Genomic DNA, 72,089 nt, shown 5'->3' on the forward strand with positions numbered 1-72,089 from the left:
TGGGCTACGTCCCGCCCCGTTTGTTTTACAGAGTCAGATTATAAGGAGCTTTACGATGGTATTTCTAGTAGTTATTATACAGCCAAACTGTTAATTCATGATGAAAGATAAAAAAAGAAGAAAAAAGACAACAATTAACAGACAAAAGTTTGTTTTGTTTAACGACACCACTAGAGCACATTGATTTATTAATCATCGGCTACTGGATGTCAAACATTTGGTAATTTCGACATATACTCTTAGAGAGGAAACCCGCTACATTTTTCAATTAGTAGCAAGGGATCTTTTATAGGCACCGTCCCAAAGACAAGATAACACATACCACGACCTTTGATATACCAGTCGCGCTGCACTGGTTGGCACGGGATATAGCTCAATGGGCCCACTGACGGGGATCGATCCCAAAGCGACCGCGCATCAAGGGATCGCTTTACCACTGGGCTACGTCCCTCCCAAAATAAGTAAATAAGACCAGTCTCGATGGTGTAATGGTTAAGCCATCCGACATAAGTCATCAGGACAACGCACTTTGTACATAGCCATCGAAGTAGCCTAGGCATTTCTCAAGAGTGAAGGCGGAACATTCTGATGCATGTGCTGTCCGTGATGAAGGTCCCATCAGAACAACGCACTTTGTACATAGCCATCGAAGTAGCCTGGGCATTTCTCAAGAGTGAAGGCGGAACATTCTGATGCATGTGCTGTCCGTGATGAAGGCCCCATCAGGACAACGCACTTTGTACATAGCCATCGAAGTAGCCTAGACATTTCTCAAGAGTGAAGGCGGAACATTATGATGCATGTGCTGTCCGTGATGAAGGTCCCATCAGGACAACGCACTTTGTACATAGCCATCGAAGTAGCCTAGGCATTTCTCAAGAGTGAAGGCGGAACATTCTGATGCATGTGCTGTCCGTGATGAAGGTCCCATCAGAACAACGCACTTTGTACATAGCCATCGAAGTAGCCTGGGCATTTCTCAAGAGTGAAGGCGGAACATTCTGATGCATGTGCTGTCCGTGATGAAGGTCCCATCAGAACAACGCACTTTGTACATAGCCATCGAAGTAGCCTAGACATTTCTCAAGAGTGAAGACGGTACATTCTGATGCATGTGCTGTCCGTGATGAAGGTCCCATCAGGACAACGCACTTTGTACACAGCCATCGAAGTAGCCTAGGCATTTCTCAAGAGTGAAGGCGGAACATTCTGATGCATGTGCTGTCCGTGATGAAGGCCCCATCAGGACAACGCACTTTGTACACAGCCATCGAAGTAGCCTAGGCATTTCTCAAGAGTGAAGGCGGAACATTCTGATGCATGTGCTGTCCGTGATGAAGGCCCCATCAGGACAACGCACTTTGTACATAGCCATCGAAGTAGCCTAGGCATTTCTCAAGAGTGAAGGCGGAACATTCTGATGCATGTGCTGTCTGTGATGAAGGCCCCATCAGGACAACGCACTTTGTACATAGCCATCGAAGTAGCCTAGACATTTCTCAAGAGTGAAGGCGGAACATTCTGATGCATGTGCTGTCCGTGATGAAGGTCCCATCAGAACAACGCACTTTGTACACAGCCATCGAAGTAGCCTAGGCATTTCTCAAGAGTGAAGGCGGAACATTCTGATGCATGTGCTGTCCGTGATGAAGGCCCCATCAGGACAACGCACTTTGTACACAGCCATCGAAGTAGCCTAGGCATTTCTCAAGAGTGAAGGCGGAACATTCTGATGCATGTGCTGTCCGTGATGAAGGCCCCATCAGGACAACGCACTTTGTACACAGCCATCGAAGTAGCCTAGGCATTTCTCAAGAGTGAAGGCGGAACATTCTGATGCATGTGCTGTCCGTGATGAAGGTCCCATCAGAACAACGCACTTTGTACACAGCCATCGAAGTAGCCTAGGCATTTCTCAAGAGTGAAGGCGGAACATTCTGATGCATGTGCTGTCCGTGATGAAGGCCCCATCAGGACAACGCACTTTGTACATAGCCATCGAAGTAGCCTAGGCATTTCTCAAGAGTGAAGGCGGAACATTCTGATGCATGTGCTGTCCGTGATGAAGGTCCCATCAGAACAACGCACTTTGTACATAGCCATCGAAGTAGCCTAGACATTTCTCAAGAGTGAAGACGGTACATTATGATGCATGTGCTGTCCGTGATGAAGGTCCCATCAGGACAACGCACTTTGTACACAGCCATCGAAGTAGCCTAGACATTTCTCAAGAGTGAAGGCGGAACATTCTGATGCATGTGCTGTCCGTGATGAAGGTCCCATCAGGACAACGCACTTTGTACATAGCCATCGAAGTAGCCTAGACATTTCTCAAGAGTGAAGGCGGAACATTCTGATGCATGTGCTGTCCGTGATGAAGGTCCCATCAGGACAACGCACTTTTTCATAGCCATCGAAGTAGCCTGGGCATTTCTCAAGAGTGAAGACGGTACATTCTGATGCATGTGCTGTCCGTGATGAAGATCCCATCAGGACAACGCACCGGCTTACACGTCGGTGCTCCCCGTGGCTGGACTGAATTATTTGGACTTCCAACTTATCAGTCACCCAGAATATTCCCCAGATCTAGCTCCGTTTGACTTAAATATATGTCCTATAACCTGATAAAGGAGTTAGCTAGCAGGAATTACACAACTGGTAATGATGTCATTTCCGCTGTAATGAGTTTACGACTTGCGGGAAGAATCTTTCTTTATCTGAGGTATTCAGGCACTGCAGCACTGTTGAAAAAAATTAAGCCGAGAACCTTTCCAGCACCCCTCTATGATGAAATCCTACTTCACATTTTTTAATGATTACTATAATTACCATTCTTTCATGAGTAAGCCAAGTAGGATAATTTTTGTTGTTGTTGTTTATTGTTTAAACATATTGGTCTCTCTCTCTCTCTCTCTCTCTCTCTCTCTCTCTCTCTCTCTCTCTCTCTCTCTCTCTCTCTCTCTCTCTCTCTCTCTCTCTCTCTCTCTCTCTCTGTCTGTCTGTCTGCCTATCTGCCTGTCTGTCTCTGTCTGTCTGTCTGTCTCTCTGTCTCTGTGTGTGTGTGTGTCTCTCTCTCTGTGTCTGTCTGTCTGTCTGTCTGTCTCTCTCTCTCTCTCTCTCTCTCTCTCTCTCTCTCTCTCTCTCTCTCTTGCATATTTTTTTCTGTTTCCTATTATTAAAAATGTTCTTTCTTGGTATATACTCCATATACATTTTGAATTCAGCACGGTCTTCCAAACTAAGCTGGATGGCAAAAAGGGATAAGTTCAGTTTTCATGGGCGTAGTCACATATTTACTCGGTCTTGTACATATACGTATTAGTCCATGAGCCAGGTCCCAAAATTTGGCCAATTGGTACCACCTGGGGGACGAATGCTCATTGATTTTTCAGTAGAAATTTAACATAAAGTTTAGGCACAGCACCTCAAATATTCTTTTTGAAGGATCTTATTGCAGCAGGAGCTTGTTTTGACATCTAGTTAAAATGTACATCATATATATAAAGTTTTCTTGGAAGCGGGTTTGTGTAACGACCCTTTTAATAACCCTACCCCTTTCCTCAAAAGCAGTATTTCAAAGGAATTGTTAACAGGATAACTAAATAAAAACATATACAATATTTATTAAGATATACATGGCAAACCTAAATGTAGACGAATTAATGGGATATAAATCTGAAAAATAGAAGCAACAGTGACATCATAAGAAGGTTAGGGTCTCACATAACACTTTTTGTTTAATGTTAGATAATGCTATTTTTGCTATTTTACAACAGTAATTCCAGTTGAAGTTTAGGTTTACACTTTTTCAGGGCTTTAATGTACCTGAATGTTTGTTGGACTCCCAAGCATTATTTAGGTCTTACATAAAGGGTGTATACTACCAAATCAAATCCCATAGATGACAATAGTAACATATGTGGCTAAAACTCCTACCTGCAATGTATCAATCGACATAAACGCCACGGATATAAATACTACCACCCCTCACCCTTAAAGTGAATCACAAAAAAGTGGGTGTCAAACTGCTCATTTCTGAGATAACAAGTAGGGTCTATGACTACCCTTGTTCCGCACAAAATGTTAGTACTTTTTTTTACAGGTACCCGATACATGTTCCAAGCACAAGGCTACTTGACACAGTGGTACTAGATGAAATAAAATTGCATACATTTTTAGCCCAGATGAAACTAATGTTTTTTACACCCAACACACTCACATTTATAACCAATCACAGGACTTGTGGTGTTCACTTCTCTATCAAAAGTTGGGTGCACCTCGAACTTTGACCCAGCCGGAAGTTATTTGGTTTAGTACTACCTAACGCATTTGTTAAGCTATTTGCTGATGAAGTTATTAACATGAGCATTCATATGGGGTTTTTTTTTGGTTTTTTTAAAATATATATATTCATTCAAATTTTATTATTGTCTAATATAAACCCACTAAAGGTTCCTGTTAACTTAAAATGTACTTTGATCACATATTTTTGGTTACATGCAGGTGATAATAAAATTATTGGTTAAAACCAGTTGTTGTACAAGACTGAGTCGAAACAATAAATCAGTTGGAAATGCATACATTGCTTTTTGCAGATATCAAAATTTCTGTGCTACATTTCCATCACTGTCTTCAACCTGGTTGTCACAGTCTTCAATTATCAACATTATACCAGTCTATATAGATGCTATATAGTGTTTTCTACTGTTTCTTACTTACTGTTTGCACTTACCACAGTTTGACACCCAATAGCCGATGTATTTTTCGTGCTGGGGTATCGTTAAACATTCATTCATTCATTCTTCTGTTTCTATTTTCCAGCCTATGTCAACGGCACTTGGTGTTACTGGGTCATATTCTACATTACAGTCTGGTTGATTGTATTGTGTATGTTTTATCAAACTACCCTACATAGTTACACTTTCGATTCTGCCCTTCTTTGCACAGAACAAAAACATATCCTGGCAGGATATCGAAAATTGAGAAGTGAATTTCTCCCTTTTAAGAAGAAAGGGAAGAATTGTTATAAAATAGGCGAAGTGAACATTTATTGATACATTTTGTAATGTTTCGTTATGTCTCGCGTTCATTCGGAAAGGCTTCAAATTAACCACACTGTTCTGACTCCTGGGTACTACCCCCAGCGTATACAACTCTACAAACATTTTGATTGTCAATACAGATTCAGATACAGATTCAACGATACTTGCACCAATTTTAGGACCACATTTGTGAGTGCAATGGAACTCCAGGAATCTCTAGGAATGCCAAGCACAAAATATAGTCTCTGTCTTCTGAGTTATGGGCAGCTTACTTATATCCCTCAATTGCAACATGAGCTGCATGCAATAGCAAGCATCAGTCAATTTAAAAACACCGGACGGCATACAACCTTGGATATTGTTTTAATATTTGTTACAACAACACTTTCACTTGGAGTATATTTGTGTATACTGCCTTCCTTCATTCTTGGACTAGGAAAGTATTTAAATTGATGATATTGGTAACCTGACTCCGAAAGGTTCTCAGTTGTTTTACAAAATTAGTTGCTCTTAGTAAAAGTCCCACGATATATATCAACCACAATATTAACACGTTTTGTGTGGCTTTATGTAACATTGATTTACCACCTCTGAAAAAAATAACACAATCACTATTTACTACCTGGACCAAGTCAATCCCATCAACAATATTTTCTGTTAGACTATCTGCTCATGTCAAATTCATCCACAACGAGGTCCATGATAGAGGTACCAATGAAAGTTAAAGGATATTTAAAAATTGTACCTCGTGTTAGCTCAGTGATGCACTCAAACAGTGATTGATCTTCAATTTATTTTCCTGGCACAAATGGCTAATGTTTCAGCTTTTCGTATTCTGATTTTGTCATGAGATTTACTGTTATATATAGTCGCTCACCCTTGAAGGTTGCATAATATTGTTCTTCATCAAGTCAAAAGCAGTATCCACTGAAACTGCCTATGCAGTACAGATATTCTCAGCAAATGCATTCAATCAACATTGAATGAGGCTTACTACCAGTACTATGGAATATATTCATAATCCCTTTAAACGTTTGGCTTTGGAAACGTTTTGTGATGACACATTGATGTTCTGCTGTATCTTTTTAGCATCAGAATTTAGCCTTAACTCTGTTGTGACCTCTAGAGTCCGAGCATCCTTGTTCACGTTAACTTAGTGGTTTTTAGGAATGCATCCACAAATATTGTTGTCAGAAAATGTGATAATGTTTTTTTTTTGCCAATCTGAAAGACTTCAAACATATAAGGGTGTTCAATTGGAAGATGGGTTTATGCTTAATAAGTTGGTGTGTATGTGCCATAATACAGCTTGTCACAGCAGAACACAGCGGAATCACTAAGTTAATAGCCCTAAAGCGCAATTTTCACATGAGATACCCGTAGAAGGCTAAGCAATGCATCTGTTTAATAAATCTTTCCAGAGATTGTTTAGCTAAGCTAAAACTTGGCAAACTGTTAGGCTGTCAAATTTTATTTGGCACAAGTCTTTAACCATGATAGGTCTTTTCTTTGGTTGGCTTTTTGCCCAAATAGTAAACTGACCAGGCTGGTCTCATAAGACTTTTAGAGATTCATAATATACTTGTACATGGCTATACATCTTAACCTTTTTCAAGGACTCAACTAATTACGTCTTCAGCAATCCTATACCCCTATACCTATATACAAGCCTTGAAATCACCATCATATGATGCCTATAGCATTAAAAATGATTCCATTCTTAAAATAATAATAATAACATAGCCGTCGTTATGCCTTTGCAAAGTGATTGATTCATCAGTACGGTAATGGTTTGTAAAGGTAGTTTTATTGAGATAGGCTCTGGTTCACAATTGCAGATATAATCGTCGGCTCGAAACATGATGTATTGATAGTAGGCAGGTATCTTTGACATGGTTCATGTTCAATTCTCTGGTACTCGTACTGAATTCGGTTCAACTGTGGATTTTCCATTTATCTGTGTTTGTTATTTGTTTTCAAGCAACGTTAGCTAAATGTTAGGGGTTTTGTTTTATCATTGGTACAACCCATTATCATTGGTACAACCCATTATCAGTGACGTTGGTCCAGCACATGCACCAGAAATATAACATTTCAAATATTTGCTCCACCAGTAAATGCCACCTCCAGTCTAACAATGTTGTTCAAAGCTAGATTCGTCTGTATTAAGCTAAATGGTGGTTGACACATACTGAAGTGCTAACTCGTGGTAGCCTCAGAAGACATAAAGCTCTATCATTTGTCTTCAGCAGGGAGTATGACACACCCTTTCGTGTTATTTTCAATGTCTGGAATAGTTCAACACAAGTATAAAGGTAGTAATGCATTAATATTAGATTTTAGGAAACATATACAGCTGAATCACTTACCAGTGTATTAATGCAATTAACAAATAGGTAAACTTGAAGACAATAAATATGTGTTGTTTTGATCTTTTAAGTTGTGGAGTCAGCAGTATGCCTATTTGGGTGTGGTCAAGTTATGATATGTTAATATCTTCCATGGACTCTGTGTAACGATACAATTTTAAACAATAATACCCATGTAGTCATGGTTATATTGCAAAGATAACAATAAATACATTATCAATATGGGTTGTAAATCAATAACTTGGGACTTTTAATCGGTTTTAGTCTAATGCGAGATAATTTTAATGGCATCTCACCAACATATAACGTCCAATTCACTTTAAATGCAGGACCTAAGTAGTATTTAGTATCCTAATATAGATTCAAGTGAAATTACTGTTGAGAAATGGTGGAAATTGCATTGCGTAATGTAAAACAAAAGTGTTACTTGAGACCCTAACCCTCTAGGGATGACACGATTGCTGCTCTTTCAGAAAATCATATTCCACTAAGGTGCTTTTCTTTTCTTTTTGTCTCGCCCATCCTAATAAATAGTATATGTTTTATTTAGTCACTGTTAACAATTCCATTGAAATATTGCTGTTGAGGAAATAGGGGTAAGGCTATAAAATGTGTAATTACACAGCAAATCTTGCAACAAAACTTTATTTATAGGATGTAAATAATAACTGGATGTCCAAATGAGCTTCTATTGTAATTGAAACATTTAAAGATAATATTTGAGGTGCTGGGCCTAAACTTATAGTGAAAAATAAAAACTGTGTGAATTGTATCTTGTAACATTACAGAAAAAGTGTTATATGAGACCCTAATCCTGAAAGGATTTCAATAGTGGTAATATATCGGAATTCTCCAATCCACTGTCTCCCAATCCTCCAAGTTGTGTATTCCTAAGTGCCCTGAGAAATATTTTACAATGCTTTTAATATAGTCACCCTTTAGCAATTCTGTAAATATATACCTGTTGAGGAAATAGGTGTGGGTTATAACATGTGTAAATACACAACAAATCCTGCAACAAAACTTTATTTATAGGATGTAAATAATAACTGGATGTCCAAATGAGCTTATGGTGTAATTAGAACATTTAAAGAGAATATTTGAGATTCTGAGCCTAAACTTTATGTTGTGTAGGCCTTGACAAAAATCACCATGAGAATTCGCCCCCACACCCCACGTGGTTAGACCATCGGTCTACAGGCTGGTAGGTACTGGGTTCGGATCCCAGTCGAGGCATGGGATTTTTAATCCAGATACCGACTCCAAACCCTGAGTGAGTGCTCCGCAAGGCTCAATGGGTAGGTGTAAACCACTTGCACCGACCAGTGATCCATAACTGGTTCAACAAAAGCCATGGTTTGTGCTATCCTTCCTGTGGGAAGCGCATATAAAAGATCCCTTGCTGCCCACGAAGTGACGGATTTCCTCTCTCAATATGTGTGGTCCTTAGCCATATGTCTCACGCCATATAACCGTAAATAAAATGTGTTGAGTGCGTCTTTAAATTTCTTTCTTTCTTTCTTTCATTCCACTGATCATTTTATATATTTCACCGACTTTCACATAATAAATGGGATCATTCCACGGTAAGGACCGACCCCGCGAAAATTTGCGTGACGTCACTGCTTGGATTTGGCGTTCAATATTTCACCTCAATCGTGTTTTCTCTCTGCGCAAGACCAATTACCTTGCACACTGCTGGCTATTACGACGAGTAATGAGTTCACATGACAGGAAAATGGAAAAATCTTCCACATGCAAACGATGACTTATTTTTCAGGCCGGAGAGGAGCGTTATTAACGATGGTTATGGGCTTTTAACCGTGGAATTATCCGCCTAGGGAAGCCCGTGTGAGTGAACCGTTTTTAGCGCTGTGAGGAATCGCCCGACAGAAACTGTTATCCAAAAATGGTTGGGGAAATTAGAGAAATGAGGCGGTCGATAAATGGTGGGAAATACATAAAGAAACAATTTAAAGCCTAATTCTGCGGTGCGCGGTTCAAGCAGGAGCGATGCTGTCAACGGCAAACACAATCATATTGATGGCGGCGTAAAACGTTACTCGGTAATTTTCGGGTAAAGGCGCTGTGACGGAATTCGTGATTTGTTTAAAAGGTCGGAAAGTCGCGGATTCGTAATTTGTCGGCGTGTTGCGTGCTGGCCGTGTTTTACTGTCACGCGAAAATCCTTTATTACAGAACCAGGCCCCATTACATATGTCAGTAAATGGAGCTTGGGGATAAATCAAATAAAGTGAAATTGGAAAAACAAAAAACAAAAACCCAACAAAAAAAGAAAGAAAAAATATTGCACAGGTTAGACAAGTAATGAGGGCCGTAACTAGCGGGGTGGGGTGAGGTGGGAGTTGGGGTTGGGGTTGGAGTTGGGGTTGTGGGCGGGGACCCAAGGGTACCCAAAACCTAACCCCCCAAAACAAATAAAATTTTAAAAAATAAAATAAAATCCATGCTCGTTTCTTCCAAGAATTTACTGGAGCTCTAGCCCCACCCCCAGTCATTTTGAATAATTGGTAGTAAATCTTAAGGCAGAACTGAATTTTACTTTTGGAATGCAGGAAATTGCATTTCAGGACATCTAGTTTTCAAAATATTACAGGGGCACATATCCCCGAAACCCCTTAGAAACTTTGTTTTGCACCCTCGATCTCATTAAGCACCCCCGCCAATGTCTACTTGCTTCCTTGGTGTGTGTGTGTGTGTGTGTGTGTGTGTGTGTGTGTGTGTGTGTGTGTGTGTGTGTGTGTGTGTGTGTGTGATGGGTCAAACCCTCCTGCTCAATGCGAATTTTAAAAAAATGAAATAAAAATTATTTTCCGGGTGTGTATAACCCGAATCTCTAGAACCTTCGGTCTGCATGTCATGTCATGTCATAGGTTTTTACGTGCACATTCAGAACAAGCTGTTGTAGCGCACGCCTGTCGTGGGCACAAGAGCCGGCCTTGGCCGGCTTCTCCGTCCATGGCAGGAAAGGTGGGGGGGGGGGGGAGAGGAGGGACCGCCTGCACTGGCAGGTGCAAGTGAGCACCAGCAGCCCGATCAAATCGGTAGCAGGCGGGTGGGGGTGGTGGTGGTGGTGCTATGGAATTTGAATGGAGCAGTTAAATGCCAAAGAGAAAAGGGTGCGCAATTTTGATTGAGGGAATTTGGCGCAATTTTGAACGGTCGGTCGAAAGGTAAATGGCCGAGCTAATATAGGTTTTGATATTAGTGAATCGAGAGTAGCTCGTTCATTTTAGACCTTTACGATGCTGTGGTGTCTCCTAGGTTGCCCATAGGGACCCTTATAAAGGGCCTGACCGCTTCTGGTCGAGGCATCACCAAGTACCATGTTATTACCAGCAGCAAGTATTGGGGGTTTGGATGGGGGAGGCCGATATTCTTTTTTTCAGCTTCCCCCGGGTACATTGCAATTGTGTCTGCACACACGCCATCTACCTATGGACGTTCAGCTGTGACAGATGAATCAGTAAAATGATTTTCTTTCTCCTGTTTTTTTCTTTTGGGCTGGGGGTAAAATCTTTAAAATCTGAAATACGTAACGTATCACCAAGATGAACAAAAGAAATGCTTTTTGGTTTATGTTCAGAATAAAATTCCACATGATTCTACCCATGCAACAATAGTGCTAACAGATCAACAGGAAGTGAATTCTGCGTATGGCAGTTGAGAGTTTGTCCCTTTTCAGACACCGAATCCCGGTGATAAATGCTGAATAACATAAACAAATTTAAATATTTAACATTAACCTTCAATCATTATATTTTAATTTACTTTATTTAAAAAGCAAATAGTTGGATATATGACCGGTGTAACGTAGTATTTTGACCCTCTTAGAATACTGACCCCCGGTTACTTTTCTATGGGAGTCAGTATTTCACGGGGTTAAAATATCACGTTACATCGGCACCGTTATTGCTTTTGCAAATTAGATTGGTCGGTGAACTTTGTACGTTATTGGCGGAGGCGTGTTTGTATACTAAGAAAAATAAGTTTTATAAATGCGCCTAAAGAAAACAAAACTCTTGACTGTCAAAGTGAAATTAGACATTGGATTTAATTAATGCATCATTTGTCACTATACGTAACAGGGGATTTTCAGTACAAAATAAAATGGCTAATTGTCACGTCCTCGGATGTAGCTTACGTTTAAAGGAAACATGACACGAGACCATATTATAGCTCATTTTAAAAGAAAAATGATATAAAAATAATATACAAATAACTTTATAACAATAAAATACGTGTAGTTAACTTAAAATTAAGAAATTACGCTAATCAGTATCAAAGTACGATTTATGCATATTTCTTCGTGAGCGTTCGGAAAAAAAGGGAAGTGACGTCAGAGCCGCTGTACTCTTCCATTGTTGTTAACTGTTTATATATATGGAGTAAGGGGCTTACGATCTTTTCAGTCCAACAGTGCCGTACTGCGCGGCCTTTGGGTGTAAAAATAAACAGTTTAAACGATCGGGATTGTCTTTTTATGGTTTTCCAAAGGATTGTATCCGAAGAAAGACGCGTGTATTTTATCGCAAAAGAAAAGATTGGACACCAACACCGCATAGTACTTTGGTGTCAGCCTAATTACAGCCCGGAGCCCGAACGTTACCCGGAGACAAAAACAGTACTCGGTTGCGAATGCCGAGGTGTACATTGTACATATTTGGCACAAAGATACACCTCAGCATGATGTATTTATATATGTTAAAACAAAAATGTAGAATTTTGTATTTATTTATTTTTTTGGAAAAATTTTTTTTTTTTCATGTTAGGGCTGTAGGCCTACATAACAAAATCTGTATTCACCGTCCGAAGAAGGAAACGTCAATAAGTAATTAAATATGGCATATACAAACATGGGATTTGGCATGAGGATACATCTCAGTACGATGTATTTAAATATGTTTTTAAAAAAACGTGTAGAAAACAATAATAATTTTAAATAATGTTTTTAATCTTCGGGCGGAATACGTCACAAAAACGTTCCTCATCGCCCGAAGCCCCAAAGCAACACGAAGTTCAATACAAAAAAACCCACTACTGTCGGTGTCGAAATAACTATTATGTTTCATCCACGGGCTGACTTGAGAATCGGAGTGTTGTTTTAGTTAATTGGTCCTTTCTTTCCGTGGCCTGCACATGTGATTCCTGATTGGCAGGTGTATATTGCAGGGTATCGACCAGGTAAGTGATTACCACGGTCTAGACATACGTACAAAATACGTGCCAGTTTTTTTAAGATCACAGGGTATTGTGGCGTAACCTGTCGCGACTATAGTACAATGTTAATAGACATTATCAGCCGCCCTGCTTCATTACTGTAAATAATGCTGTAAAACCCTTGATTAAGTAGACTTTCCCATCTAAAATTACAAAACTGACCAATTACGTAGTACCAAAGAAAAGAAAATTATCACTTGGGTATCGTGAGTGGTCGTTTTTACTCTAACGCACCCTACCAATAGGCCTAATAATATGCTACTTTTTTTATGAGAGAAAAATACTATAACCCCATTTCGTTCTATTGATGCAAATAGAAATATATTTAGTTTAAAAGTTGATTATACTCTCAAGTCATTTATGTTGTTTTACAAGCCAGGTTAATGAAAGTGAAGCGCCTTGTCGTAAATTAGTGCATACAGATTTCATTATGTACAGCCCGAACATAAAAAATGCGACATTTTCTTTTTAAAAACACCCAAAAATGTTTGTCCTACATTTATATTTTTTACATATTTAAATACATCATATCGAGGTGTATCTTTATGCTAAATATGAACAGTATACACCTCGGCATTAGCATCCGAGTTTTGGTTTTGTCTCCGGGTTGCTTTCGGGCTCCGGGCTGTAAATTGGTCGACCGGTCTGGTCTGGCACCATCAGTTTCTCCACCCTCCGACTCGCTATCCGTTTTTTCTTCAGTATCACTGTTGTAAGTAAATGTGTGTCTTTCTTCATTTACTAACAGCTCATATTGATACGGCAAAACGTTTTGCGAACGAACACTCATTGTTTTGGTAAGCTGTGCAAGTCTTAGATTCTTTATGAGTGGTACGGACTAATGCTTTTAAGTGTAAGGCTTCAGATCAAGCGACGCGTCTCTGACGTCACGGACCTCGTGATTGCCCTGCTCATTAAAGATCGGCAATTTCCGCTAAGAGCTCGTATCTGGGGTTCTTTTATGGAGATATTTTAAGTAATTAATTTTTTATAAAAAATTTTTTTAGGTGATTCAATTTATAATTAATTGTACATGGTTGGTGCCAAATATGGTTTACGTGACATGTACAATGCAGAAGTACAAAAAAAAAAAAAAAAAAAAAAAAAAAAAAAAATAATAATAATTCGTCTTAGTATATAAAAAATACAAATGAATATTATAAAGTAGATGTTTCCGAACACAGCCTGGCTAAGGTCACTTTCGACTGATAAGAAACAGCTGAAGTGTCACACGACCTCAACACACACTCACATATCTGCTTACATGATAAATAAGAAAAATAATCCATTCTAATAAGAAAATATATATCATAGTATGACACAATAGTCAAACACAAACATCGTTACTTGTTTGTGTTGCATCTTGTTCGTCAAATGTATCTGTTTAAAATTAATTAACGAGAACATTTTTGTTTTAGTAACTTTATTTCATAATTTTTTTTAATGAGTTGTTAAAAATTAGTAAGTGTCGGACCGCAGTTAATAAACATATTTGCCTAACAACCTTTTGACTCTGCCTTGTACAAAGATACGATTTTGATATGGGTATACGGTTTTGTGTTTTAATAGTTTAACACCCAATAGCCGATGTATTTTTTTGTGTTGGGGTGTTGTTAAACATCTATTCTAATCTATTCTGTTCTATTGTGTTTCAAAGTTAATGATAAATTACAATTCTCGAAATTATGGTATAATCTACACTGAACAACAAAAGAAACGCAAACATTATTATTTGTTTTTTATTCACAATTATTCAGTGTGAGTCTCACTAGTGTTTGTGTCTGTTAAAATGATCAATGTCTTGTAAACCTTCAGGTCCTCTTCAACAGTCTGTTTACCGCTTTAATGTTATTATGATTTGTTTTTTTAACATATACATTTTTCTTTTCTTTTGTGTGTTCGATCGATTTGTCATTTATTTAGATGGCTACATAGTCATCCTATCATATCAGAAATTTATTGGCCAGATTAACAGCTGTCACATTTATCACCAAGGGGCGAGATGTAGCCCAGTGGTAAAGCGCCCGCTTGATGCGCGGTCGGTCTGGGATCGATCCCCGTAGGTGGGTCCATTGGGCTATTTGTCGTTGCAGCCAGTGCACCACGACTGATATATTAAAAGTCGTGGTATGTGGTAGGCTCTCTGTGGGATGGTGCATATATAAGATCCCTTACTGTTAATCGAAAAGAGTAGCCAATGAAGTGGCGACAGCGGGTTTCCTCTCTCAATATCTGTGTGGTCCTTAACCATATGTCTAACGCCATATAACCGTAAATAAAATGTGCTGAGTGCGTCGTTAAATAAAACATTTCCTTCATTTATCACCAATGGCAGGAATGGTAGCATTAATTGTAGAATGAAAAGTTGGATGCACTTCGAACTTTGACCCGGTAAGATACTATTTGGTGTACCGCTACCTTTAGTATGTCAACTGCCAGACAGCTCTGTCTTTAACAATGATAAGCCATGGACACAGCGAATGACGAGGGTTGGTGATGCTGGCTCCTCGTCTGTATGCTAGCTGTGGTTGTAGACGTGGACACTCAAGAAGACGTCTATGTATCTATTCGAATAAAGACTTGACAAATGCATAGGTCATGGTTGGGGAGGTAGAAATATGACCCATGTTTTGTTTCTATTTTAATGTGTAAAGACTTCTCTATTAGCATTAATAAATAAAATGTTTCAGACGATTTAAATTTACTAGTAAGTATTTAGTAAGTCATGAATAAAAACTAAAAATTAAAACACTCAGAGTTGATCCCTTTATATCCATGGGCCGGATGTAGCCTAGTGATAAAGTACTCTCCTGATACGCGGTCGGCCTGGGATCGATCCCCGTCAGTGGACCCATTGGGCTATTTCTCGTTACTGCCAGTGCACCACGACAGGAATATTTTAAGGCCGTGATATGTGCTATCCTGTCTGTGGGATGGTGCATACAAAAGATCCCTTGCTACTAATGGAAAAAAAATGTATTGGGTTTCCTCTCTAAGACTGTATGTCAAAATTACCAAATGTTTCACATCCAATAGCCGATGATTAATAAATCAGTGTGCCTTTGTGGCCTCATTAAACAAATCAAACGTTTTTATATCCATTTGCGAGTTGCGTAGAAAAACACACTATGACCCTATTTAGTATTGAGGGTTCAATCATGATTCTTGTTTGAAATTCAGTTGGAGAGAGGGGATCAAATGGATTTTACATTTAAACGGATATTTCAATTTTGATATCCGCTCAAAATCTATTTATATTGAAACATTTTAATTGAGTTTTTGACATAATCTATGGTTCTTTATAAACCAAGTTTGTCTGGGCGTAGTTCGATATTTTTAAACCACTCATATTATACAAATGAGACAAGGCGGTATCTCAATATACCAACTGTGTGTTATCTGTCGATAAGATAACGACTCGACACACTGTGGACCCACTCGTTTTGAATGCCGGTTCCTTCAGTACAGCACTGACCAGAGAGGTACAGCTTTAACCATGTGGCTTGGAACATTACTAATCCCGCTCTTCTTTCTGGACACCAAGGCGGCTGGACCCTTTGACTACAACATCCACGAATTCACGGGCCACTGTGACCCTGACGGAACTTGCAGATATGTTCTACAGATCCCGTCCCACGAGGCCCTGCAGAATCCCGGAGTGATGGACAACCGGACGGCGTCGGCCATCTTGAAACATCTCGAGCGACACGATCACCAACTTCTGCAGCTCCTGGGCTATTTCGGGAAGAGTAACTCCTCGTCGTCTGCGACGAACCTCCTGAAGGAGCTCAAGGATCTGACGGAGGAAAACAAGAAGTTGAACAACATGGTGCAGGTGTTGATAGGAGACGCGGCCTCTCTCGCACAGAAGAACAAGTACCTGCAGTCCCAGTTCGACCACCTCAACAAGACGTTACACGGGAAAATCATACTCGCTGGAGGAGGTAGGTTTAGTTGAAAGCAGGCAGTTGATTATTCTTCTGCCCGAGACCCAGTCAATGGGAAACCAGAGGCAGGGACTGAAAATAGATGTGTCTGAAACCCCTCCCCCCCTCCCCCACACCACCACCACTGGTATATCAAATGCCATTATACGTGCCGCCCTGTCTGTGTGAAAGTGCGTATAAAACATGCCTTACTGCTAATGGAACAATGAAGAGGGTTTCCTATGAAGACTACGAGTCATAATTACATATGTTTGACATACTATAGCCAATCTTTAACCAGTGTACTCTAGTGATGTCTATTATGGCGTTTGATAATATTACTGGCATTCTGCATTTTCTCATATTTGCACAGGGAAATTGTATCAGGTCATTGAATTAATTTATTAAACCATTAACTGTTAGTGACGTGTTTCTTTTTTCCTGGAACTTACAGGCAGACGACAATTCAACGTCATGGAATTAACATTTAAATACAACAACGTCTGGTAAAACTAAACTCCTTGCTTCAAACAGTAATGTCTTCATATATACATATATAGTAGTTATGTTTTAAAAAATCTCAGCATAATATCACCTATACATTCGTCAACCAAACTTCAAATCCCATTTTGTTTAACTCTATCTCGAGATGACTAAATACGTGTGATCCTGATCAGATGAAGTGTTATGATTTGCCGCGCATCTGCCAGTTCATTAAGGTATACATACAGCCTTCAAATTCTCTTTTGTTACAAATGCAGGGATTAGTCCACATGATGTTTTATCAAAATTGTGGCGCGCGTGAGACGGTCACACCAAGACACTGTCTTGAATTGTTGTAGGTGCGAATCCAATGGGGGATCCTGGGACGTGACCCCCTCCCATAAAAGTATTATGTGTATCTTAATAGTTCACCACTATCGTGTTAATACAATACAATTTTGTAAACATGATGAAATTAGTTTTAGTGTAATTTAACTGGAACTAGGATATAAACGCCTTGTGGTTTGGTTAACTAAAATACACTCTCATTCATTCAAATGCCAGCCTAAAGGAAATACCCAATGTTGTACCACGTGTGATCAAACAGAATATGACATTTGAAAAATTGTTCTAAAACTGAGAACGGCACGCGTCTACCATAACCGGAAGTACTTTTGTCTCCGGTTCAAATGAGTTTCTTCCCGAGGCAACAACAGCTGACGCCAACCACTATTGGTCAGCAGTACATTTCCCAGTCGTTTAAATAGTTCCTATAACCGCTAGTATAGTGATTAAAATAACAGAAGAAATACCAAACCATATTGAACGTGCTCAAGAATATTTTAAACATTAATTGATGAATATTCATAATTAAGTGTTACGCATTTATCACATGGTGTATGTCTGTCTGTCTGCCTGTCTGTCTGTCTGTCTGCCTGCCTGCCTGTCTGTCTGTCTGTCTGTCTGTCTCTCTCTCTCTCTCTCTCTCTCTCTCTCTCTCTCTCTCTCTCTCTCTCTCTCTCTCTCTTTCTGTGTGTGTGTGTGTGTGTGTGTGTGTGTGTGTGTGTTCGGAAGTGGATAGGTTAAAGTTAAAGTTTGGTGTGTTTAACGGCATCATTAGAGCACATTGATTTATTAATCATCGACTAGCGGACGTCAAACACTTTGTAATTCTGACATTTTTCTATTAGTGGCAAGGGATCTTTTATATGCAACATCCGACAGACATGATAGCACATGACACGGCCTTTGGGCCCACTGACGGGGATCGATCCTAGACCGACCGCTTACATGTTCGTGTTACCACCGCCCATCTCACCGCCGAATCCCCCTCCCCCATACGGAAACGGAGAATAATACTTTTTATATGACTTCGCAACTGTGACACCAAAAGCTATGACACTGAATGTGAAATCTGTATGACCTAGTATTCTAAACTAAGTTATCTAATAAAAAGGTACCCAATAAGGCGATAACGAAGCTCTAACGTGTAATCCGACACTGGAATTAAATTGGGCCAATATATTTATGGATGGAATCGAAGCTACCCCATATGTTACCCATTCCCACCCCAATGTATTGTAATAACTGATGTAAAATTTTCATAATTATCTTTGCACATTGACTTATTTTCCCATATTTTCTTTTATCTGATAGCATTTTTCCAGCCAGTACACCACGACTAGTATATCAAAAGCCGTGGTATGTACTACCCTGTCTGTGGGATTGTGCTTATAAAAGATCCCTTGCTGCTAATCGAAAAGAGTAGCCCATGAAGTGGCGACAGCGGGTTTCCTCTCTCAATATATGTGTGGTCCTTAACCATATGTCTGACGCCATATAACCGTAAATAAAATGTGTTGAGTGCGTTGTTAAATAAAACATTTCCTTCCTTCCTTCTGATAGATTTCTGCGCCTCCAAACCGTGTCACAACAAAGCCCTCTGTCAGAATCTCAACGAACGATACGTCTGCATTTGTCTCAACGGCTACATCGGAAATAACTGCGAGACAGGTACTGTCATTGAAATATTTTCTTCCACTGGATTTCGTAGTTTTAGTGTATATTGAATAATAGTCACACTGATAATGATGGTGATTATCAGAGGCGGATCTAGGGGTGGGGCAGGGCCTCTTGCCCCTCTAAATTTTGCGACAGTTATACTTTTATTGTATATTAAGTTCCCTTGGCATTCCGCCTCATGTCATTGGGCTCCCCCCTAAATGGATTTTCTGGATCCGCCACTGATTATGTTGATGTTGCTACTCTTATGACGTGTTATGTTTGTGTTAAAATTTATCATTTTGCTTATGTTTTAAATTTTCTGTTGATATTTCCTATGTTTTGTTTATGTTTTCATTTGCTTTTTAAAACATTTTAATGATGCTTTATTTTTCTGTTAATATCTATCATATTTTCTACTACTATTTCTTGTTTTCAGTTCAGGCTCGTGTGAAGGAAAATTATGCAGTGCAGGGGGGTGGGCGTCTAGACTGTGGCGAGTGAAATATCGAGGGGGGGGGGTTCGAGTCATGCGCCCCCTTGGAAAATATATTAAACAAATAAAGAAAATTTGCTTTAAGCAGGAGGGTTTTGACCCTGACCTCCCCCCCCCCACCCCCACCGCAATAGCCTGCTATAACACCGTTTTAAACGATCGTAGCGCTTAAGAGCATCTTGTGTGCATAACATCCTTATGCACGTAAGGTGATCTTAGCGCTAAGATCGCTTTGTAAAACGGGGCCCTGGCAGGTTTCTATGAATATTTTCATTTTGTTATTTGTTGAGCAGACATCAACGAGTGTGACCCGAACCCGTGCCAGTACGGAAAGTGCCAGGATGGACAGGGCGACTACACGTGCGTCTGTGAGAACGGATTCACCGGCAAGAACTGCAGCGTCAGTGAGTACTCACACTTCATTAGTGACACACACGAAACAATATAGTGCCATGCGGCGAATATGAAAGTTCGGCCTTTCGCCCATTACCTTGGGGTTTTCCGTTTTTTTATTTACAAATAAAATTGAAGAAACGCCAATATAACAGAAGTGCTTCATGGAAGTTCCTAGAAAACAATTAATCAAAATTTCAATACATACATGTACTATGTGCTAATAAATAAAATACATGTTTCAATTGATGTTTACTCTATTTTTAATTTGCTAGCTGGTTTGGTTTTTTGTGCTGGTCTGTCGTTAAAAATTCATTCATTCATTCATCCATTCATTCATCTACTCATTCATTCTTTGACACCCAATGTATTTTTCGCGCTGGAGTGTCGTTAAAGGGACATTCCTGAGTTTGCTGCATTGTAAGATGTTTCCGACTAATAAAATATTTCTACGATTAAACTTACATATTAAATATATTTTCTTGTTTAGAATATCAGTCTCTGTATATTCAATGTGTTTTTGGTCATCTTAATATTTGTAAGAAGCCCAAACAGGATTATTTTAGGAAATAAAATGAAATTTATCCTAGTACAAATATTAGAACGATCAGAAACACGTTTAATATTATATGCAGAAAAATGTATTTAATATGTAATTATAATCGTTAAAAAGTCTGTTAGTCGATAACATCTTAAAAATTGCAGCAAACTCAGGAATATCCCTTTAAACATTTATTCTATTCTATTCCATTCATCCATCCATCCATTCATTCATTCATTCATTCATTCATTCATTCATTCATTCATTTTTATTCATCCATTTTTATAGCCCATTGAGATTTTGGCACCATATGTTATTACGTTTTTCCTTTGCTCAGATATCGACGAGTGCGCGAACCACCCCTGTGGTATAGGTGGTGTGTGTATCGACGGCGTCGCCAGATACCACTGTCTCTGTGACCCCGGGTTCAGTGGGGCAACCTGCGAAATCAGTAAGTTTATACATAATAATCTTCTTTCTTTTATTCATTCATTCACTCCCTCATTCATTTCAACTTATGTTTGTGCCCATATCCAATTAAGGTTCAAACACACTATCATGGACACACACACCTCAGCCATTTGTTTTGTCTGCCCAGGACAGTGGGTTAGTTGTCAGTACGTGCCTGAACCTCTTGTCGATATAGGCACACTAATAAAGTAAAGTAGTTGTTAGTGAGAGAGAAATCGGTGTAGTTGTCGTTAGTGAGAGAGAAGCCGCTGTAGTGGTCTTACACTTACTATTGAGTTGTCAAAACTCGCTCTGGGTGGGAGACGGTACTGGGCTGCGAGCCCAGAACATACCAGTAGTAATCTTCTCTTAATGCATTCCTTTTATTCATCCAAATGTATGACATTCGCAGACTCACTTTGATGCCTCCAAACTTTACATTATATAATTCACTATTGTCAGAGTCTGATTATGCAAAACGGCCTGAGTATAAATAAAGTTCTTTCATTTCAACTAATTTTCGTGCTTTTGTCAAATTAAGGCTCCAGCACACCTCAGCTATCTGGGCTGTCTATCCGGGACAGAGTGTTAGTTGTTAGTGGTTAGTGACAGCGAAGAGGGTGTAGTGGTCTTACACCTACCCATCGAGTCGTTAAAACTCGCTCTGGGTGGGAGCCGGTACCGGGCTGCGAACCCTGTGCCTACCAGCCTTATGTCCAATGGCTTATCCACGACACCACCGAGGTCGATATAAAGTTCTGTTCTATTCCAAACTTTAAATAATAGTAAGCTGGAGCATTCCTTAATTGGGACGGTTTACGAAAGTAAAACAATAAAAAAACCCTTCAACAAAACAAACATTGTATTTTGTTGGGTGCCAAACCATATTAACATCAGGGATGATGACAAAGCAGATGCAGCTTAGGATTTTGACTTGGAAGATGATTGGAACGGCGCGGTTACGAACAAGCTTTTGGTAAGCTAGTCTTGGAAGCGTGGCAGTCCTCATACATGCTGTACAGGGAGGATAAAATCGTCTTGGGCCGTGATAGCATCGGCCATACACTCATTTATTTATTCTGCAGAAGGATCCTCCACGTCGGAAAGAAAGAAAGAAAGAAAGAAATGTTTTATTTAACAACGCACTCAACACATTTTATTTACGGTTATTTGGCGTCGGACATATGGTTAAGGACCACACAGATATCGAGAAAGGAAACCCGCTGTCGCCACTTCACGGGCTACTCTTTTCGATTAGCAGCAAAGGATCTTTTATATGCACCATCCCACAGACAGGATAGTACATATCACGGCCTTTGTTACACCAGTTGTGGAGCACTGGCTGGGACGAGAAATAGCCCAATGGGTCTACCGACGGTGATCGATCCTAGACCGACCGCGCATTAAGCGAACGCTTTACCACTGGGCTACGTCCCGCCCCCTCCACGCCGGTGTGTCACATAAGCAGTCTCATTAACGGTGTGTCACATAATCAGTCTGCATTAACGGTGTGTCACATAATCAGTCTGCATTAACGGTGTGTTACATAATCAGTCTGCATTAACGGTGTGTTACATAATCAGTCTGCATTAACGGTGTGTCACATAATCAGTCTGCATTAACGGTGTGTTACATAATCAGTCTGCATTAACGGTGTGTTACATTTTGGTGGAGTGTAATCAGTCTGCATTAACGGTGTGTCAAATAATCAGTCTGCATTAACGGTGTGTCACATAATCAGTCTGCATTAACGGTATGTTACATAATCAGTCTGCATTAACGGTGTGTTACATAATCAGTCTGCATTAACGGTGTGTCACATAATCAGTCTGCATTAACGGTGTGTTACATAATCAGTCTGCATTAACGGTGTGTCACATAATCAGTCTGCATTAACGGTGTGTTACATTTTGGTGGAGTGTAATCAGTCTGCATTAACGGTGTGTCACATAATCAGTCTGCATTAACGGCGTGTCACATAATCAGTCTGCATTAACGGTGTGTTACATTTTGGTGGAGTGTAATCAGTCTGCATTAACGGTGTGTCACATAATCAGTCTGCATTAACGGTGTGTCACATAACCAGTCTTCATTAACGGTGTGTCACATATTCAGTCTTCATTAACGGTGTGTGTCACGGGGATTCTATAATACCCGTAACTGAATAAAACACGATTGTCCAAATATCTCTCCTAACTGTATATCTATTAGATCTCTCTGTAACAGGCAGTTATACCCGCTGTGGCTCGTCTCTAGGTATGATCAGAGATACGATCTTATATAAAGTATATATTATTATAGCACGTTTAGTTCACTAGAAAACACAACAAAAACACAATACACTTTGGAATCTGTATTAACCTACGCTGACAAATGTACTGCCGCAGTAGTTAATTAATAACAACAATAATATCAACCCAGAACTGATCACTTAATTAGTTAATCTCTAGGTGTCTAGTTTACACAATATGTTAATCACTTCACCGTGACACAACACCCACACGTGTGATAATTGAGAAACGCTAACACACACACGTGCGATAATGGAGAAACGCTTCCAGGGGAACTTAATTAATAAAGGAATTACAACACTATTCCTAACTGGTTAATTTTTAATTAACCCTAACTACTCATTCAATAACATTGTAATACAGAATTAATACTGGTACCTATCACAATAAAGACAATAACCTACAGTTTACCTAGGTCCTCTAGGATGACTGGCTAAGCTTTAAATAATTATTTAGGACAGTGAGCCTACAGATTACTGCGTCAGATGACCGGCAGCACCGTCTAAATAATATTGGTATAATACAGCATTAACATGAATCACATCAAGGTTATACACAGAGCAGAAATATATATTTACCAAAGTCCCGTCTGAACTAATATAGATCGTTCAGTGGACGACGACCGTTCCCCTCGGATACCTCCAAATGTTTCTCCTCGATATCTGGTCAGGTCAGGTCATAGGGTTTAACGTGCACATTCAGAGCAAGCTGTTGTAGCGCACGCCTGTCGTGGGCGCAAGTGCTTGCGGAGCAAGCTCTGTCGTCCAAAACAGAAAGTTGGGGGGTGGGGGGGGGGGGGGGGGGGGGGGAAGGAGGGACCGCCTGCACTGGCAGGTGCAAGGGAGCACCAGTAGTCCGACCGGGATCGGTAGCAGGCGGGGGTGGGTGGTGGTGCTATGGAATTTTGAATGGAGCAGTTAATATGCCAAAGAGAAAAGGTGCGCAGTTTTGATTTGAAGGAATTTTGGCGCGAATTTTTAATGGTCAGTCTAAACTGTAAAGGGTGGTAGAGCTAGTATAAGTTTTGACTTTAGTATATCGAGAGTAACTCGTTAATTAGACCTAGGTGTTGCCGTGGTGTCTCCCTAGGTTCCCATCGGGCCCTGAGAAAGGGCCTGACCGCTTCTGGTCGTGGCATGACAACCCAGGGGAGACTCGTGCAATGTGGTAACACCGGTGGATAGGCGGCCGTTTCAGGGGGTCCAGATCGTTGTGTCGGTCTTGCAGCCGTTGTTATTCCTCCATCTCCAAATCACCAAGTACACACCAGCAGCTTTTTGGGGTTTGGGTAGGGTAGGCTGATATTCTTTTGTTCAGCCATTCCCTGGGTGCAGTGCAATTTTTGTACTCGGAGCTGATATTCTTTTGTTCAGCTCCTTATTAGAGTACGTGCTGGGCCATTAACTGGGTGCGGGTGCATTGTTATGATTAGGCAATGCACCCTGTGTACTGTTGCAGAGCATGTTGTTTTGTATGTGTTCCCTATTATGGTGTTTAGGTTGTTCCTATTGTCCTAGCATCCTAATCGAGTGTAATGCAACCAACGTCTTTTCAGAGCCACCACTCCCCCCCCCCTAGCCTTGGATTATAATGAAATACAAGGCCAGAGGGGGAGTTATTCTAGCTTATTTGAAGGGGGTTGTCCCTTATAGTGTAGTATATTGGTTAAAAAAGCAGTGCTTTAACATATATACATAGTTTGTGAAAAAATAAATAAAGAGGGTTCCATTTATTGGCAAAGAAATATATAAGTGCATTATATACAGGTAAAGGCCGTGTCCGTGACGCACACTGTGGCTAACCGAAAATAGAAAACAGCAATATTATATTAAATTCTTATCTGGTTAAACCGTGTGGTCATTTTCTAAAGGTATTTTGGTTAGGGGGGATCCAAACTTAGCCAATGGGCTGTCGTTATTATGGTGTCCTAATTGGCGTCTTATCTGGTTTCTGATTGGTTATTAGTTTGCTCCAATTAACGGCCCTGCTGTGAATCACAGTTGGGTATAAAGATAGCTATGTTCGCATGACTCATTAATGAATTAATCATGGTTCGAGTTGCTATTTTTGGCAGTAGTTATGTAAGGAGATTGGAGCAACAAACCGGTGGCGATTTGAAAGTAGATGCGGAATGCCGTTTATATGGACGGGGTGGTATGCGGTCAGACCGCATACCAGAGGATTTGCTAACAGAGGCCCTTGGCTATAAGGTGGATTTAGTGATAATCCATTTGGGAGGCAACGACTTGACACCTGAAACCGACCCGAAGAGCGTGGTGCTACAGCTGGTATCATTGAGAGAGCGGTTTCTAGCAAATGGGGCAGACCGGGTATGCTTCCTGGAGCTATGTAAGCGGGGCGTATTCAAGAAGTCCCCTCACATGACTATGGCGCATTTTAACACCATACGGAATGCGGTGAATCGCCGGCTGCGGAAATTAGTCAAGCACTATCCTGATGATTACCTGCCGGATGGGGTTCATTTTGGACCTCGTGGAATGCGGAAGTACTTCTTCCGCATTCGCAACACTATTAGGCGACAGTAGTGTTGTATATAAACCGGCCCTTTTAAGGGCCACCAATTCACCTGAAAGTGAATACCAATTGCAATTTGTTATTTTAACTCCAATCTTTCTCTTTACTCTCCCTTTAATTAGCTTTCTATTTCTACCTAGTCTATGATGGTAATCACGGCTCGGGTCTAACATTCACAAGATACATATATTCATACAAAAATCAATGTTAGTTTTTAGAATATTCGCCACTTTCACTAGAGTGTATCGGGTCCGAGTTCAATAGTGGTTGCAGCTCTTGTGAAGGGGCTTACAAGTGGGTGGTTTTGAGTAATCCCTATAAATAATTTATTAGCACTATAGTGGGTCTTATCTTCACCTGTTCACCTTTGGCCCCTAGGTTGGAAAGCATCGATTAAAAGTTCGAATTGGTTGCAGTTCCTTCTTAGGGGCGTACTAGTGAAAGGTTATAAGTGCCTGTTGTTGCACTAAATGAGCACTACTTAGGTTTAGAAATCTCTACCTACCCACCTTTGACCGTAAGTTAGAAAGCATCGAGTTGAGTTCGAATTGGTCGCAGTCCAGGAGATAATGTTTCATATCTTCCCGGGAACCGCATACACAATCAGGATTTCTATTTTTAGAGAAAGAGCAGCTATTAAGTTGAATTGATCTGCCTAGTCGGATTTTAGTAATTATGTTATCTATGTAGGTATTAGAGTGTTTAGGCCTGATGGAATTAACTACTGGTTTTATATTGTAGTGCCAAACGGATTTGGTTTGGTCCCAGCCTGACTGCCAAAGATTAATGTAATGTTTCCTTGCTTTTGACATAAGTTCTGAAATTCCTAGTGGTATATGCTTGATATCAGTTCTGAATGAAAGTGCTGTTTTGGCTCCGTAGTCTGCTACTTCATTGCCGATGATACCTACATGGGCTGGGACCCATTCTAGTGTTACTTCTAAGTGTAATTGGTTAGTTATTTTAAGTTTATCATAGATTGCTGCCAGGATGTCTGGTCTAGTAGATTTATTATTTTGTAGAGATTGAATTGAGCTGAGACTGTCTGAGAAGATAACACTTTTAGAGTATTTTTGAAATATAATCCAGTTGATGGCTTCATAAATGGCTGTCAGTTCTGCTGTGTATACTGATAGGTTATCTGACAGCCGGGAATATCTGACAATTTTAGGGGTTTTAGATACTTTTTCTTCTGCTACAGCGAAGCCAACCCTATCATTATCTGGGTTTTTTGAGCCATCCGTATAGATATGGACATGCTCCGGATAATTTTCATTAGCTGCGGCTTCGAATAAGATTTTTTTTAAAGGTGGGAACGGCGTGGCATCGGTTGCCTTTTTAATTAAATATGGCGTATGGCAGTCTATAGGATGGTTAATGTGGTACATTGCCAACAGCGTATGATCTATGCCAGTTTCTATTTCTATTTTATTGGCCGTAGTGGCGAATGAATCATTTAAATTGTTATTGCCTTTGCTTATCTTTCCTGGTTTAGTTGCTACTGGGGTAAGTTCTTGAACTGGGTGATCTAATATAAGTGAGTGGATTTTAAGATGATATTTAAGATGTTGTAATTTCCTTCTGTATTCCAGCGGCATGATGTTAAATTCTACTTCTAGACTCTGGCCGCTGGTATTGGAAGGGACTTTAGCTATTATTCTTAACGCTTTATTTTGAATGATATCTAGTTTTTGAAGTAACTTTGGTGAGGCACAACTGTATGCCTGAGCTCCGTAGTCTATCCTTGACAGTATGCATGCTTTATAGACCATGAGCATTGCTTCAGTTTGTGCCCCCCCAGCTAGTACCGGAGATGGCTCTTAGAAGATTAAGAGTATTTTTTTAGCTATTGATTATTCCATTGATATGTTCTTTAAACGTGAGTTTGGAATCAAAGGTGACTCCTAGAAATTTAAATACTTTAACTCTCTGAATTACTTTATTATTTGAGGTTAATTGATAGTTTTCTAGTTGAGTTGTAACTTTATTGAAAAGCATACAGACTGTTTTAGTTTCTGATAGTTTAATACCCCAGTCCAAGGCCCATTTATTTATTTTGTCCATCTCTTGCTGCATTTGGTTAAACAGTGCCGGGATTGACCTGCCTGTTCGCCAGATGGCGCAGTCATCAGCAAAGAGAGCCGTGTTAAGTGGTTTAAGTGATTTAGTTTGACTTTTGGCATTAAGTGCGTTGGTTATATCATTTATAAAAATATTAAATAAGGTTGGTGAGATGACCGAACCTTGCGGGATACCATTGAAGATTTCAGTTTTATCAGAGAAGTGGCCATTTACCCAGACTGAAATAGATCTATTGTGAATAAATTAAACATGTTTCCTTTTATACCTTTGGTTTCTAGTTTTTTTAGTAGGCCTTCCCGCCATACCATATCGAATGCTTTTTCTATATCTATAAATATTGCTAGTACTTTATCTGATTTGCGGAAGGCATTATTAATACTATTTTGTAATTTTACTATCTGATCTATTGTAGAGTGTTGGGATCTGAATCCACTCTGCACATTAGTGATAAGTTTATTTTCTAACAGATAGTTATTGAGTCTTTTATTAATTATTGTTTCTAAGGTTTTACACATGTGTGATGTTAGTGTTATCGGTCGATAACTCCCCGGGAGAGAGTGATCTTTACCCGCTTTAGGGAGGCTAAAGCACTCTGCATGTTTCCATGCAGTGGACATTTTACCCTCCCTCCAGATTCTGTTAAAGAGCGATAACACCACCCGTAGGGCAACATCAGGCATGTGCTTGAGTAGAGTATAGCTAATTTGTCCGGCCCTGTGGCGGTACTTTTTTTGGCTTTAAGGGCTGTTTTTAGTTCGCTAAGCATTAATGGTTTGTTAAATTCTAGGTTGTCATTAGTATCATGATTGGTTGTAGGCGTATTATTTGTTGGTAAGGTATTATTTTTTGTCAGTTTATCTAGGAAATGTTTAGTGAAATTTTTATTGCTGCTATTTATACCGAAAGTTTTACTAAGAAGATTGGCCTTTTGTTTATTAGTGATAGCATTTTTATTTTTTTGGAGGACTGTGGTGGTCGCGCGGTGTCCTTGTATGGCTTTAACTTTACCCCAAATTTCTCTAATAGATGTTCTATTATTAATCTCGCTACAGAAAGTTTGCCAGCTGGCTTGTTTAGCATTGGTTATTAACTTACTTCTTCATTTTTTGCTATCTTATATTTAGTGTGATATTCTGGTTTTCCTGTTTTTAAAAATATTTTACGCATTCTATTGCGATAACCGCATTTAGTTTTGATTTCTTCCGTCCACCATTTGACTGGTCTATTTTTAGTACTTTGTTTAGTTTTAGGTATGTTTTTTTCGGCGATTTGAAGTATTTCATTAGTTAATTTGGTTGTTGCTTCGTCTATGGTTAGTTCGTTGTCTAATTTAATATTATTACAATCTTTAGTAAAATTATCCCAGTTGGCTTTGCTGAATTTAAAAGGTTTAAATATTTAATTTTCTGAGTAGTTAATGTTACATTTGTAGCTAGTTAAAATAGGGAGGTGGTCGCTATTGAGAGCGTTTAACACCTCCCATTGGGTATTTGCACTTATACAGTTTGATGTTATGGTTAGATCGATGGTAGAGGAGCCCACTAAGTAACTACTAGCCACATGGCCTCCGCACCTGGGCTGGGTGTGTATTAGAAAAGCTCGATGACCGTCGCGCAAAGGTATCACGTAACAAGTTGCCCATCTGGGCTTAAGTGCAATTTGGAACTGCACACGGCCCTCTAAAACAATTAATATCGCCACAGGCGAAAACAAAATTAAGAGCATGTACCGTCACAGTGTGTCACATAATCAGTCTGCATTAACGGTGTGTCACATAATCAGTCTGCATTAACGGTGTGTCACATAATCAGTCTGCATTAACGGTGTGTCACATAATTCAGTCTGCATTAACGGTGTGTCACATAATTCAGTCTGCATTAACGGTGTGTCACATAATTAAGTCTGCATTAACGGTGTGTCACATAATCAGTCTGCATTAACGGTCTGTCACATAATCAGTCTGCATTAACGGTGTGTCACATTTTGGTGGAGTGTAATAAGTCTGCATTAACGGTGTGTCACATTTTGGTGGAGTGTAATCAGTCTGCATTAACGGTGTGTCACATTTTGGTGGAGTGTAATAAGTCTGCATTAACGGTGTGTCACATTTTGGTGGAGTGTAATAAGTCTGCATTAACGGTGTGTCACATTTTGGTGGAGTGTAATCAGTCTGCATTAACGGTGTGTCACATTTTGGTGGAGTGTAATCAGTCTGCATTAACGGTGTGTCACATTTTGGTGGAGTGTAATAAGTCTGCATTAACGGTGTGTCACATTTTGGTGGAGTGTAATAAGTCTGCATTAACGGTGTGTCACATTTTGGTGGAGTGTAATAAGTCTGCATTAACGGTGTGTCACATTTTGGTGGAGTGTAATCAGTCTGCATTAACGGTGTGTCACATTTTGGTGGAGTGTAATAAGTCTGCATTAACGGTGTGTAACATTTTGGTGGAGTGTAATAAGTCTGCATTAACGGTGTGTCACATTTTGGTGGAGTGTAATCAGTCTGCATTAACGGTGTGTCACATTTTGGTGGAGTGTAATAAGTCTGCATTAACGGTGTGTCACATTTTGGTGGAGTGTAATAAGTCTGCATTAACGGTGTGTCACATTTTGGTGGAGTGTAATCATCTGACGGAACCAAGAAACCAATTGTACAAGAAAAATAGTCCACTGTGAAATTGTGTTAAAATAGTTGAGAGTATTTGGATTTTATTTTAAATTTTAATTTACATACCTATGGTATTTATTATTTTTGCACAGCTTTTTACAATATGTTTTAATTTAAAAAAAAAAATGATTTGCTCATCAGGTCTTTGATGAACTTATGGCACCGAAGAGCCGATGTTGTATTTATGCTGAGGTGTCTTTAAACAATCAATCATTTATTAATTTATAGAAAGATAGAAAGATAAACTGGATAATCTAAGTGATTAATACATACACACAGAGAAAAAAAACAACAACAACAAAAACAACAACCACAATCCTAAAAACAAGATAATTGAACTAATCGTTGCTTTGTTTGAAAAGATGTTGACGAATGTGCAAGTAACCCTTGTAAGAACGGAGGATTCTGTCTCGATGACGTCAACAGTTTCTTCTGCGCATGCCCACCGGGATATACTGGAGAACTGTGCGACAAAGGTAAATGCTGTAATTACAGTTATATAATCAGTTATTATGTTCACGAAATCTATTTCTGTAATCTACTGTTATGAACAGTTTTAAGACTTGGCCAAATTGTCGGGGAAGTGGAAAGTGGGGTATCCATGATAGGCGTACATGAGCCTTTGATAGACGTGCCAGATGGTTAATCTACTCATGAAGAAACCTGTTTTTTTATATATACTTTTTAATGCTATACAAAATGAAATGATTTTACAGGTTTGATCAGGTCATAATTAGAATGTGGGTGGCCTCCGATGTAAAATGTTTCTACGTCAATGGATAGATCCAAGTGTATGTTTCAGGGGTGGACTGGGTTAGCGTGCTCAGGTTCACGTTAGCGAAAATATCTCTATATATTTCAGAATCACGTGAAAATCTCTCTCTCTCTCTCTCTCTCTCTCTCTCTCTCTCTCTCTCTCTCTCTCTCTCTCTCTCTCTCTCTCTCTCTCTCTCTCTCTCTCTCTCTCTCTATATATATATATATATATATAATACAGATTGTTGTGATGTTGGCTCCAAATGTGTGGTAGTTTGATGCATTATACTATAACAATACCAGCCTGTTGTAACGATATTTGGAGTGGGAGCCATTATCTGTAGGGAGTGGGGTCACAGCCTCTGTACACAAGCCATATCTTTTATATATATAGAAAAGGACAAAACAAAACCACGTCCTTGTGGGGGAGGAGCGCGGGAGGAGGGGGCACAGGCCCCCATGGCTCCTACGGGCTTGCACTAGTCATCACGTTTCCATAGGACACTGTATAGAAACTTTCTACTTTTTATTGTATGCCCCTCCAGATTTCGACGAATGCCAAGCTGCCAACCCGTGTCTGTACGGTACGTGTATCAACCAGAAAGGCAACTACAGCTGCAACTGTACCTACCCAGAAATCACCGGCAAGCTGTGTGATGAAAGTGAGTCAGCATAGTGACGTATTAATTAAGTCATAGGTGTACGAGCTTTATTAGCGCGTGGAATACAAATAAAAAATCCAAGCAAAAAAACAACAAAAAACAACAACGACACAAAAACAACAAAACATAACAAAACAAACACACAAACAAAACAAAAACTGTTGGACTGAGAGTTCTAAAAATTTGTGTATCCCTGAAAGAAAACTAAAACTAAAATGTTTCGAATTTCAAGTGATTGGCGAGACTGTAGCCAACCACACTTTTAAATCTTACACAGCTTTTACTTTTTCTGAATATTTTATATTACGAAATTTAAATTAAAGGGGTATGTGTAATTCAGAATCAAGAGATAGTGAAGACTACTTAACAATAACTGTCGCAATAATAATATCTCAATCTTGGGAAAAGGAGGACTTCAACTACAACATAACATACATTATATAATATTCAACACTAACTATATCTGAACGACAAAACCATTTACTCTTTCAAAATAGCATTTCACAGTCAAAAGGATGTTTGTTTTAATGTTAGATCATAATGACGTCACGAATTAAATGACGCAAAACATCATCTCTGTGACATACACTCTGTATTTATGTGCTGCGATACAGAGTGACATACACTCTGTATTTATGTGCTGCGATACAGAGTGACATACACTCTGAATTTATGTGCTGCAGTACAGAGTGACATACACTCTGAATTTATGTGCTGCAGTACAGAGTGACATACACTCTGTATTTATGTGCTGCGATACAGAGTGACATACACTCTGAATTTATGTGCTGCAGTACAGAGTGACATACACTCTGAATTTATGTGCTGCAGTACAGAGTGACATACACTCTGTATTTATGTGCTGCGATACAGAGTGACATACACTCTGTATTTATGTGCTGCAGTACAGAGTGACATACACTCTGAATTTATGTGCTGCAGTACAGAGTGACATACACTCTGTATTTATGTGCTGCGATACAGAGTGACATACACTCTGAATTTATGTGCTGCAGTACAGAGTGACATACACTCTGAATTTATGTGCTGCAGTACAGAGTGACATACACTCTGTATTTATGTGCTGCGATACAGAGTGACATACACTCTGTATTTATGTGCTGCAGTACAGAGTGACATACACTCTGAATTTATGTGCTGCAGTACAGAGTGACATACACTCTGTATTTATGTGCTGCGATACAGAGTGACATACACTCTGAATTTATGTGCTGCAGTACAGAGTGACATACACTCTGAATTTATGTGCTGCAGTACAGAGTGACATACACTCTGTATTTATGTGCTGCGATACAGAGTGACATACACTCTGTATTTATGTGCTGCAGTACAGAGTGACATACACTCTGAATTTATGTGCTGCAGTACAGAGTGACATACACTCTGTATTTATGTGCTGCGATACAGAGTGACATACACTCTGAATTTATGTGCTGCGCTACAGAGTGACATACACTCTGAATTTATGTGCTGCACTACAGAGTGACATACACTCTGAATTTATGTGCTGCACTACAGAGTGACATACACTCTGAATTTATGTGCTGCAGTACAGAGTGACATACACTCTGTATTTATGTGCTGCGATACAGAGTGACATACACTCTGAATTTATGTGCTGCACTACAGAGTGACATACACTCTGAATTTATGTGCTGCAGTACAGAGTGACATACACTCTGTATTTATGTGCTGCGATACAGAGTGACATACACTCTGTATTTATGTGCTGCAGTACAGAGTGACATACACTCTGTATTTATGTGCTGCGATACAGAGTGACATACACTCTGTATTTATGTGCTGCAGTACAGAGTGACATACACTCTGAATTTATGTGCTGCAGTACAGAGTGACATACACTCTGTATTTATGTGCTGCGATACAGAGTGACATACACTCTGAATTTATGTGCTGCAGTACAGAGTGACATACACTCTGAATTTATGTGCTGCAGTACAGAGTGACATACACTCTGTATTTATGTGCTGCGATACAGAGTGACATACACTCTGTATTTATGTGCTGCAGTACAGAGTGACATACACTCTGAATTTATGTGCTGCAGTACAGAGTGACATACACTCTGTATTTATGTGCTGCGATACAGAGTGACATACACTCTGTATTTATGTGCTGCGCTACAGAGTGACATACACTCTGAATTTATGTGCTGCACTACAGAGTGACATACACTCTGAATTTATGTGCTGCACTACAGAGTGACATACACTCTGAATTTATGTGCTGCAGTACAGAGTGACATACACTCTGAATTTATGTGCTGCAGTACAGAGTGACATACACTCTGTATTTATGTGCTGCGATACAGAGTGACATACACTCTGAATTTATGTGCTGCAGTACAGAGTGACATACACTCTGAATTTATGTGCTGCACTACAGAGTGACATACACTCTGAATTTATGTGCTGCGATACAGAGTGACATACACTCTGAATTTATGTGCTGCGCTACAGAGTGTATGTCACAGACGTGACGTTTTACGTCATTACGATGTATTTATGTGCTGCTAGCGCCGGAGAGCAACTGCTGGGATCTGAAGAAGTACCAGAACCAGACGAAGGACAGTACCTACTCGATCGACTCGCCGGCCGGTGGGCAGATCCTCGCCAGGTGTGACATGTCCACCGACAATGGCGGCTGGCTCATCTTCCTCAGGTAAGAAGGAAGGGGAAATGTGATCCGCGGTTGATTTAGGATCGATCCCCGTCGGTGGGCCCATTGGGCTTTTTCTCGCTCCAGCCAGTGCACCACGACTGGTATATCAAAGGCTGTGATATGTGCTATCCTGTCTGTGGGATGATGCATATAAAAGATCCCTTGCTGCTAATCGAAAAGCGTAGCCCTTTCTCAATATCTGTGTGGTCCTTAATCATATGTTCGTCGCCATATAACCGTAAGTAAAATGTGTTGAATGCGTCGTTAAATAAAACATTTCCTTCCTTCCTCTACTACCAGATCTAGTTAGTAAGTATCATGGGTCAGACCAGTGAATAAATGTGTTGGTTGCAACCATATTGAAGATATACCAGACTAACATACAGCCTAACAGACGAATGCATATGAATGTTGGTATCAGCTTCATCAGTATATTTGATAGTTAGTTAGTGCCATGGGTCAGACCAGTGAATAAATGTGTTGATTGCAACCATATTGAAGATATACAGCCACACAGGCGAATGCATATGAATGTTGGTGTCACTTTCATCAGTAGATCTGATAGTTAGTCCATGGGTTAGACCAGTGAATATTTAGTTTTGAAGAGAAATCAGACTAATATGTAGATTTGGTATGGTAGATTTGATAGCTAGTGCCATGGGTCAGACCAGTGAATATCATGTTTTTGGTAATAAATCAGTATAACATGTTGCTATTCAGGCGGTACGATGGTGCTGTCAACTTCAACAAGACGTGGAACGAGTACAAGTACGGGTTCGGCGAACTGTCGGGGGATTTCTGGTGGGGTAACGAACTCCTACACACCTTCACGTCGGCAAAGGTAATCAGCTTGTAATAATACACGGCAAACTGTCGGGGGATTTCTGGAGGGGTAACGAACTCCTACACACCTTCACGTCGGCAAAGGTAATCAGCTTGTAATAATACACCGCGAACTGTCGGGGGATGTCTGGTGGGGTAACGAACTCCTACACATCTTCACGTTGGCAAAGGTAATCAGCTTGTAATAATACACGGCAAACTGTCGGGGGATTTCTGGTGGGGTAACGAACTCCTACACACCTTCACGTCAGCAAAGGTAATCAGCTTGTAATAATATACCGCGAACTGTCGGGGGATGTCTGGTGGGGTAACGAACTCCTACACACCTTCACGTCGGCAAAGGTAATCAGCTTGTAATAATACACGGCGAAATGTCGGGGGATTTCTGGCGGGGTAACGAACACCTTCACGTCGGCAAAAGTTTCGTTTTTCATGACGAAAATTACACATTAAAGATATTTTCCAGGTCTAGAATATCTGTATCTGTATAAACAAGGTGTTTGTTTTCGTCTTAACGTTTGTAGTAGCCCAATCGAGATGTTACCTTCCAATAATTTCGTACGTACGAACAAATATAATTATATCAAGAAGAAAATGATAATGACTTAATGACTGATACAAACATTAGCGCTGGCGAAGGAAGCGGGGGGTGGGTGCGGGGATGTTGGGTAAGGGGGCATGTAACCCCACACTTTTCTTAATCCTGCGATGGTTTATATATATATATATATATATATATATATATATATATATATATATATATATATATATATATATTTCCTATAACTTACCCATGATATTCATGTCATAAACCCATGTAATAATTTACTTTATTAACCCGGTTAATAATGGTATGCAAATTTACACGGTCTCTAGGTAATGTGTCGCTGTGGATGGGTCATTTGCTTATAAGCCAAGGTTTCACTACACAGATTCCTAATTGTGACACATGTTATGGTTCACATATTCACTTCTAGGAAATGGTGAAGAATTAAAACAATATGTATGTTTAATGGTAAGCCTTCTGACTGTATTTTGCCCATGTTATTTTGTAATATTGTGCATCGACCTTTTGGGACATGGGTATAGAGCGCAAGTGACAGCCGGAGTGAATCGGTTAATGAACCACCTGTTCGGACCGGTACTACAGCCAGATGCAGTCATCTAGCAAAAAACTGAGACGGAAATGTTCTCAGTTTTGGAGTGAAAATAAATGCTTATATAATGTATGTTCACAATGGTGTATGTTGTTAGTGCCAACGAGAACCCGCTCTATTGACAATCTTCGTTTGAAGTTGGGCAATTTAACATGGGTTTCAATGGCAGATGACATCTGTGTAGTGAGACCCAACAAGACCCGTGTACCTGAGCGTAGCGTTTTCAAAGATTTGTTTAAAATGCGTGACGTTAGACTAATCTGTGCTAATCGTGATGACGTCATATTATCGATGGCAGCGACTTTTGTACTGTAATTTACTAAAAATATAATCTAATGTTATTTTAGAAGTGTTATAGGATAAATAGAATTCGCTACTCGTGTTTTTTAATATGTAAAATATCAACCTCGTCTAGTTAATCGGTATTTGTCTCGGCAGAGCCTCGACAAATACCGATTAACATATACTCGGTTGATATTTTCCATATTAAAAAATACTTGTGACGAATCCTCTCTCTCTCTCTCTCTCTCTCTCTCTCTCTCTCTCTCTCTCTCTCTCTCTGTCTCTGTCTCTGTCTCTGTCTCTCTCTCTCTCTCTCTCTCTCTCTCTCTCTCTCTCTCTCTCTCTATATATATATATATATAGATATATACATACATACATCTATCTATCTATCTATCTATCTATCTATCTATCCATATATGTATCTATCTATCTATCTATCTATCTATCTATCTATATATATATATATATATATATATATATATATATATATATATATATATATATATATGTATATGTCTGTATGTGTGTGTGTGCGTGCGTGCGTACATACATGCATGTGTGTGTGTGTGTGTGTGTGTGTGTGTGTGTGCCCCAACTTTCTGGCACATTCTTACGCCACTGCTTTGCTTGAAAAGGTTAAATTGTCAACACTATGATGGTAGCTATGATGCGAGGTGAAAACTTTTAAAAAACCCCACTCGTAATAAGATTACTTATTAATGTAATCAGTCCATTTGTCAATAAGTGTATCAATGAAAATATATTCTCACTTTGATCAGGGAGGCAAGTCTTCGCTCTCGGTTGCCTTCAAATACGCGATCCGAATCGCTTGCTGTTAATTCGGAACTCATATGCTATGACGGCACTCACCGTGGCCGCCATCTTTATGGGAAGGATCTTTACTCATATTAAATATTTATAATGTAAAACAATAGGTTAAAAAAACTCCACCCCCATCATAGTATAAATAATTTGATTAGAAACTCACGTGTCGATGTAACGCGTTTCAACGTAACGCGTATACCACTCGTTAAATTTATATTTCCAGTGGCGGATCCAGAAAATCCATTTGGTGGGGGTGGGGGGGGGGGGAGGGCAGTGACATGAGGTGGAATGCCAAGGGAACTTTGGGGTAGATTTGGAGGGGGATCGTAAAACAAATGAAAATTAATATATAATAAAATTATAACTATCGCAAAATTTAGGGGGGCCCGGGCCCCTGCACCCCTCCTAGATCCGCCTCTGATTTCTGTGTGTGCTCAGAGATGGAGGTCAGGTAATCAAATAAGCGTGATTGAATCAAAATCTGCGAATCTGGCCACGGTGTTCTATTCCATTATGGGCGCCATGATAGCCGTGTGTAATTGAATAATAGCGGGTTAAAGAGACGGACGTCGACCAATAGACAGTTATAATGGCAGGGAGATTAGGTAAACAATTACGATGTGCTAAAGGAAACATATTCACCAGTGCCACGTCAATGCAATAACTGTCTTATTACGTCATTCAGTCGGTGAGCGCTCGGCTGAGGTGCTTACGTCGCAGGATCAAACCACCTCGGTGGATCCTTTCAATTGATTGGTTTTTTTTCTCGTTCCAACCATTGCACCTCAATGGTCAAAAGGCCGTGATATTTGCTTTCCTGTCTGTGAGAAAGTGCGTGGAAAGTGCTGCTAATGAGAAAATGTAGCGGGTTTCCCTCTGATGACTACGAGTCGTAATTACCAAATGTTTGACATCTAATAGCCGATGATTAATATCAACGTGGTCTAGTGGCGTCGTTAAACAAAACAAACTTTAACTTTATTTCGCCATATAATAAAAATACGAAAATACATTTTCTAATTCACAGATATATACTAAGTGATTGCACTGTATCAATTATTGTTACTATGTGAGTGCATCATGCATAAACAGATAAATAGGCCTACACTATGTGTAGATGGTAAATTGGTAATGTTTTTTTTTCGTTTGGAAAATACTACTAAATGATAAGTGATGTATATGTAAATTCTAGAATTCACCTATGTGTTTTGAATATAATATATAGTTGAATGTGATAATGTTCTGACATCACCCGTCAAAAATATTCCTGAAATGTGCTTCGTCATCACCAAGATCTAAGAATATAATGTTACCACGCTATGAATAATTATACTCTGTCGTCACCTGAAAAAAATGTGCCCTGGTGGTGTCGTTAAACAAAGCAGACGTTTAACTTTGTAATAAATACTTTTAGACCATAATTACGCTCGGACATCACTTGTTTGAATATTCGTCAATATATTTATAGTCTGACGTCACCTATATCTAACAATACTATTTTAATATAATAATGCTCTGACGCCATCTATATCTAAGAATATTTTTGACTATAATTATGCCTGCCGTCACGTATATCTAAGAATATTCTTGAATATAGTTATACTCTGGCGTCACCTATATCTAAGAATATAAATACAATTATGCTCTGGTGTCACCTGTATCTAAGAATATTCTTGAATATAATATTATGCTCTGACGTTACTTATGTTAAAGAATAACCATACTCAGACGGCACCTACATCTAAGCATATTCTTAAATTTAGTTATGTTCTGACGTCATCTCTATATAATATTCTTGAATATAATTATGCTCTGACGCTACTTACGTAAAATAATAACCATGCTGTGACGTCACTTATATCTACAATACTAGTATTGTTCAACCCTGTTTGCTATTTCCCCAGGCCACCGTGATGCGGGTTGACATGTGGGACTGGAAGGCTAACCATGCCTACGCCTTGTACGACAGCTTCCTCGTGGACGACGAGACGCACAACTACACCATCCACGTCGGCAACTACAGCGGGGACGCCGGAGATCCCTTCCACTTCAACTCGTAAGTGTATTTATTTTACAACATCTTTTATTGGCTGCAACTATATCACGTTGATGCTCCGATGTCGCCCGTCAAAACATACACTGGTTCCCGTTATATTGAAGTTGGAGGACCAGTCTTGCCTCCCACATCATTTAACATTACATGTAACCCGTGCTTTGTACAGTGAAGTTTACATGAGGTCTAATGGTCTTACACTGATCTTTTTCCCAAAATTACAACCGCCGTGCATATAGCCAGCACTCATTAGCCGAAGCTATATACACGACCGCCGTGTATATGGTCACATCTATGTTAAGCGAGAAACATGGCGGCGTCCATTAAGGTTGTATTTATAGAATTTATCGTTGTACACAGTATTTAGCACGATGTGTTTACTGTAGTCAACTGGATTGATCTCAAAATAATCCTTGCGAAATGCGATATCGAGAAGTACAAAGAATGCACACAGCAGTGCACATCAAACAAGGAGAAGCGAGCAGAACGATCTAAAAACGTTAAAAAGGCCTTGCGTATTATAAGTTTTAGTGTTCAAAATAAGTAGATAATATTTGAATTTAGGTTAAAAACGTACGTAGTGGATAGCAGAGGAAAGGAATAGCTTTAATGACACTACAGTGCATTGTAAGCTAAGAGTATTTGAATTTAGGTTAAAAACGTACGTAGTGGATAGCAGAGGAAAGGAATCGCTTTAATGACACTACAATGCATTGTTAGCTAAGAGTATTTGAATTTAGGTTAAAAACGTACGTAGTGGATAGCAGAGGAAAGGAATAGCTTTAATGACACTACAATGCATTGTAAGCTAAGAGTATTTGAATTTAGGTTACAAACGTACGTAGTGGATAGCAGAGAAAAGGAATAGCTTTAATGACACTACAATGCATTGTAAGCTAAGAGTATTTGAATTTAGGTTAAAAACGTACGTAGTGGATAGCAGAGAAAAGGAATAGCTTTAATGACACTACAATGCATTGTAAGCTAAGAGTATTTGAATTTAGGTTAAAAACGTACGTAGTGGATAGCAGAGGAAAGGAATAGCTTTAATGACACTACAATGCATTGTAAGCTAAGAGTATTTGAATGACACAACAATGCGTCGTAAGCTAAGAGTATTTGAATGACACAACAATGCATTGTAGGCTAAGAGCATTTCAATGACACTACAATGCGTCGTAAGCTAAGAGTATTTCAATGACACTACAATGCGTCGTAGGCTAAGAGTATTTCAATGACACTACAATGCGTCGTAGGCTAAGAGCATTTCAATGACACTACAATGCGTCGTAGGCTAAGAGTATTTCAATGACACTACAATGCGCCGTAGGCTAAGAGTATTTCAATGACACTACAATGCGTCGTAGGCTAAGAGCATTTCAATGACACTATAATGCGTCGTAGGCTAAGAGCATTTCAATGACACTACAATGCGTCGTAGGCTAGGCGCATTTCAATGACACTACAATGCGTCGTAGGCTAAGAGTATTTCAATGCCACTACAATGCGTCGTAAGCACACTACAATGCATTGGAAGCTAAGAATATTTCAATGACACTACAGTGCACTGGAAGCTAAGAGTATTTGAATCACACTACAGTGCACTGGAAGCTAAGAGTATTTGAATCACACTACAGTGCACTGGAAGCTAAGTGTATTTGAATTACACTACAGTGCACTGGAAGCTAAGAGTATTTCAATGACACTACAATGCAATGGAAGCTAAGAGTATTTCAATGACACTACAATGCACTGTAAGCTAAGAGTATTTCAATGACACTACAATGCACTGGAAGCTAAGAGTATTTCAATGACACTACAGTGCACTGGAAGCTAAGAGTATTTCAATGACACTACAATGTACTGGAAGCTAAGAGTATTTCAATGACACTACAATGCACTGGAAGCTAAAAGTATTTCAATGACACTACAATGCACTGGAAGCTAAGAGTATTTCAATGACACTACAATGTACTGGAAGCTAAAAGTATTTCAATGACACTACAATGCAATGTAAGCTAAGAGTATTTCAATGACACTACAATGCACTGTAAGCTAAGAGTATTTCAATGACACTACAGTGCACTGAAAGTTAAGAGTATTTCAATGACACTACAGTGCACTGGAAGCTAAGAGTATTTCAATGACACTACAATGCACTGTAAGCTAAGAGTATTTCAATGACACTACAATGCACTGTAAGCTAAGAGTATTTCAATGACACTACAATGCACTGTAAGCTAAAAGTATTTCAATGACACTACAATGCACTGTAAGCTAAGAGTATTTCAATGACACTACAATGCACTGTAAGCTAAAAGTATTTCAATGACACTACAATGCACTGTAAGCTAAGAGTATTTGAATCACACTACAGTGCACTGGAAGCTAAGAGTATTTCAATGACACTACAATGCAATGGAAGCTAAAAGTATTTCAATGACACTACAATGCACTGTAAGCTAAGAGTATTTGGTGTCTAATAAAAGTAAAAGTTATCGTTTGTTTTGTTTAGCGATACCACATTGATTTGTTAATCATCGGTTATTGGATGTCAGATATTTGGTAATTTTGACGTATAGTCTATGAGAGGAAACCCGCTACATTTTCCCATTAGTAGAGAGGGATCTTTTATATGCAACATACCACAGGCAGGATAGCTCATATCCTAGCCTTTGATATGCCAGTCGTGGAGCACTGGCTGGAACGAGAAATAGCCCCACCGACTGGGATCGATCCCAAACTGACCGCGCATCAAGCGAGCATTTTACTGGATCTTAACAATACAAACTATTACATTAGTTTTAAACATCTTCTTCTTTTTTTTTTTCTTTTTTTATGAATAACATGTAATCTCCAGAAATGTATTGTTTATTTAAACCGGCCTCGGTGGCGTCGTGGTTAGGCCATCGGTCAACAGGCTGGTAGGTACTGGGTTCGGATCCCAGTCGAGGCATGGACTTTTTAATCCAGATACCAACTCCAAGCCCTGAGTGAGTGCTCCGCAAGGCTCGGTGAGTAGGTGTAAACCACTTGCACCAACCAGTGATCCATAACTGGTTCAACAAAGGCCATGGTTTATGCTATCCTGCCTGTGGGAAGCGCAAATAAAAGATCCCTTGCTGCTAATCGGAAAGAGTAGCCCATGAAGTGGCGACAGCGGGTTTCCTCCAAAATCTGTGTGGTCCTTAACCATATGTCTGACGCCATATAACCGTAAATAAAATATGTTGAGTGCGTCGTTAAATAAAACATTTCTTTCTTTTTTTCTTTTGTTTATTTAACGACACCTCAGCACATTGTAAACTCCGGCTACGGTTAATTATGTTTCCATTTTGTGGAAGACCTGGTTGGCCGAGATGTTAAGGTTGCAGGCTGCCAAATATCATTCCAATCGGTGCAGTAGATTCGAATCCTGGTAGTTGACGCTCTGTGTTTTTAAATATTATCTGTACTTTCATATAGACAGATAAATACATGCACAGTGCATACAGTACCAACCTGTTATTGTGCATTGGCTTGGACAAGAAAAAAAAAAAATGAGACCCAGAACAACAGTTCAACCTATTGCGATCGATCCTGTGGCCTGTAGCTCCTCAGACGACCACTGACAGGCACAGTGCCCCGTTTTACGAGCCGATTGTAGCTACCATTAAACTTAGTGATTTAACATCGATTTTACGCTAGCGACTTTAAAAGTTACAACCATACGACGAATCCATATTAATGCGATTGTAAACATCGTAAAACGGGGTCTAGCAGCATTGTGGTACAATCAATACACTTCCGAAACGACTTCGGTCTGGCCTCAGATTACACTTATCTTCCTATTCGGTTGTCCGGAAATTTGTCCACGCACGTAGTCTGCTGTTTGACTGTGATTATTTCATAGCAGGCAGCTATGAAGTAGCAACTATTTGACTGAAGTGACAGGGGAGAGCATGTAGTTTGTAAACATATGTAACTTGTTGACATTGAAGACTTGTTTGTGGTAATTCCGGCCCATGCAAAAGTAGTGCTTTTTGTGTAAAATGGGTGTACACCGGCCAGGTTTAGAGGGTGTGTTTGTTTAAACCAATATGCTGGGAGAAAGAGCTGGACAACAGGGGTTGTCCTTTTCAGGGTATTTGTCCCCCAGGCAAGCAAAGGTACATACAAAAATCCACGGGCCTGCTGATATTAATACAAATGTTATAGCCGCTAAGGCTATATAGAAACATAGCGAAATTAATTGTGGTCTGTGGCCGTCTTGCTCAAAGTAATGGGGGGGGGGGGGGGGGGGGGGGTTGGTGACAAATTGAAGACAACTCAGGTTGTTCCAGTATACAGTCTGTAAACAAACAGCGTCCCTTTAGCAGATGAATAGAGGTTTTGCAACCACGCCCTTACTGTTACGGACACAAATAGCTAATCATAATGGGCCATATTTACAAAGTCTGGTTGTATGTCTTACGCGTTTAACTACATAACATTTCCCAGGCTTAAAGACCTGCGTCTAAGAAAAACAGACTTCGTAAATTCGGCCGACTATGAATCGGTAACAGTACTAATCGTTTAGCTAGTTTTGCAGTTTTAGTGACTTGAATAAGTGGCATTCTCACAATGTTATTACTTTATTAATTTTGTGTATATTAATTATATATTAACCACAAAATTTACTACGCGTAGCATACCTTTTTAATTTTAAAGACTAGGGCCCCGTTCCACGAAAGAATCGGCGATAGTAGTGCTAAGATCGCTTCATGGAACGGGGAAGCAACTTGCTGTGACGTCACAGCTACACCTCTCTAGGGGGTGGGGCGCAGCTATTTCTCATTCCAGTCAGTGCACCATGACTGGTATACCAAATTCCGTGGTATGTGCTATCGTCTCTGTGAGATGGTGCATATAAAACATCCCTTGCTACTAATGGAAACACGTAGCGGGTTTCCTCACTAAGACTCGAATAGGCGTAGGACAATGCCAGCAAACGTGGAGGGGGCAATTATAAATTCGCTTTTTAACTGGAGTCTAATTCATAATATTTAGAGTTCGGGGCAGTTCCCTCCCTTTGTCTTGACCCTAACCTTTGCTTCCGCCGCCTCTTATGGCTATCAAAATATACGATGGATAAAGCCTGGTTTCCATAAACTCTGGAACTGACAGACGTTGACCGTCTGTGGCTGTGTTTTCATAAAACCGTTTTATTTTAAAAAAAAAATTTTTTAATCCCACTGCCCCCTTTCCTTTCTCTCTTTTGAATTCCATCTCATTTCTTACCGATCTGGCAACTCCTATCTTTCAACTTCTTTCACTGTCTACCTCCACATCCCAGTCCTTGTCTCTCCAACCGCGACAGGCGATTGTCTCTTGTACCACACACCTGCCATTCCCCGTCAGCTTTTAGCTGTGGGCTTAGTCTGACCACTTCGGGGAGTGTTCAGCAGTTACTTATGACATTGTTAAGAGGCACATGTAACCACCTACTATGCACCCCTACTACCGGCGGTCGTTAGTTAGTGCCGTGGGTCAGACCATCTTTATTAGTGGCAGAGGACGATGATGCCAGGTGGGTGCAGAGAAATACACAGACACTGCATACGTGGAGGAAGTTGAGACAGGTAGGCGATGGTGTGGACAGCTCAGATCTGCGCCTGTTACAGACTTTATAGAAACTTAGCCTAAGTTGTTGTCAAGTTTAACTACATATATTTTATAATTTGACGTTTTCTGAAACACTGAACTAACTCAATGAAACGTCAACTGTTTTTTTTTCTTGGATTCCAGAAACCGGTTCTCCCAAGACAACATGCCCTTCTCCACCTACGACCGCGACAACGACCCCTACAACGACAACTGCGCACGGGTGTATTCAAGCGGTTTCTGGTACAACCAGTGCTGGGCGGCCAACCCGACCGGGAAGTACTACAACTCTGGGTCATACACCACGAGGGTCAGTAACCGGTTTAACTATACTGGTTTAGTCAGTCCAACCTAACTGGGAAATACTACAACGTTGGGTCATACACCACGAGGGTCAGTAACCGGTTTAACTATACTGGTTTAGTCAGTCCAACCTAACCGGGAAATACTACAACGTTGGGTCATACACCACGAGGGTCAGTAACCGGTTTAACTATACTGGTTTAGTCAGTCCAACCTAACCGGGAAATACTACAACGCTGGGTCATACACCACGAGGTTCAGTAACTGGGTTCACACTTACACAACCTCAACCGGTTTAACTATACTGGTTTAGTCAGTCCAAAGTACACAGGGAATACTACAACTCTGGTTCGTACAACTTAAACCGATTTAACTATACTGGTTTAATCAGTTCAAGCTAACCGGGAAAAACTACATCTCTGAGTCATAAACTGGTTTAACTATACTGGTTTAGTTAGTCCAACCTAACAGGGAAATACTACAACTATGGGTGGTACAAATTAAACTGGTTTTACTATATTGGTTTAGTCAGTCCAGCCTAACCGGGAAATACTACATCCCTGGGTCATAAACCGAATTAACTATACAGGTTTCGTCACTCCAACTTAACCAGGAAATACTACAGCTCTGGGTCATGCACTGGTTTAACTATACTGGTTTAGTCAGTCCAACCTAACCAGGAAATACTACAACTCTGGGTCATACAGGGTCATAAACTGGTTTAACTATACTGGTTTAGTCAGTCCAACCTAACCGGGAAATAGTACAACACTGGGTCATACACCACGAGGGTCAGTAACCGGTTTAACTATACTGGTTTAGTCAGTCCAACCTAACAGGGAAATACTACAACTCTGGGTCGTACAACTTAAACTGGTTTAACTATACTGGTTTAGTCAGTCCAACCTAACCGGGAAATACTACAACTCTGGGTCATAAACTGGTTTAACTGTACTGGTTTAGTAAGTTCAAAGTACCCAGGAAATACTACAATTCTGGGTCGTACAACGTAACTGGTTTAACTATATTGGTTTAGTCAGTCCAACCTAATCGGGAAATACTACAACTCTGGGTCGTACAACTTTAACTGGTTTAACTATGCTGGTTTAGTCAGTCCAACCTAACTGGGAAATAATACAACTCTGGGTCGTACAACTATAACTGGTTTAACTATACTGGTTTAGCCAGTCCAACCTAACCGGGAAATAATACAACTCTGGGTCGTACAACTTTAACTGGTTTAACTATACTGGTTTAGCCAGTCCAACCTAACCGGGAAATAATACAACTCTGGGTCGTACAACTTTAACTGGTTTAACTATACTGGTTTAGTCAGTCCAACCTAACCGGGAAATAATACAACTCTGGGTCGTACAACTTTAACTGGCTTAACTATAGTGGTTAGTCAGTCCAACCTAACCGGGAAATAATACAACTCTGGGTCGTACAACTTTAACTGGCTTAACTATAGTGGTTTAGCCAGTTCAACCTAACCGGGAAATACTACAACTCTGGGTCATACAGGGTCATAAACTGGATTAACTATACTGGTTTAGTCAGTCCAACCTAACAGGGAAATACTACAACTCTGGGTCATACAGGGTCATAAACTGGATTAACTATACTGGTTTAGTCAGTCCAACCTAACAGGGAAATACTACAACTCTGGGTCGTACAACTTAAACTGGTTTAACTATACTGGTTTAGTCAGTCCAACCTAACCGGGAAATACTACAACTCTGGGTCATAAACTGGTTTAACTATACTGGTTTAGTAAGTTCAAAGTACCCAGGAAATACTACAATTCTGGGTCGTACAACGTAACTGGTTTAACTATATTGGTTTAGTCAGTCCAACCTAATCGGGAAATACTACAACTCTGGGTCGTACAACATTAACTGGTTTAACTATGCTGGTTTAGTCAGTCCAACCTAACTGGGAAATAATACAACTCTGGGTCGTACAACTTTAACTGGTTTAACTATACTGGTTTAGCCAGTCCAACCTAACCGGGAAATAATACAACTCTGGGTCGTACAACTTTAACTGGCTTAACTATAGTGGTTTAGCCAGTTCAACCTAACCGGGAAATACTACAACTCTGGGTCGTACACAACGAGGGTCAGCAATTGGGTTCATACATCTTAAGGCAGGGCTTTGAGAATTTTATAACAATCCACTAGCCATGGGATGAGAGATTTTAAAAATGTACTAGCCATGATTAAAAATTCACTAGCACTACTTTAAATAAATACAATGTTACTAATAGGAGTAATCAGGCGTCACCTAAAGAGAGAGATAGAGCTTAAACATCCTTAGATTGAGGGTGGAAAGAGGGGGCAGGATATTCATATTTACAAAATATGTAAATGCAGCATTTGCCAAGGATTTTTTCCCCACTATCCGTCGGGCTACTTATAATAGTTATTTACTAACCCGACAATGAATAATATCACTAGCAATTGGATAGGGACTACCATAATCTAGAAGGCCTTAAAGGCCCATATAGACAGATTGCGGCGCGTGCGTGCGGTCCGACTGCTACATCTCATGTGTCTGCGATTTGCGTTTTGGGAATGTACACCATCTACGATTATTTGATTGTGGCTGATCGCATGCGTTTTTGCGAACGCACGCATGCATCCATTATTGACGCTTTTCATTGGAAATGACGAGCGTTCAAACGTGCCATTTTAAAACTGGTTTAGTTATACCAGTTTAGTTAAAGGCATATTGTCACAGACCACTGACCTATTTAATGGGTTAACAAAGTATTACCTCAACAAAAATAATTTCATTTGTCTCTAAATGTACTTTATTCAACCATCTTCATAACCACCATACTCCATTTATTAATGAGATTTTGTAAAAATAATTGAATTATGGCAATGGTCCATAATTCAAAAACTAAAATTGCTAAGAGGGTTGACATGGATTTCACTCCATCATGGTTCAGTTAAGGTGATGCGATAGCTAGATTTGGTTTCCAACAATTAATGTAATTTTTATTTATTATCCATTTTTAGAGAAATAAGGTCCTTAAATCCGTGACAGTATGCCTTTAAACTAGTTAAAAATGTAAGTGTGAACGCAGTTTGAGTACTTTTTGTTACCTTTTGTTACAGGTAACCCATACATGTTTCAAGCACGAGGCTACTTGACACAGTGGCACTAATTATGATGAAATAAAATTGCATAAAGTTTTTACTCAGATAAACGTTTTGTTTTTACAACCAACACATTTAAATGTATCACCAATGACAGGACGTGTTGGGGTGCACCTCGAACTTTGACCCAGCCGGAAATTATTTGGTTTAGTACTACCTATAGGGCTAATAAAATACAAAAATCTATTCTATTTCATGACATATGACATTACTGCTCTTATGATAAACACCTGGTATACACACCACAACAAGAGTCGTAGCTGATATTTATAATTACTTTTATTAGCGCCAGCAATAGCAACCATTTCAGCTGTTTGTGGCTTGTTTTTTACAGGTACACGATGGAGTGGAATGGTGGACGTGGCAACGCGACAGGTACTCTCTCAGAGCAATCACCATGTCATTCAGACCAAAGGGCGTGGCTTAAAGAACTGTCTCCTAGGATACCGTGTGCAAATAAATCATAATTTATGTATTTATGGTTTAGTGTCTTAAATAAATAAATTGATGTAGATGGACACATGACCGGTGGGTACCCCGATTACTCTGACGGTAAGAGAGCTAGACGGACATTTGGATAGTTTTAAATACTCTCTTACTGTCAGAGACCAATCTATATAAATTATGCGCAATCGCTGCCTACTAAACGGTAGTCAAAGATTCCCGCTCTAATACAAGAACAATCCTATGTTTGACGTCAAATACCTTTACATCGATAATTTTTGAGTTCCCTTATAAAAAACAAAACCACATATTGATCACTAATACACACACTACAGGAAGAAACCCGACAGCACCCCCCCCCCCCCCCCCCCACCATTTCAATAATGTTCCAGTTAAACACATATTTGCGGACGGGTTTCTTCCTGTAGAGTGTGGGCGGGATATAGCCCACTGGTAAAGCGTTCCCTTGATGCGCGATCGGTTTGGGATCGATCCCCGTCAGTGGGCCCATTGGGCTATTTCTCGCTCCAGCCAGTGCACCACGACTAGTATATCAAAGGCCGTGGTATGTGTTATCCTGTCTGAGGGATGGTGTACGGCGACAACGGGTTTCCTCTCTCTATATGTCTGTGGTCCTTAAACATATGTCCGACGTCATATAACCGTAATTAAAATGTGTTGAGTGCGTCGTTAAATAAAACATTTCCTTCCTGTAGTGTGTGTGGCTAAGAGGAATATCATTGTTTTTTAATGGGCCCCTGACTGTGGGTATCGTGGGTATCGTGGGTAATTAATATGACAGGTTTGCCAAAAATATTCTTATTAGAGGCTAAACCCAAAATAAATGTTAAATTATATTATCAAATAATACAGTCTTTGGGGCGTGACGTAACCCAGTGGTAAAACGCTCGCTTGACGCACGGTCAGTCAGGGATCGATCCCCGTTGGTGGGCCAATTGGGTTATATCTCGTTTCAACCAGGGCACCACAACTGGTATATTAAATGCCGTGGTATGTGTTATCCTGTCAGCGGGACGGTGCATACAAAAGATCCCTTGCTACTAATGATAAAAATGTAGCGGGTATCCTCTCTAAGATTATGTAAAAATTACTAAATGTTTTGACAGCGAATAGCCGATAATAAATAAAACAATGTGGTCTAGTGGTGTCGTTAAACGAAACACGTTAATCTACTGACTAGACAATACACCTAGACAATATAGGGAATGGGAACTCTATTTACGTGCCCATATCCACAGAAGTTCAGGCACGCCCACCCCGGACTTAGCCTCTGACTTCGCCAGTGACCAATTCCGGGGCAATATAGGCCAAATTTACGAAGCCTGTTTTTCTTAAACACATGAAAATAGAGCATTGTAAACGGTTATAGTTACACGCATGTATAACATAAACAGGCTTAGTAAATTTGGCCCTATATCGTAGAGGCAAAACAATACAGTTCCGTGACCAATTTATGGGGACAAAGGTTTGAAGATGTTTTTCATATCTTCAAAGCCTTCTCAATAAAAACTGCGGGGGTAACTCTCTCAAAAGTGTGCGCTAACTCCGCCAGGTGACAAAATCCAAGATGGCCGTCAAAAATGATAAAAATACGTGTTTTCATCTTCTTCTTCGACGTCTAAATATATGTTTTGCGGGTCAAAGAATTCAATTCTACACACTAGAACAGTGTTCGATAGCATATAAAATTATTTCAGATGAAAATCCAAAATAGTTGTAAAAATTAATCATTTGTTTTCGTTTTCACATAACTCATCAAACTGATTTGGATACAAAGAAAAGAACTTTTATTAATGATAATTTATGTCCAGGATGGTATGTTCTCCTCAGGTTCCGAATTAGTTGTTGAGTCGGACAAGTTTTATGTTCTGCATCCTCTGCTTTGATTGCCATTAATACTGTGTTTTTGATATGAGGCTACTCAGTGTCTTGGGAAGCATATGTTTTGTGCCCTTGCAATTTCATCAGGAGTCATCAATGATAGAGTGAAGAAGGTGGCTATGGGACATATGGTTTGTAATCATTGAGCAGCAGGTACACTTGACGTTGTAAGAGTCCCATTTCGTGTTGACTGCATCTCCATCATTCTCCCTGGGAAACCCTTCCTTAACTAGATCGTAACCAGTCCGATAAATCAAAACAAAATATTCTGACTACATTTTTTAATTTCACTACCCACTATAATGTCGATTTTATATTATTCAATAACAGGTAGAAGGAATAAATATTAAATACCACTGATTTACCCACCAAAGTTAGACATAAGACATTAACTACTGAAGATACCAAACCAATTTCATACTCTCTCTCTCTCTCTCTCTCTCTCTCTCTCTCTCTCTCTCTCTCTCTCTCTCTCTCTCTCTCTCTCTCTCTCTCTCTCTCTCTATATATATATATATATATATATATATATATATCTATATATATATATGTATATGTATTCAAAGCAATATTGACCAAACTAAGATTTAAGTTACACCTTTTCATTAGTTAATGTTCCTTTATGTCGAGCAGCATTTGTTTGTCAACTCCAGCTTTTAGTGTTTACGTATTAACTACTGAGATGCCTAATAGTGCATGTTCAATACATGCCAATTTGAAACAGTGTCGTGTCATTCTGGCCTAGATTCTTCATTGGAAATAAAAACTTTCATGGACCCCTGAATCTGTCTTAAAGTATATATATATATATATTATGGTAAATATTTAGATGCTATTTCTTGATATAATACTAAGTGCATTATTGATTGTAATGACATCTGATGTTATGGTCTAGTTTGCACTTTTATATAATGGTTAATATAGTGTGCATGTGATTTCCATTACTGATGACAAGTACATAGTTGTAGATATAGGCAGGATATGCTCATATTTCACAAACATCCGGTACTACCATTATTCAGACTATGGTTTATAAGTTTTGTCATTAGTCTAAATGTCCATCGAACTATATATATCTTTGTCTAGGTTTGTCACATCAGACTTTGTACTACGGTAGTAGCAGTCTTCATTCGGATAAAAAAAAAGTAGGACGAATGTATGATCCTGGGGAATGGTATTCCTTATACGGATGAAACACATGCATATTATAACTATTTTGTCGTTCAACTTATTATTTGCTTAATTAGTACGACATAGCTGTTGAAATTAATCTGTTGATGTAGATGACACCAGAGTACTAGTAATTGAATCCCAATGTTAGCATGAAAATATATAAATTTTATACATCTATTCCCATCTTAGAATGTCTGGTACATGTATAGAGATGCGAGAGACGCGTATGTTGTCATTTTATGATCCCGAGATAAATTGAAAACGGTAAAAACGAACTTTTATTCTAAGGATGGTTACCAGTTTGATATACCTCTGCATATATTCACAGGATCTGATGCAAAGTATTTGAAAATGTAATAACTCCTAGAGATGTGTATAGGTTCTGCACCACAGTCCCTGTTAACGTGACGACATACTCAAGTATATTGTATAGGTTCTGCACCACAGTCCCTGTTAACGTGACGACATACTCAAGTATATTGTATAGGTTCTGCACCACAGTCCCTGTTAACGTGACGACATACTCAAGTATATTGTATAGGTTCTGCACCACAGTCCCTGTTAACGTGACGACATACTCAAGTATATTGTATAGGTTCTGCACCACAGTCCCTGTTAACGTGACGACATAGGTTCTGCACCACAGTCTGTTAAACGTAGTATTGTATAGGTTCTGCACCACAGTCCCTGTTAACGTGACGACATACTCAAGTATATTGTATAGGTTCTGCACCACAGTCCCTGTTAACGTGACGACACACAAGTATATTGTACTGCACCACAGTCCCTGTTACGTGACGACACACTCAAGTATATTGTATAGGTTCTGCACCACAGTCCCTGTTAACGTGACGACACACTCAAGTATATTGTATAGGTTCTGCACCACAGTCCCTGTTAACGTGACGACATACTCAAGTATATTGTATAGGTTCTGCACCACAGTCCCTGTTAACGTGACGACATACTCAAGTATATTGTATAGGTTCTGCACCACAGTCCCTGTTAACGTGACGACATACTCAAGTATATTGTATAGGTTCTGCACCACAGTCCCTGTTAACGTGACGACATACTCAAGTATATTGTATAGGTTCTGCACCACAGTCCCTGTTAACGTGACGACATACTCAAGTATATTGTAAACAGGAAGGAAGGACATGTTTTATTTAACGACGCACTCAACACATTTTATTTACGCTTATATGGCGTCAGACTTATGGTTAAGGACCACACAGATATTGAGAGAGGAAACCCGCTGTCGCCACTTCATGAGCTACTCGTTTCGATTAGCAGCAAGGGATCTTTTATATGCAACATCCCACAGACAGGGTAGTACATACCACTGCCTTTGTTACTCTAGTTGTGGAGCACTGGCTGTAATGAGAAATAGCCCAATGGGTCCACCGACGGGAATCGATCCTAGACCAACCGCGCATCAAGCGAACGCTTTACCACTGGGCTACGTCCCGCTCCCCCCTCCCCCCCTTGTAAATAGCTTTATTATCCATTAAAGACTTTTGTAGGAGATATCGCTGGCACTATAATTTGCGATATCTCCTGCGATGTTCTCCTTAGGAGAACCATTTCCCGCTCTAGTCAGCGCACCACGACTGGTATACCAAAGGCCGTGGTATGTGCTATCCTGTGTCTGGGATAAAAGATCTCTTGCTACTAATGGCAAAATGTAGCGGGTTTCCTCTCTAACACTACATCTGAAAATTACCAAAAGTTTGACATCAAAAAGCCGATGATTAATAAATCAATGTGCTCAAGTGGTGTCGTTAAATAAAACAAACTTTCCTTAGGAGATATCGCTTCTTATAATCTAGATTGGCCAGATTTTAATCACTGCATTCTAATTAAGTCAATTATCAGGAACTACTTTTTGCTTTCATCTCACCTAAAAAATGGCTGCCATTCAGGTATTTCAAGCTGGGTTTGCAACCGTTTTAAATTATATAGATAATGGAGTTTACACTGTACAACTTGATGGAACTGACCACATCTTCCATGTGCAAAGCCACAGATTAAGGTTAGTGCAGCCTCCACAGTCACTGACAGCCGGCAGTCATCAGACGTCACCAAGGAGTGGAAGGTTTGTTGACGTTGACAACGATGAATTTATTGACGTTGACAACGATGAATTTATTGACGTTGACAACGATGATATCGAAAGAACAACTGAAAAACGTTAGGAGACATATAAACATTTCAAAAATATCTGCAAACGCAAATTGAAACCAGATATATACACGATATCCCACCTAAAGACCTAAATATTTTGGTGTGTAAATTAATTCTGACCATACGCAAAAAGAACGGAGATGAATTTGAACCGAATTCAATACGTTCTTTTTTCAATTCCATAGACAGACACTTACTAAGACACAATTACGGATATTCACTCAACCGTAGCATTAAATTGAGCAAAGCCTGATAAGTATTGACGGCAAAACAAAAGGAGCTTAAACAAAAGGGGAAAGGAAACTTACCAAACCGATCTCAGACGATATCTGTTTCCGAAGTCGACAAATTGTATGACGCTGGCCAACTCTGTTCTTCTACGCCTGGCGCTATTGTGAATACATTGTGGTTTAACAATACGGTCCATTTTGGGTTGAGGGGTTCACATGAACACAGAAAAATGGCCTGGGGAGACATTGAATTAAAAACAGATACCAGTGGCATCGAGTATCTTGAATTTAACGCGCGCCACTTGATGTCCGCCATGTCACTCCGAAAATGTGGGCAACGCCTATAAATCTCTCACTTCGGCCTGTTGCAGTATACAAATTGTACAAGTCTTTACAACCAGTTGATTATTGTTCCCTGAAAACCCATTCTATCTGTCTTGTACAACAATAAAAACAAGTTCTCTACCGGTTTTACAGTGGTTTAAACGTAGTCCGGTTGGCGTAAACAAACTTGAATCGATCATGAAGCGTATGACAGTGGCGGCAAACATGTCTTCCCACAAAACACTCACTAATCATAGTGCTCGCAAACACCTTGTTCAGACATAGATTCCAATATTCCAGCAATAAAAATACAACAAATCAGCGGACACAAAAATATTAGCAGTATTAACAACTACTCTCACATAAATGGCCTCAGATTACAGTTATCTTCCCATTTGGTTGTCCAAAATCTGGAAATTTGACCGCGCAAGCAGTCTGCTGTTTGACTGTGATTATTTCATGGCAGACAGCTATGAAGTGGCAACTGTTTGACTGAAGTGACAGGGGATAGCATGTAGTTTGTAAACATGTGTAACTTGCTGACATTGAAGACTTGTTTGTGGTAATTTCGGCCCATGCAAAAGTAGTGCTTTTTGTGTAAAATGGGTGTACTCCGGCCTGGTTTAGAGGGTGTGTCTGTTTAAACCAATATGCTGGGAGAAAGAGCTGGACAACAGGGGTTGTCCCTTTCAGGGTATGTGTCCCCCATGCTAGCAAAGGTACATACAAAACTTCACGGGCCTGCTGATATTAATAAAAATGTTATAGCCACTAAGGCTATATAGAAACATATAGCGAAATTAATTGTGGTCTGAGGCCTGATATGAGGATCAACACCCACAAATATCGTCCATTTTATCTGGGTCACGGCCATTACAGCGAGCCACGTCTGAAGCCCAGACACTGTCTCAAAGTTCGAATGAGTTGCGTCGATCGGCATTTTCAAACGTGTTATTTTCCATCGAACAAAATTCACAGATGCACCAAACGGCAAATAATTTCTCCATGTCGACGACTGACTCGTTTTGAATCAGTTTTTGGCTCCAGCAATATTTCTGGAGAAAGTTTCATTGTAACAAAAGTAAAGTTTGTTTTATTTAACGACGCCACTAGAGCACATTGATTTTTTATCTTATCATCGGCTATTGGACGTCAAACATATGGTCATTCTGACACTGTTTTTTTTAGAGGAAACCCGCTGTCGCCACATAGGCTACTCTTTTACGACAGGCAGCAAGGGATCTTTTATTTGCGCTTCACACAGGCAGGATAGCACAAACCATGGAATTTGTAGAACCAGTTTATGGATCACTGGTCGGTGCAAGTGGTTTACACCTACCCACTGAGCCTTGCGGAGCACTCACTCGGGGTTTGGAGTCCGTATCTGGATTAAAAATCCCATGCCTCGACTGGGATCCGAACTCAGTACCTACCAGCCAGTAGACCGATGGCCTAACCACGACGCCACCGAGGCCGGTCAACGTAACAGTTCACAACCATTTCCATACCACAGCTCGTCGCAGATCTGCTGTCTTAGACAGTGACAGTGATTAAAATATTCTCACACGTAGTTTTCCAACGGACAACCGTTATATTCTCCGTCAATTTTATCGTATGTTCCTGAACATTCCAAACGGTGTTTTTGTTCTGTTTTGTTCTTGTTCACTGGCAGTAGTGTCATGGAGTTACAATATTTTTGAACTTTTTTTTCCCTGCGAAATAAGATGTCAATGGTTCATGTGTTGTTTGTCTTCATTAAAATAAATGTGTTAGTTGTGTATTACTGCGCCCGCTAACATTCCATAGGTTTCAAAGAAATTATTTACAATTGTCGAAAATGAAAAGAGTAATAATGAATGATACAAAATACCCCCCTCCCTCGTGTCTTGTGATATCATAATTTATCAGCACTCGTTGATAAAAGTATAAAAATCCTCGGGAAGCCTCGGATTTTATACTTTTATCAACTCGTGCTGATAAATTATGATATAACAAGACACTCGGGGAGTATCCTCTATGAAACCTGGATTTGCAAGTGAACAGTGAGAAAAAATAAAATAATCACCTGGCATTCAACAAAACCAGGACACTCATAACATCAGGGTTGAACTGACAAGCCTTCCAGTGTACTCGTTGTGTCTTAACTAGATATTCCACCGTCCTCACTTGATGGTGGCTGGTACCCCTGTAAGGAAAACAGAATCTCGACGAGTACTAGAGTATTCAGGCACGGGCCGAGTCCAGCAATACTTGTGTCTGTTCACAGGACTAGAGTACCCGTGCAAGGAAGAGCAACCTCATTTAATTATATTTTTATGTCATTGTGTCACATGCTTGCCGTCGGGTACATTATAGGCAGTGGCGTAGGAAGGTGCTAAAAATGGGGTGGGGTGGGGGGACACTTTTATATTTACAAACGTTTACACTATTATAAAGCAAATATAAAGCAAACTATCTGAAAAGTGTGTGTGTGTGTGGGGGGGGGGGGGGGACATGCCCCCCTTGCCCCACGCTTCCTACGCCAGTGATAGGACTATAAGACGTGGAAGGAAAATTAAAGTTGAATGTGTGGAATGCAGTATAATGACATGATTTGGCATCCGTGTTCAGCGATGGAATTAAGATGCATAAATAGAGAAAAATACATGACAGTACGATTACCCCATCTCTGGTTAAAATGGCAAAGAATATTTACAAAACTACTATTCGAAAAACAATAGGATCCTTCCGGACCTAACCTGAACGATTCGATCAGGAAATCCTCAGCAGTGGATAGCTAAAACGTGTTATCGCTGATTTCCGATTTCGTTTCCGACAATCTTCGCGGTGTTCCGCCAGAATACATTACTACCACTAGTATCAGGTTCATGAGGTTAATTACATATTGATTTAATGATCGACTAAACCAGTATAGTTAAACCACTTTAAGCTGTATGACCCAGAGTTGTAGTATTTTCCGGTTATGTTGAACTGACTAAACCAGTATAGTTAAACCAGTTTAAGATGTACGACCCCAAGTTGTAGTATTTTTCGGTTATGTTGAACTGACTAAACCAGTATAGTTAAATCAGTTTAAGATGTACGACCCCAAGTTGTAGTATTTCCTGGTTAGGTTGAACTGACTAAACCAGTATAGTTAAATCAGTTTAAGATGTACGACCCCAAGTTGTAGTATTTCCTGGTTAGGTTGAACTGACTAAACCAGTATAGTTAAATCAGTTTAAGATGTACGACCCCAAGTTGTAGTATTTCCTGGTTAGGTTGAACTGACTAAACCAGTATAGTTAAATCAGTTTAAGATGTACGACCCCAAGTTGTAGTATTTCCTGGTTAGGTTGAACTGACTAAACCAGTATAGTTAATCCAGTTTAAGATGTACGACCCAAAGTTGTAGTATTTCCTGGTTATGTTGAACTGACTAAACCAGTATAGTTAAATCAGTTTAAGATGTACGACCCCAAGTTGTAGTATTTCCTGGTTATGTTGAACTGACTAAACCAGTATAGTTAAATCAGTTTATGACCCAGAGTGTAGTATTTCCCTGTTAGTTTGGACTGACTAAACCAGCATAGTTAAATCAGTTTATGACCCAGAGTGTAGTATTTCCCTGTTAGGTTGGACTGACTAAACCAGCATAGTTAAATCAGTTTATGACCCAGTGTAGTATTTCCCGGTTAGGTTGGACTGACTAAACCAGCATAGTTAAATCAGTTTATGACCCAGTGTAGTATTTCCCTGTTAGGATGGACTGACTAAACCAGCATAGTTAAACCAGTTTATGACCCAGAGTGTAGTATTTCCCGGTTAGGTTGGACTGACTAAACCAGCATAGTTAAATCAGTTTATGACCCAGTGTAGTATTTCCCTGTTAGGTTGGACTGACTAAACCAGTATAGTTAAACCAGTTTATGACCCAGAGTGTAGTATTTCCCGGTTAGGTTGGACTGACTAAACCAGCATAGTTAAATCAGTTTATGACCCAGAGTGTAGTATTTCCCTGTTAGGTTGGACTGACTAAACTAGTATAGTTAAACCAGTTTATGACCCAGAGTGTAGTATTTCCCGGTTCGGTTGGACTGACTAAACCAGTATAGTTAAACCAGTTTAAGTCGTACAACCCATAGACGTTACGTGGAACTGACTAAACCAGTATACATGTAGTTAAATATTTACGAATCGTTTTACAATAAACAAACCGTAGCTTACAAAATTAATATTTTGTTAGCGTAATTAAATGGGCAAGAAAAATAATCAATCACCGCTGTGTGTGTGTGTGTGTGTGTGTGTGTGTGTGTGTGTGTGTGTGTGTGTGTGTGGTTCTAACGAGAAAAAACCCAGAGGCAAATGGATTCATCGAGAAGGTTGAATCATCCGACAACAGTTCCTTTGATGTGTTTGTTTCTAAAAGAAGATGTTTTGTACAATTTATGTTTGTTCCACTGCTATTATTGGTTTGAAAACAGTCTTCAATCTAATACTGATTTTCGCATAGCGAAGCTCATTAAAACAAGTTAAAACCCCCCATTGTTTTATTGTTGAATAACGGGATATGCATGCATGATATAAATATTTGACTGTGTATGTTTATTTGCCACTCTGACCTTACATCATACTGTATTAAAAGAAAGAAGTGTTTTATTTAACGACGCACTAAACACATTTTATTTACGGTTATATGGCGTCAGCCATATGGTTAAGGACCACACAGATACTGAGAGAGGAAACCACTTCATGGGCTACTCTTTTCGATTAGCAGCAATGGATCTTTTATATGCACCATCCCACAGACAGTGTAGTACACACCACGGCCTTTGATATACCAGTCGTGGTGCACAGGCTGGAACGAGAAAAGCCCAATGGGCCTACACCGACCGCGCATCGAGCGAGAGCTTTACCACTGGGCTATATCCCGCCCCTAATACTGTATTAGTTATACCACGTAGACTTAATTGATTTCTCCTTTTATTATGTGAACACAGAATATTCTATAACATGAATTATATTAGAAAATATTGGCATTAAACTGATAAAAAAATTATCCTTGAAATAATAATAGTGAGATTGACTTGTAAGTATAATAACCAGATGTGTATTGCGAAAGTGAACACCACTGTCCATGTCAGAAGTTATATGATATGTACAGTGGTGACGGACCTTTAATAGAGCTCGTTCAGATTTGGGAAGGTGTTGGACAAGTGGCAGTCCTCATACATAACCCCATGAATGTGACCGGGAGCCAAATAATTGATATCCATTTAAAAACAATCACGAGCAAACTGTCTAGCTCTATATAGAATGATTTAAAGTTAAAGTTTGTTTTGTTTAACGACACCACTAGAGCACATTGATTTATTAATCATCGGCTATTGACACACAGTCTTAAACACGAAACTGCTACATGTGTCCTTTAGTAGGAAAGGGTCTTTTGAATGCACCACCCCGCAGACAGGATAGCACATACCATGGCCTTTGATATACCAGTCGTGGTGCACTTCCTGGAACGATAATTAGCTCAATGGGTCCACCGGCGGGGATCGATCCTAGACCGACAGCACCGTATAATCGAACCACCTCAGTGGATATATTATCTCATTGATTTGTTGTAATGTGCTCTAGTGGTGTCGTTAAACAAAGCAAACTGTTTTGAATGCCCAGTCCCCAACCCACCCACACACACACTGTTATGAACTTGTTTTCACCGTGCCTGTCTGTTCAAGACAGAAAGTCACAATTAATGTTTTCAAACGCTTACCTTCATATTTGACAATAGAATTCTGGAAGCGAGAAATTCGACGACTGATATATAGAAAAAAACAACAAAAGGTTCGTGCCGCTTTCCCGTTACAACAAGTTTTAGGTTGAGTGCAAGGTATTAATAACAGTGTATTAAAAGCGGACTCTTTTGAAATCGACCAGTCCAGAATTTGGCAACATAGAAAAACAACATTTTGACTAGTATCGTTGTATGCGGACATTATTTAGATGTTATTCCTTAAGGCGATCGCTTGTGCATAAAGTACGAACAGTCCTCTGTTTAGAGATCCGTGACGTTACCACACTATGGCGGAATAGTAGTCGGATATCCAATTGTTTGGTGAATTCGTTTGACTGGGACATTATATTATTTCAGTTTGATTTTTGCAACACCGAGCCTTTATAAGGGTGAGCTATTACAAAACTATTATAAAGAAAGAAAGAAATGTTTTATTTAACGACGCACTCAACACATTTTATTTACGATTTAAGGACCACACAGATAATGAGCGAGGAAACCCGCTGTCGCCACTTCATGGGCTACTCTTTTCTATTAGCAGCAAGGGATCTTTTATATGCACCATCCTACAGACAGGGTAGTACATACCACGGCCTTTGATATACCAGTCGTGGTGCACTGGCTGGAACGAGAAATAGCCCAATAGGCCCACCGACAGGGATCGATTCCAGATCGACCGCACATCGAGCGAGCGCTGTACCACTGGGCTACGTCCCGCCCCCAGAACTATTATAAACAGAGCGCCGTAAGCAAACTTTAAATTACATTTGTGTTGAGTAATTTACCTGATCCCAGGACCGGCTTCGGTGGCGTCGTGGCAGACCATTGGTCTACAGGCTGGTAGGTACTGGGTTCGGATCCCAGTCGAGGCATGGGATTTTTAATCCAGATACCGACTCCCAACCCTGAGTGAGTGCTCCGCAAGGCTCAATGGGTAGGTGTAAACCACTTGCACCGACCAGTGATCCATAACTGGTTCAACAAAGGCCATGGTTTGTGCTATCCTGCATGTGGGAAGCGAAATAAAAGATCCCTTGCTGCCAATCGGAAGAGTAGCCCATGTAGTGGCGACAGCGGGTTTCCTCTCAAAATCTGTGTGGTCCTTAACCATATGTCTGACGCCATATAACCGTAAATAAAATGTGTTGAGTGCGTCGTTAAATAAAACACTTCTTTCTTTTACCTGATCCCATTGCAAATCTATAATTTAATTGTCTTATGTGGGTGCGTGGGTAATTTTTGGCATGTTTCCATCAGATCCGACGCCATATAACCGTACATAAAATGTGCTGAGTGTGTCATTAACTAAAACGATTCCTGCTTCCATCAGAGAAATGTTCAAGCACACCTGTCGTGGGCACAGCATCTGAATTCGCCAGAGACTTCTGTCGATGCCAGATAATTGTCTTTCTAAATATCTAATTATATTATCCAGGATACATCCATAGAGGCGGAGTATTTTGTTTTTGTTTTAGAGTAAAGACTCAAGTCTATTAGAGGTCCTTCTCATGAAGTGTTCTTTGACACACCGGCCTCGGTGGCGTCGTGGTTAGCCATCGGTCTACAGGCTGGTAGGTCCTGGGTTCGGATCCCAGTCGAGGCATGGGATTTTTAATCCAGATACCGACTCCAAACCCTGAGTGAGTGCTCCGTAAGGCTCAATGGGTAGGTGTAAACCACTTGCACCGACCAGTGATCCATAACTGGTTCAACAAAGCCATGGTTTGTGCTATCCTGCCTGTGGGAAGCGCAAATAAAAGATCCCTTGCTGCCTGTCGTAAAAGAGTAGCCTATGTGGCGACAGCGGGTTTCCTCTCAAAATCTGTGTGGTCCTTAACCATATGTCTGACGCCATATAACCGTAAATAAAATGTGTTGAGTGCGTCGTTAAATAAAACATTTCTTTCTTTTTTGTTCTATGACACGTTGTGAGGTTTGGGTGATAGTTACTTGCTACTTATGTGACCATTGATGCTAACATGAAATAGAGGATGTTATATGAGTGTCCATGACAGTCGATGTTTACGACACGAGTGCCTAAATTATCATATTCCAGTCATTGTTTACAAAATAACGTTTCCTTAATGGCGGAGTAATGTTTGTTCATTACTGTCTTGAAAAACCAAATCACAACCCGTTCTAAAGTGACGTCATATTTATACGCCCATAAGTAAAGAGTACACATGTATCAACACACCGGCCTCGGTGGCGTCGTGGTAGGCCATCGGTCTACAGGCTGGTAGGTACTGGGTTCGGATCCCAGTCGAGGCATGGGTTTTTTAATCCAGATACCGACTCCAAACCCTGAGTGAGTGCTCCGCAAGGCTCAATGGGTAGGTGTAAACCACTTGCACCGACCAGTGATCCATAACTGGTTCAACAAAGGCCATGGTTTGTGCTATCCTGCCTGTGGGAAGCGCAAATAAAAGATCCCTTGCTGCCTGTCGTAAAAGAGTAGCCTATGTGGCGACAGCAGGTTTCCTCTCAAAATCTGTGTGGTTCTTAACCATATGTCTGACGCCATATAACCGTAAATAAAATGTGTTGAGTGCGTCGTTAAATAAAACATTTCTTTTTACATGTATCAACAGCTGTAAATGGTTTATGCCAAAAAGCTAACATATACACAGTAATTGAATTAATTAGTAATAATCAATTAATGTTTTATTAAATCAATTAAAAACACATATTTATCAGTACGGCATGTCGTAAATAGCTCGTGACAAGCTTCCACTCGTAGTGAAAATGTTTGAATGAAGAAAGTAGTATCTGTAGAATGTCGTGTCAGCCAATCAGAAATAAATGTACTCTTACAACAGCCAATCGTTAAACGACAATGCCAGGAGGACATACGATTTAGTTATAAGTTAATATAACATATGAGGGAAATCGTACCAGGGGCGTGCGCAGGAAATTTTGCAGGGGGGGGGGGGGTCGAGGTGTCTGGCGAAGCCGGACACCGCGAGCGCCGCAGGCGCGAAGACCGTGGTGGTGGGAAAATTCTAATTCTATTCTGAGGTGTTTTCTGCTGGCTAGCCGAGCTGCTTTCTGACCACATTTTTTTGGGAAAGAAATTACATTAAAAATCGGGATATGAAAAACAAATTCGCCTTGAGCGGGGGTGGGGTGGGGGGGTGGGTGGTGGTGGTGGTTCGACCCCCCCCCCCCATGCGCACGCGCCTGCGTACGATAAATATGACCCTCGTTATGCTGAACCTCGTAGGTAATAAACAGCATGTACACGATCAGTGTGTGTTTCTTGTCTAACTGTCGCAAAAAATCCTATAGTTACCACATGCTTGACACTATGTGCGCATATTTCAACGTGCTGAAGCTGTCAATAAACTCACCTTCGTTTCCCTCACACAGACGCAACAATCACATTACTGTTAAAGGGACACACCTTAGTTTTTAAACACTAAGGCATATTTTTGACTATTAGAGCCGTTTTTGATAACTAAAATCATACTTTACTTAATTTTTATTGTTTATATTATCCATTTCCGTACGTTCGAAGTGTTTTTGGTCTATTTTTAAGGGTATTTCACCATTTCAAAGTCACAGACTCATGTTTCACTCAATTGTAACTTTATCCAAATGTGTTACAGGTTTGTAGATTAACTAAACTTAGTGTGCATTTTCATGAGCTTAAACTAGGGTCTGTCCCATTAAGCTTTACTTTTCTAATTCGACTACTTTATTTATTTATTTATTTTTATATTCGACTGCTGGAAAGCGCGAATAGACGAGTGTTAAGGCCCATTTTGTGATAAACGACCCATTTTGTAATATGTATCCATTAAAAAATGGGTCGGTTTTTTTAAAATTACAAAATGGGTACATATTACACAATGAGTCGTTTATTACATAGATAATAATACATGAGTGGCCGTTAGATACCACTTATCTCACAACGAGTTGTTTTAAAATGTATCTAACGAGCTAAAGCGAGTTTGATACGTTTTTAAACAAGTTGTGAGACAAATGGTTTCTAACGGACACGAATGTATTATTCTATTTCTTACATATCCTCAAACAACAGGTTTTAAGCAAATTTAACATCTTTTTCGACTAAAAGTTATTTACAGCCGTTGCACGTGTAGCTAACTTACGCGTCACAGACCCATGATTGTCAGATTAACTATACATCACAATATAATCGATTTCCATCATGTATGTCTTTTCATTGGATGTATGGCAATGATGACCTGGTCATCATCTTGGAGCAGCCAGTCGTATGTTTTGAAAATGTTAACACGGGTACATGTGCAATCAACCAAGTGTTATCAAAAATAACGGATGGTGTTCTCACCAACGGGTGTGTTAATAAAAAAGGTCCTTTAAGCCTCAGTCACACTGGATCGTACGTTTTCTGGATCGTGCGATTGGTGGCATTTGGCCGAGGTACGACCAATCGGCAATGTTTGTTACGATCTCCAATTGCGATTGCTCTAAGACTGGTGGTAGGTGATCGTACGATTGGTGGTACGCGTGGTCGTGCGATCACCAACGATTGGAGAAGATCGATCGCAAGATCAATCATAGGTAATCGTGCAACTAGTGGTTGCAATCAGCGACCGATCGTACATTCAATCGTGGCGAACTGCGACCGCTCGCACAATCGTTCGCAGCCAATCGCAGCTAGTCGCAGCCAGTCGTGAGATGGGTCGTGAGATCAGATATAAAGGCTCGCAAAAATATAGAGCTACTGCGACAGTTCATTTATAGTATTAGAAGAGAAACCCGCTTACCACAGCAAAACATCTGGTCAAAAAGGATTGTGAAAAAATATAATGTTCTATCTTCCCCAGATATACAGCGGCAATCAGATGAACGAAAAGGCTCAATCATCTAATTCAAACCGGGCTGCAGCCACGGACCGGGTAGATAAGAGGTGGCACGGACGGCCGACCGTAGAACTGTACATCGTGAGAATATCACCGCCGTGCCGAGCAGTGTGGATCTATCTACTACAGGTTTGGGTGAAAGGTGTTTGTGTTTGTTTAACGACACAGCCAGATCACAATGATTTATTAAACATCGGCTATTGGATGTCAACCTTTTTCATAATGCTAAAAAACATATGATAATTTTAAACACGCTGCATTATTCCATAAGGGGGCGGGATAATTAATATACCAGTCGTAGGGTACTGGTTGGGACAGGGGAAAACCTAATAAGATAATTGGTCCACTGGGGAGTTTGAACAAATGACTGATAAAAGGTTTGTATACACGCGCGTAGAAAGCGGGGGTGTGGGGGTGATGTGGGACAGTAGCAGCATCGATGGTTTATATATATTTATGTTTATATTCACACACACACACACACACACACACACACACACACACACACGCACGCACGCACGCACGTACGTATGTATGTATGTATGTACACAGGTAAATATCGCAAGAGTTGTGTGTCTACAGTATCTAGAACATGCATTTTCACGTTTTCAACAACAAAGCTACACATTGTGTGTGTGTGTGTGTGTGTGTGTGTGTATATATATATATATATATATATATATATATATCTATATATATATGTGTGTGTGTGTGTGTGTGTGTGTGTGTGTGTGTGTGTGTGTGTGTGTGCCCTCCCCCAAGTTTTTGGCGCCTTCCTACGCCACTGGTATGTGTAAATGTTGTTGCTCGTGCGAACCTAGCGGTGTAGGGGAGAGGGGAGGGGCCGACATTGTCGGCACATATTTGCTGAACAAACTATGATAAATACCATGATAAATATATAATGTATTGCGGTATGGGGGGTGGGGGAGAGGTGTGGCGTTCTTTGATGTGATGTATTTTAGCAGTAATACACGCTATGACGTATTCGTATTCTCTTCGACAGCATGGAATCCCCCACACGCTGATCGACGTAGACATTTCGAAAGGGGAGACAACTCTTCCCGAGATAGTGAAAAAACAGCCACACCACGAGGTTCCTATTCTGGTTGATTCGGAGATCGTTGTGTTTGATGGGTAAAATTAATTTCTTTCTTATTATAGGCGTCCATAGGCGTACGGGCTCCCATTTGTGTAGGGGGAGGGGGGGGGGGGGGGCACGCTGGGACTTGCCCGAATGAAACAAAAATGCCCGAATCTGGATAACAATAATTACTCATATTAGCATTACTGCCAAATAGCAATATATGGTTGCAAACAAATCACTACGCATGTTTACATGGATTACTACTAATTTTGAATGTAGAATGATGGAAATAGATGATAAAAAGGTCCCAGGTTAGCACATTTTGCCCGATTATCTCTATTATTTTTGACCGAATTTGAATTTTTGCTCTAGCACTAGGGGGCAGTTACACCCCCTGCCTCTTGTCTCGTACGCTTATGGCCTCAGATTACAGTTATCTTCCCATTTGGTTGTCCAAAATCCGGAAATATGACCGCGCAAGTAGTCTGCTGTTTGACTGTAATTATTTCATGGCAGACAGCTATGAAGTGGCAACTGTTTGACTGAAGTGACAGGGGATAGCATGTAGTTTGTAAACATATGTAACTTGTTGACATTGAAGACTTGTTTGTGGTAATTCCGGCCCATGCAAAAGTAGTGCTTTTTGTGTAAAATGGGTGTACTCCGGCCTGGTTTAGAGGGTGTGTCTGTTTAAACCAATATGCTGGGAGAAAGAGCTGGACAACAGGGGTTGTCCTTTTCAGGGTATGTGTTCCCCATGCAGGCAAAGGTACATACAAAACTTCACGGGCCTGCTGATATTAATAAAAATGTTATAGCCACTAAGGCTATATAGAAACATATAGCGAAATTAATTGTGGTCCGAGGCCTTATGTAGGCGTTGGAAGGTGCCGGCAATTGGGGGCGGGGTTGGGTGGGTAGGGGTGAACTGGTAAGGCCAATTATTAAATGTGAGGTTTACACGTTGGGTGTCATACGGGATTTGAGGAACAATTTGGGAAATTGTTATCCAAATTCTTTATTGAACATTTTACTCATTGATATGTTAAATAATGTTTTTTAAAGTTCCATTATAAATACAGTAAACGAAAAAAAAAAAGAAAAAAAAAAATCGACCCTGACGAGATTCGAACTCGCAATCTTCTGATTCGAAGTCAGACGCCTTATCCATTAGGCCACAGGGCCACAATTAATTATACTGAACTGTTAGGAAGGCATCCCCTCCTGTCCCGGAACCGGTTCCTGGCGAAGTCAACAGATCGGATCCGGGATGGGCGTGCTTGAACCTAGTTTTGGGTATGAAAAGAGTACCCATACCCATAGGAAGGCATCGTGTTTCATGTTGAACATACCGACAAACCCAGTAGATAAAAGATTCTTGTCAAAATTAAAACATGCCGACGAGAGCATGCTTTGCACTTGGGTGTGTGGCAAACGATGGTCTGATTATATGCTTAAGATGGCCCCTGAAGCAAGAAAACGGTATGCTACACAGCGTCAGTATGAAAGTGAGCTCCGTGGTCTAGTGGATAAGCTGCTGGATGATCAAGCTGACGACAGTGGCTCAAATCCCGTCAAAGCTGGCTCACACATTCATTCATCTTTCTCATCTATCACCATCTGCCTATCATTTTCATTATCTTAATATAAAAAACTTTCCAATTTCTCCCACGAAGATTTCAATCTGTTTCGAACTTTCTGTCAGTTTCTTCCGACTCTGTCTTCTGAGCTGTCCACACTATCGCCTACCTGTCTCAGCTTCCTCCACGGGTGCAATCTCTACGTATTTCCCTGCAACCACATGACACCATCGTCCTCTGCCGCTAATAAAGCTGGTCTGACCCACGGGTGCATAGTAGGTGGTTACAAGTGCCTCTTAAAAATAACTACTGAACACTCCCCGAAGTGGTCAGACTAAGCCCACAGCTCAAAGCTGATAGGGAATGGCAGGTGTGTGGCACAGATAGCCACAAGAGACAAGCACCTGTCGCGGTTGGAGAGACAAGGACTGAAATGTGGAGGTGGACAGCGAAAGAAGTTGAAAGATAGGAGGAGTTGCCAGATCGGGAAAAAATTAGATGGAATTCAACGGAGAGAAAGGAAAAGGGGCGGTGGGATAAAAAAATAAAAAAAAAAAAAATAAAGCTTCTGTATGGAGGAGGTGCGCGTACACTTCCTGACCCATATAATTTGACGATCGGCTGGGTAGAAGAAGACCCTTGTTTTTTGCTTTTTGAAGACCAAGGTGATCCCATCGCAACGTGTACGCGAGACAGCTCATCAACCACGGTGTGCCTGGATAAAGAACAGGGGACTGTTTGCTGTGCTCACTGCACGTGTGAGACCGGGTATGTAGTTTTATATATGAAATTAAGCAATATTTTAGAAGGGTTGAGGCAAAGTTTATATATATATTTGTTATTTCCAAAACAATTTTACTTTTCTTTTTTACGTAAAACGAAACCGAAATTATTTACAAAAATTTTTTTGTAGGAGGATGGGAGTAGTAAGGAGGCCTCTATAACCCCATGACCTACTTTCCGTGACCTTGATCTTGATGACGTCACGGTCTTGTCACGTGACCATGACCCGGCCCTGACCTACTTAGACTGGCTCTGACCTACTTAGACTGGCCCTGACCTACTTAGAGGACAGTTACCTTGGTGTGCAGGTGCGTGTCTCCCCTAGGCTTGATGAGGACAACGATCGCCCATAGTGGATATCTGTCGTGGCCTTAGCCCTATTAAAGCCGTGTGCAATATCCGCCCACTTGGATTTATTTAGTAGGGCCGCGTGCAACGCCCCCGCCCTAGCCCACTCCAAGGCTGGTCCCGACCCGTCGACTTGGTCCAGTCTGTGAGCTACATCATGTACATAGGACATAGGACTGTGTTAATAGTTTTTGACGTTGAAAACATCGTTGACAATGGCCATAATTTCGTTTGGTTTGAGTTCTTCGTCGTTTTTCAGTATGTTTGTTGTAGTATGTAGTACGCGACAATCGATCTGCATACATTAAACACTGATATGGTCTGGATATTCTTCTATCGTTAGTCGTCTACTTGTTTTTAAGAAGTTAAAATTCGCAAAAATGACAGAAAATACACACTATTTTAATAAGAGTGACTCGATAAACTTTCCCGCCCAATCTTAGGTCTACTATGGATCGACCATTGGAGCCAGAGCCAGAGGAGCTTTGCCTCTGGGTCTAGGTCTGACTCCTTTGGCTCCGGCTGCGGATCTGGCTCTGGCTCTGACTCCGGCTCTGCTGCGTTTGCTGCTGCTGCTGCTGCTGCTGCTGTGGTGATGGTGGTGGTGGTGGCTGCTGCTGCTGCTACTGGGAAGGGTTATGTTTCCAACAATTCAGCCAGCAGCATCATGTCATCAGCATACATTATTAAAAATATGTTTAGCATTTGTATCTCAATATAGGGGCAATTATCTGATAGCAACTGCATTTCACAATCATTCACATACATAGAGAATAATATTAGAGATAAAACGTTTCCCTGAAATAAACTGTTCTTGCATATAAAAACGTCTGAAAGTACATTATTATATTTTACACAACATTTAACATTGTCATAAAAAGACCGTATAATAGTAACCATTCTACCCTCGACGCCCTGTTGAATTATTTTATACCACAGGGTTTGTCTATTAACAAAATCAAAAGCTTTGCTATAATCTACAAAACAGCAATAAAAACGATTTCGATTCTTCAGTGTTCTATGTATTAAATATTGTAGAGTAAATATGGCACCTATTCTAAACCCAAACTGCGCGTCAGAAATAACATTATTCTTTCTTATGATTCTATCGAAATCTATTAATCTGTTATTTAGGATAGAGGTAAATAATTTTTCAAACAGCTAACTAGAGTAATTCCCCTATAAATTATCTGTATCATTAACATTTCCCTTTTTTAAAACAGGCATAATACAACCAATTGACTAAGCATGTGGGAAATGACCTTTATTAAACAGCAAATGTTGACATGGCATCAGAACATGCTTACAAGTAATAAAATATGCTTTTAAAACATTATCATACCCACAGGCTTTATTATTCTGCAGGTCGTGTATCGCATGACATATTTCTTCCTCAGTTATGTCTCCATCTAAAGCGCTAAAAGACGAGCTTTCAACATGTCTATTATAATCTGATAAAAAGTCTGCCTCTTTGTTAGTGTTCGGTTCATTAGAAGCAAGTTTAAAGAAATGATTAAAGACGTCATCATTACTCAGCTCTGACCTGTTTGTAAAATCTCTTTGGGTTATGTTTACGTAAATAATTTAACATATTACCGTGTTGTTACTTGTATTGCTTTATTAATTTATATTCCATTTTTTTATAGATTTTGTTTTTATATGAACAAGTTCAATACGATTTTCATTGGTTTTATTAGCATTAAAGAACTGGATAGCTTTTCTGTACTAGTGATATCGTTGTTTCAGTGTTTCATTAAACCAAGGTTTATTCTTATTTCAACTTTACTACTAAAATAAGATACGATTTAGTGTTAAAGGGACAGACCCTCGTTTTTAAACACTAAAGCATATTTTCCACTATTAGAACCGTTTATGATCACTGAAATCAAACTTTACTTATATTTTATTGTTTAGATTATTCATTTTCGTAGAACCGAAGTGTTTCTGGTCATCCTGGTGTTTGTAGTACCAAAAATAGTTTTTGTAATATTTTTAGAAACGCATGTGCGCCTGAGTAGCGGTTTGTTGTTGGGTTCTGGTCTATTTTAAGGATATTTCCTGTTTTAACGTCACAGACTCTTTTTTTTCCACTGTATTGTAACTTTATCCAAATGAGTTATAGGTTTGTAAATTAATTAAACTTAAGTGACAATTTTGAACGAGTTAAAACTAGAGTCTGCGCCTTTAAAAAATAATAATTTGTGATTTATTTATTACAGCTGGTACTCACAACTGTACACGAGGCACCAACAACATTCGGCAAAACGCGGGAAAAGGCTGCTGAGACAGTCACGGCAGACGTAAACTTGCCACTTCCGGATCTTGAAGCAATACTTTCCCTGAAAGCTGTTTGTCCAAATGCTGTATTTAAAAAAAAAAAGATACCACCATTAGACGAGGAATCTACAGACAGTGCTGATGAAGATGATACCCTCTCTGCTCACAGGGATATCTGTGGGAAAACGTACAAATGTGAGCCATGTTAAAAATCAGAAGTGACTAGACACCAGCCCA

The 72,089-nt window shown here is 39.9% G+C and overlaps 2 protein-coding genes and 1 non-coding gene across 3 annotated transcripts in view; 2 read left to right on the plus strand and 1 right to left on the minus strand.

Moving 5' to 3' along the window:
• The first annotated feature begins 16,141 nt into the window (after positions 1 to 16,141).
• On the plus strand, positions 16,142 to 49,372 carry LOC121389443 (slit homolog 3 protein-like). The gene is made up of 11 exons (XM_041521073.1): positions 16,142 to 16,596; positions 18,967 to 19,074; positions 19,852 to 19,962; positions 20,830 to 20,943; positions 30,884 to 30,997; positions 31,823 to 31,939; positions 34,498 to 34,642; positions 35,363 to 35,483; positions 39,657 to 39,808; positions 45,572 to 45,737; positions 49,232 to 49,372. Exons 1-11 carry the CDS (start codon positions 16,149 to 16,151, stop codon positions 49,322 to 49,324), a joined length of 1,689 nt encoding a protein of 562 aa, XP_041377007.1. The 5' UTR covers positions 16,142 to 16,148; the 3' UTR covers positions 49,325 to 49,372.
• A 14,753-nt stretch (positions 49,373 to 64,125) lies between these two features.
• Positions 64,126 to 72,089, plus strand: part of LOC121389321 (glutathione S-transferase 1-like) — a 12,396-nt gene continuing 4,432 nt past the window's right edge. Inside the window, exons 1-3 of the mRNA XM_041520916.1 lie at positions 64,126 to 64,149; positions 65,742 to 65,906; positions 66,784 to 66,914. Coding sequence (XP_041376850.1) covers positions 64,126 to 64,149; positions 65,742 to 65,906; positions 66,784 to 66,914 — 320 coding nt within the window. The remainder of the gene's footprint in view (positions 64,150 to 65,741; positions 65,907 to 66,783; positions 66,915 to 72,089) is intronic.
• Trnar-ucg lies at positions 67,977 to 68,049 on the minus strand. Its single transcript has one exon. It is a non-coding gene; the product is annotated as a tRNA-Arg (tRNA).

The sequence above is a fragment of the Gigantopelta aegis genome, chromosome 14 (genome assembly GCF_016097555.1).
Source record: "Gigantopelta aegis isolate Gae_Host chromosome 14, Gae_host_genome, whole genome shotgun sequence".
NCBI lineage: Eukaryota > Metazoa > Mollusca > Gastropoda > Neomphalida > Peltospiridae > Gigantopelta > Gigantopelta aegis.

What these genes read in the sequence shown, in the direction of transcription:
- LOC121389443 (XM_041521073.1), top strand. Translation starts at nt 16,149, where the DNA reads ATGTGGCTTGGAACATTACTAATCCCGCTCTTCTTTCTGGACACCAAG. An exon ending in CGGAAATAACTGCGAGACAG is followed by an intron (nt 19,075 to 19,851) that starts GTACTGTCATTG and finishes TTTGTTGAGCAG; the next exon opens with ACATCAACGAGTGTGACCCG. An exon ending in TGGAGAACTGTGCGACAAAG is followed by an intron (nt 30,998 to 31,822) that starts GTAAATGCTGTA and finishes ATGCCCCTCCAG; the next exon opens with ATTTCGACGAATGCCAAGCT.